Below are 70,796 nucleotides of genomic sequence, written 5' to 3' on the forward strand. Positions count from 1 at the left end.
CACGGAGGCATTAAACCGCTGGACGGGGGCTCCGTCCCCGCGCCCAGCCCAGCAACCTTTGCCCGCCGCAGTCCCCTGGCCCCCCGCGCTTTAAGCTATGGCTCCCCGCTGCCCAGGGACTGCGATATATGTTCAATGGAAGAGGCAGCACAGCGATGCCAGCTGCCAACACCGACAGTGTCAGGGCCTGGCTGGGCCCGCGGCTCCCGGCAGCACTGGGCCGCACACCGCTGCAGCGACCAGGGGCAGCCCCGGGAGGCCCCGGGCCGGGAGGAAGCCGCCACTTCCGCTTCTGCCACCTCAGCCCCGCGCCCTCACCGGCCTTGCCCCCGGAGAGGTGGCCATGCCCCCTGCCTGGCACAGGCTGCAGCCGTGGCTCCACCTCGCCGGTACAAAAAGGAACAACTGATACGGATCCAGCGTCCCCACCCTGGCCTGGCACCAGCACCCCTGGTACCGCCGTCTCTCCCCCATCCTGCTACTGGCAGCCCCACCACCGGCAGCCCCACCTCAGCCTGGTACCGGCCTCCCCACAACAGCATCCCCGCCCTGGGGCTGAGGACGCCCCGCACCAACCTGAGGGTGTACTTGCTCAACTCCATCCAGAGTTTCCACCCACTGGGGCAAAGACTGATGGTGGTGGGACCGGTGCGCCCACGGCCCAACCCGGAGCCCCAGGCCGGCCCCACTGTGCCCCCCAGGGTCCCCAGTGCCCTGCTGGTGGCCTCGAGACCCAGCGCGGGGTCGGCTGCCTCCAAGGCCCCGGCTGATGGCAAGAAGGAGACGGCACCGGCAGCGGCATCGAGCAGCAAGGCGCGCACCAGGGAGTGTGCCAAAGCCAAGCAGCCGAGCTGGCTGCGCCTGTCACCCACGGGGGGCCAAACCCCATGTGAGGGGCTGCCGCAGCAGCTGCACGTGCCGCCGTGGCTGCCGCGACCTTCTGAAGAGTCTGTGCTACCCCTCGGGCCTTGGGGTCCTCACGGCTGCACCCACCCCACTGGAGGAGCAGGAGGAGTCGGTGCCCATCACACCTGAGCAGCGGCCCTAGCGCAGCGCATGAAGAAGCTGGCCCAGGAGAAGTGGGAGCGGGCGGCCCTGCAGAAGTCACTGGGCCAGCGGCAGTTTTTTGTGCAGAGGGAGACCAACATGGAGACAGCCAGCGAGTACGGTACCCATAACCCGCCACTCTGGCACCGTCCCCCGTAGCACCCGCATGCAGAGGACATCTGGAGGCAGAGACCTGCACCCACATGCTCCAGCCCCAGCCCTCTCCCAGATCCCCCTTTTTGGCTTAATTCATTAAAAGAGTTGGCTCTTTGCTTTGTAGTGCCTCTCTCTGCTGGCGGTCATTTGCACAGCGGGAGGGGGGATGGGGGGGTTAATGCAGCCCCTGCCCACCCCGCGGGTGGCTGAGCTGGGCTGGGGATGGCCACCGAGAGGATGGGTAGATGGAGCATTGCTCCGGGTGGCGGGCACCCGTGGGAGACATCACGCTGATCAGCATCAATGCCAGGAGGACAGAGGCCTCCATCGCTGCCCCAGTACCAGCATCACCGCCCCGGTACTGGCATCACTATCACTGCCCCAGCACCAGCATCACTGCCAGCGAGCTGGATCTGACCCTGGGAAGGAGCTGCGGGAGCCCCGGGGGAGCAGGCAGGGACTGGCTGAGTGCAGAAGACTCAGCTGGCACCTAGCTGGCGAGGGGGCATCACTGCCCGGGGCTAACACGCCGAGATCCCGGAGCTGCCCAGCTCTCTCCAGCCCCTCTACGGCCTTGGCCGGCCCTGCTTGGACCTCGTCTGGCAAAATGCCCTGCCCACAGGTGAGCCCCGAGCCCCATTTGCTTGCAGTAAGCACACTGATCTTTCAGGAGGGCTTGATTTCCCCTAAGTGGGGCACTTACACCGCTTCTCATGGCCCCCCTCCCTCCAACAGTGTTGTTTCTTGATGGGTTCCGAGGGGGTACCTGGCCCCCCGTGGTACGTAAGGCAGCCACTGTAGCATTGGCAATTGTTTTGCTCATTACTCTTTCTTTCTGACTATCCCTATTCCGATACACTTGCCAGGCAGCCTCCAACAATTTCTCTAAATCTCTCATATCTGTCCCTTGCACTTTCTGTAACTTTCTCCTGATATCATCCACCGACTGTCCCAAAAGCAGGAATGTCAAATGACCCTTTCCCTCCCGAGAGGTAGGGTCTAAAGGGGTATATTTCTGCATTCCTTCTTTTAATCGGTTCAAAAAATCAGCAGGGGATTCTTTTCTATCTTGTTTAATTTCATACAATTTAGACCACTTCACTGATTTTGGGACAGCATTTCTCATTCCATAAGCAATCCATTCCCTGTACCGCGCTAACAAATTCCGGGCTCCCGTCTGATTAGGGGCCCAACCAGGATTAGTAATCGGAACATGGTTATCCACTGTTCCGGGCAGAGTTCCAGCCAAAACCAGAGCCTGTACCTGGGTTCTAGCCGCTCTCACAACCATCTGCTTCTCTGACTCACTAAACACCGCATCCAACATTGCATCCACATCTTCCCAATCAGGGCCCTGGGTTTTAACAATCAATTCAAAGCCTTTAGCAACCTTTTCGGGGTCATCCCGGTAATCACCTGCAGTAGCTCGCCATCCCTCTAAATCTGCTAAAGCGAAAGGTACTTTAATTCTGACAGGTCCTCCCATTGCCTGTCTTAGTGGAGCCTGTATGATAGGTCCCACTTTACTTTGCATTCTGGTAATGATGGGAGAAAACTTAACATTAATCTCTTCCCTTTCCCTTGCCTCTGATTCTTCACCCCCAACAGTGCCAGCATCTCCTTCTCTATCACCTTCTCCTTCTGGTGGAGGCAAGCAATCCTCTAATCTCTCATTCTGTGAACCAATCTTTAAACATCTTTGCCCAATGCTGCAAGCCGAGCAGCATCTTTTTAGCTTCCTATTTTGCTTCTTGTTCTCTTTTTCTATCGCCAGGACCATAGGGTCCTGGGGTGCTAAATTGATTCCGCATTCTTTTTGCCATTCAGGGTGATTTCGCAAAGTGAAAAACGTATCTGCATAAACCCCTTCATCCCATTTTCCTTCTCGGCGCAGAAATAACATAAGCTGCAACCAAGTGTTGTACCTTAAAGTTCCGTTAAAAGGCCATTTTTCTCCATCATCTAGCTTGTCTAAAGGCCACCACTGGTTACAATATTTAATGAAGGTCTCACGATTTACAGTCCCTCCAGGTGGTCCCCCGATATCTTTCTAAAGTGGTCTAAAATGCAGCCCAAAGGGCTCTTTTTCAACACTCCGCCTTGTTGGTTCCCCATTCTGAATTTATAGGACACAAGGACAGGGGTCGGGGCACGAACACTACACACAACTAACAATTACTATCACAGGTAAAATAACAACCATTAACTCCAACCATTAATTACCAGAGGTCCTTGTCTGCCCCCGCGAGGATCCGCCGGACCGGTGGGTCCCTCCAGAGAATTCTCCGGGGCCGGCCTAGGGAGTCGCCGACTCAGAGGTTCCTGCAGCCGGACAGAGATTGTCCCATCGGGGTCGCCGAAACTGAAACAACAAAGTAACTCAGTAACAACTAGTTGGTTATTAAGCAGGCATCCTTTAATACAGCGCTGGGCAGCACTGGGGATTTGTCCACCACGAGTGCTCCAACGGGTTAGCAAAGCACCTCAGTTCAGATACAGAAACATCATACATATTCATCAGGATTCTAAAAAGGGCGGTCTCATGTGGATGAGTTCCTGGAATTCATTTGCATAGTCCAAGCATGCGCAGTAAAATTAGGATTAGGGTCTTTTCACCCTCCGGTGGTCGTTCATAGCCTTCCTCACACCGTCTGCTAGTTGAACTTCGGGCTTCCTTTGTCCATACATGGTCATGGAATTGGCCCATCCATCCTTTGGCCTCGGAATGTTACAAAAGGGTCACTTTGAACTAGTTCTTTGGCACTTATCTTGACACAAACGTCCCGAGTCCCTGTCATCAAGGATATACTCAGGAGGCATAATGAGCTACCTCAAGGCCCATTTGATCTTGTCAGGAAGGGAGTCAGACGTCTTGAGACATCCTATTATCAACTCTACTCAGCAAATAACTAAAACTATGCAAGTAAAGCTTTTATGTATGACAGTAGGGTCTCAGCCAGGGACCGTCAGTGATTTAACCCTTCATTCACACTCACTTTGTCAAATGTTTTTCAGCTGCAGTGAGACTCAGTTACTGTGATTTGTATGCTCCTTATCTAACATATTGACAAAAATGCCATATGGCAAGGGGATATTTTCATGAGTTTCGTAGGTTTTATTGAGAATTAAAGATGGTATAGTGTGGTATTACTGGATCTCTGTATTCTGCTCCCCCCATCCAGAGCTGGAGTATCACAATGAAAACAGGGAATATATTTAGGTGTTATCGAAGTGTTTCTCAGCATTTCAAATGGCTACTGCAGTAAATTATTTCTATAGCTTTTCTCCCATCCCCGTAGTAAAATGTGTGCACAGAAATGGATTTCATACTTAATTTTTATTCTTATTTTTCTTTTGATAGGCAATCCTCAGGTAACACACAATTCTAAAGTCTTGGGATGCTCTAAAACAAATATTGCAAGCATGCCTGCCATCTTTTTTTTCTGTTTTAAAATCTTTCTTTGGACCAGGGATTTTCTTGCTGAGAGAACACACTTTTGCGTGGGTGTTCTCCTGAGGCTTGGAGGGAATATAATTAAAACTGAGTCTGAGGTTTTATTCTAAAATGTTCTAGTCTTTCATATTGCAGTAAGTAGACTTGTTGAAAAACAGAGGGGGATGTACTGTTTACATTTTGTCTGTTCTTCAAGAATTCAAAGAGATACTTTGCATAATCAAGGAAAACTTGATTATTGGACTTGGAGATTTTTTCCACTTGAAATCTCAATGCAATAAACAATACTACAGAGCAGAGCACAGCAGTCATGGAAATGTAATTATAATGTATTTTGCTTGAAAGAATCAGGTTTATGACATTATTGAGGAGAAATTGCATTTATGGAAACAATGGTTTAAAATATTTAAATCCTTTGAAATACACAAATTTTCTGTTTAAGAATAAAAATACCAGTCTTGATGACATTTTTCTAGGGAAGGAATGGTTCATAATTGCGATTAGAGCAGTTTATCTGGGTAATCTTTCAGGAATCATTCAATACAAACAGGGATTTTTTGTGTGGGAGGGTAGTTTTTGTCCTTGTAAATACAGTACAGTACAGTATTTATTTTAAAAGGTCTGTCTTTCATTGTAGCACCCTCTATGAATGACACTTCTGCTGGGCTGTGCTCTGTCCTGACTAACTTTCCTTTCTTTAGTAACCAAAAGAGGAACCTGACAGCAAACTTCAAAGAATGCTATGTTCTTAGGTGATTAACCTAATCACAGGATGCCCTGGAATGAACGGGCACATCAGCATGGGACACAGCTGATCTGCTTTGGTTTTTTGGGGCATTTGAGAGTGCTGGAGATACTTGATAATACTTACCTGAGGAGAAAGCCGTCCCTATTTTGTTTTAGTAAAACCCTGCTTGCTTTTTAACAAGTGGCAGTGCTGAATGGTATGGAGTATGGTGGTATGTAGTCATCTTTTCAGAGCAGTGTCATGAGCGTGTCTTTGCTTGTGGTGTGGGTGCCTGTTGCTCTCCCATCTCTGCTGCTCACGGTGGGAGGAGGGGAGTCGCTTTCAGAGAAGCCTCCCTGCCCTCCTGCTTGTGAAAGTCTTGTAGGGTCTAGTTTAAAGTGCATTGGCTTGCACATTGCTTTCCCTGCTAAGTACCCGCTTGCAGAATTTGCTGCATTCTGGTGTTTGGCAGCCCAGAAATGAGTCGCTCTGCTTTATTTTTCTTCTGTATCGCAGTGTAGTAATGCTGTTCGTCTGTTGCAGCATCTTCTGACGAGCTTGAAGCTAAGGTGAGGAAACTAGAGCAGACTGGTCACCAAGTGGGCTTCTCTGTGATACAGAGTGGGGACCCGTTCTCAGATGTCTTTCAAGCTTGATGGTAAGAAACTCAAGTTGCAAAGCAAGAGTATTGTGGAGGTGAAAAGTTGAACAGAAGCAAAATGTGGTAGAAACCAATGCCGTGGTTAGCTGACACCTAGTCCAGATTTCACAAGCTAGTGTAGCGGTAGCTTGTGTTCACACTCGTGCTCAGTGGCGATGCGGGATGCTTTGACCTGACTGAAACCCATGTGTAGCCTGTTCTCCCTTCTCCTAGCTTTTGTGATGTGCGTATCCTGCCAGTACCAGTACCTGGCACCTCCTGTCTGTCTGTCTGACAGGTCTGCTTGCACGCAGCCACACAAAATGGGGACATCCAGCAGCAGCACCTCAGATTATTCTAGAATAACCTTTGCTTTGAAATGCATTACTTCTTGCTAGAAAGTGGGAAAAGGCCAAGGCCAAAATACCTTCCACTTGATGCATTTAATAAAAATTCATCTCTGTTCTTAGATCTGCCTATTCTATCCCAGGCTTATTGCATTCCTGAAGGGCAATCTCCTTGGTTCCTTCCTCTCTGCCTTCCCAAGGTGAATTCATTTGGTAGGGTGGAGGGATTCCCCTTTCTGCTTGGTAAAGTCAGTGTCGTATCTGGTGCTTATGGTAGCATCTTGCATTTGGGAAAAGCAAGCGAGGAACACTTGTTGCCTGTGGGGAGGCCAGTAGCAAGGTTTGTAGTTGTTGTGGACCCTTGCAGAGCAATATCGCCTCTGAGCCATCCTGAGATAGCTGTCCTGAGTCCACATGCTTTCCCTTTGCTGTATGTGGTTCTCTGTGCTTGAAGCATAGTCCTGCCGGCAGTTATATTTAAATGGGAATGCTTTTAGGAAAGATTATTTCTGTAAAAGTACTGATATTTTATAATTCTGTAAATAATGATATCTGTCTGTAGATTTCTATAAAATAGATATAAAGACTCTTCTATTTAGCCCGAAGGGGTATGTCTCTGTATTAGATACTGCCCAAGAGTCTGACCAGTTCACTGAGTTCCTGGGTGCCCTCCACAACAGGGTGAAAGCAAGGTTAGCTGAATGTGCTTCCTTCTTCCTGCCAGGGGAAAGAAAGGTGGGGGGAAGAACTTGAGCTGAACACGGCCAGCTTTCCACAGGAGGAGCTGTCCTGTGTCTTCTCATGTTCCTGCCAGCCCTGTGCTTTCCAGAACTGTTTTACTTGCCCCATCTGGCCTCAGATGGCTTCAGATGGGAAGACCTAGCCTTGAAACTCTGCCTTCCTTTCTGTTACCTGTTTGCAATGGCTTTAGTGTGGCCTAGGCTTGCCATGCTTTTGTTCTCTAGAAGTGATGGAAGGTAAGGGTGGTTGTCTCCAGCAACTCCCCTGATGTCCTAGGAGCAAGTGTAGTGCTCTGCAAACGCTTTTGTAGAGGTCTTAACATGAGCAGTTGCTGGTGATGAATTGGGAGAATACTGGAGTGACGTGAGAAATCTCTGGGGATTCATAGAATTTGGTAGCGGGGGGGGGGGGGGGGGGTGGGGTGTCCTCCTGATGCCATCTGGTCTGATTTCCTGCTCGGAGCAGGTCCAGTCAGATCATGTTGCTCAGGGCTGTGTCCAGTCCCTTTTGGGGTATCTCCAAGGAGGGAGATCAGCATCATCTCTGGCAACTTGTTCCAGTGCTTGGGCACCCTCGTGATGAGCAACTTTCTTTGTCTTGAGTCAGAATCTGCACCTTGTCCATTGCCCCTTGTCCATCCAGTGTGCCCCTCAAGAAGAGTCTGGCTTTGTTTCCTCCAGTGAGGGAGAGAAGTAGGAGAGAGAAGTGGGGCAAACACCCCCCCAAAACACACACCCAACCCCCTGCCCACACACCTCTGCCCTGTGTAGCATCTTCTCTAGCTTTTCCTTTGTCCTTTGCCAGTAAGTTCCCTTCCTGTTGAGCAGTGGCTTGCATTTCCCTTAGCTTCCAGTAGCCTTCCAGAAGTCCTTCCTGTTGTCCTTCATCTCTTCCTAGTTTGCCTCCAGCTAAGCTGCGGCTTTCCCCAGTCCATTCCTGTATGCTTGCGCGATGTCTCTCTGTTCCTCCTGGGTATCCCATCTCTGTCTGCGCCTCGTGTGTTCTTCCTTTTTGGCGTTTGAGGTGTCTCAGGAGTTTCCTGTCCGTCAGTGCTGGCCTTCTGCTACTTGTGACGGACCCTGTGTTTTGGCACGGACCCTTCTGGTGCCTGGGGAGGTGGGGGCTGTGGTCCTTGAAGTTCAACCAGTTGCCCTGGGCCCCTTTGCCCTCCAGGCCAGTCTCCTGTAGGCTCCTGCCTAGAAGCTCTTCAGGAAGCGGCAGTCTACTCTGCTGAAGTCCAGCATTGTGATCCTGCTGGTTTGCTCACTTCCCTCAGTTTTTTAAATTCTACAGCCGAATGGTGGCCGCAGCCCAGCGTGCCCTTAACCTTGGTCAGTTTTTCTGTGTCTGTGGACAGGGAGTCCAGCGGAGGGTGGAGACGGGTGCCCCGTCATTCTGCTTTCACACATGGGGTGTGAGACGATATTGCTCTGTGCTGCTGTCCCCTGGACGCCTCCTCGCTGCCCCCGGCACCGTGCCTGCAGGGTCGGAGAAGGCTGTGGTGGTGTATGTGGTTGCAGGCCTTCCTCACTGGGTTAGCCAGCCTGCTCACAGAGACTCTCTTGTGCGCTCAGTCGAGGAAGCCCTGTCCCTGGGCCGGCAGTCCTTATTCCTTGTGCTCCTTGAGGAAGGGTCCTGTGGTCATAGGAGCCGAAGCCCTGACTGTGCCACCAGCCCGGTGGTGCTAAGCAGCAGGATGTGTTTGCTCCTACTTGAGCCTTCCTGAGGACAATCCTGCCAGAGCCCCGGGCTCTTCCCCCTGGATGTCATTGAGATGAGGGCCTGATGAGCCTCCTCAGCCTCCCTGGAGCATCGTGGCCCTGAGCACCCAGTGAGCTGCAAGCCACTGGAAACTTCAGGCCAGGTTGGCAGGAGGGTGCCTCTACCTGGCTGCAAGAGGAGAGCTCTGATAGCTGCCAGCCCCCGGCAGCCTTGCCTTGCCTTGCCTCACCCTTCTGCCTGTGCTCTACAGAGAGGGCATTGCCTGTGTACGGGCAGGAGCGCCCCACCTTCCCCTGCCTCTCTGGGTCTGTTGTGCAGATGAGCAGTGTATGTTCTAAGTACAGAGATACCTCTCTGCTCTATAGACAGCCTGTATTCCACATACAGGCAGAAGAGCCTCATACTTACTACCTGCGTGCACCAAGTCTTTGCTCTGCCAAGAGAAAAGCCTCACCTCCCCTGTTTGTGTGCTTCTATAGGCAGAGTGTGCCTGATGTATGGAGACACTCCCCAGATGTCACACACAGGTGGGTGGGAAGGCCCTGCCTCACCTGGCCCGTCTCTGCTCCATCACCAGAATACGTTTTGCATCCCAACAGGAAAGTGGTGTGTAGTGCTCTCCATATGTATTCTCTGTACAGCCATTTTATAGTCTGTATGGTGACAGAAAGCTATTGCCCCACCTTCATATTCTGTTGGTTTCTGTTCTTTATACAGCCAGTTTTCATTGCATAAGCAGACCCAAAAGCCCTGCCTTGGCAGTATCTAGTCCATGAGTAGACATGCTTTGCCTGCATGCAGTCTATCTACAGAAGAAACAGAGTCTGTATCTGGAGAGAAAAGCCTCACCATCTCTTTTCTGATAGGCAAAGTATATCCTGGTATACGCTGCATACTGAGAAAGCAAGCCTGGCTTTGCCCGTCCATGCGTAGTCTTGAGGAAGACAGTATGTAGTCTGTATAGTGACAGAAAAGCCTCCCCTTGTTGCTGGCATGTCGTGTGCACACAGATGGTCGTTATTAGATGTAGAGGTAGGTGAGGCACTGCCTTTCTATGTACATGTGTTATATTGAGCCCATATATTCTCTATGCAGACAGAAAAGCCTCTCATCACCTTGCCTGCCTGTATTCCACATATGCATAGGCTGTATTCAAAGAAAAGACTGACAAGCCTTCCTCTCCTGTCGAATATATTCGATAGAGATAAACCAAATCCTCTCTTCAGCCCTGTGTGTATTTGGTAGTTAGGATCTCTTGTGCGTACAGACAGAAAAGCGTGACTGTATGGGTCTTCTATAGTCTTCTATGGAAAGAGGCTCTCTTCTGGAAGCAGAGAAGACCTGCCTCAGCTCTTTGTATCTACTCTACACAGAGTTAGGACATATTCTATATAAGGGCAATACGTGAGCTCTATGCAGACAGAAAAAACATACCTTGCCTTTCTCTCTGTGTATGTCTGCATGTAAAGTGTGCGTATTCATGTGCATGTGTTCCAAGTCAGGACAGCATATGCTCCACACACAGAGAAAAATGACCCTCCTCCCTTGGCCTTGAAAATGTCTGTGTTCCGTGCAGAGACAGTATTGATTCAACATGAAGACATCGACATTCGTATTCAACATAAAGACATGAAGCGTAGCTTCCCCTTACCTGACTGTTTTGTGTAGTATGTACACAATTAACACATTGTATGTCTATTCTGCATGTTCTATGTGTGTGTTCTGTGTAGAGAGTGCATCTACGGAGAGAAAAACATGGTTGTGCTTCCTGTGTCTGTATACTTTTTTTATGCGTAGATAATCTATCTTCTGAATCAAGAGAGGAAAAAAGCCTCAGCGAGGTGAGGTCAGCTGAGGCTTCTCTTCCTGCAGGCAGAGAATATAGTGTCTGTGGGTGTTCTGTATAGACCGTGCATGGGGGGGTGTGTATCTGAGTTTGCAAAAGACATATATTTATGTGTATCTCTATGCGTCTATGCGTATGATTCTGTTTATACTTGCTGCTTGTTTTCTGTGTATATTCTATGCCTATAAAGGTACCGAGATGGTGTCACACCTGTGTGTATTCTATATCCAGACAGAAGTTCCCTCGCTTGGGCAATGCAGGACTTGTTCTGTATGTAGACTATACGCAACCTACAGATAATGTAAATAAAATGAAGAAAGCTTCAGCTAAGCAAGGTGAGGTTTTTTTGCTTCAGTGCAAAATACATACTTTCTTGTTTATGCCTTGTTCACAGGTGCAAAAACCTCAGCCAGACTCTTCTGAGTGTAGGCAGTAAACATAGTGTCTAGTTCTATTCAAGCTGTAGATGGAAAGCAGGGACATAGTCGAAACCCTTTTGTCAGTCTGCCGAGTCTCTGCTGTCTGAACGTCTTCTACCTTCAGCCTGGGGAGCTCGGCTGAGCCTTCTGTATTGCCATAGATGTGGACTTTGTGCTGCTTGTGTATCTCTTGGGTAGCAGGTGAGGGCGAGGTGAGAGTGACCAGAGGAGCAGGGAGGTGGCTCCCAGGTGAAACAGGAGCTCTCCAGGTGGTCATTTAAAGGGGCTGAGGGGAATGTTTTGGGGGCCACCTTGTATCTCGGCCAGAAAGGGCCTTCTGTGAGTTGCAGGTTTCTTCAAAGGCGGAGAAGTGGATTGCGCCCCTGCGCCAGTGCCACCTGTGAAGGGTGAAAGCTCACTAGGAAGCATTAAGAGTGGTGGGCCACAGAGTTGACTAATCCCTGTGCAATAAACAGGAGGGGTCTGGGAAGAGGTGCGGCATTTGTGTCCTCATCAGGTGTAGTCCGACTCTGCGCAGGCAGCCTTTCCGTTGTGGGAATGTGCAGCGTGGCTTTTTGGCACAGCAAAACGAGGGAGAAATGAGGACTTTCCCAGGAACCCCTAGGAGATGAAGAATTGGGATGCATTCAAGGACTTTCACAGGACTTGCTAGGAATGACTGTCTCTAGGAGACTGCAGGAACATTGTACAGCTGTTGGCTAGGAATTTCCAAATGGGAATAAAAATACCTGTTCCACTGCTGTTTTCTAGGATTGCCCACAGTCTGGGATTGCCCACACTAGTTTTGAAGCGTGTGAGGAGCACATCACCATATGGCTCTGGAGGAGGGCTTCACCACCTGGTTGTTTTTCTTGCAGTCCTGCGCCGTTTGGTTTTTTGGGAGCTGTCCTGCCTGGGACTTTCTGGGAATGTAGTGGTTCAATGAATCCTCCAAACACCATGAGCAAACGTGGCAAGCAAAAAGAGAAGTCCCAGACTGCCACTTCCAAGAGACTCTTTTCCACCCCCTTGCTGGTCTTCTCTTTGTGCCCGTGCAGCTGTCTTCTGCAGATGTCTGCTCAGCAAACAGAACCCATGAAGCAACCAGCTCAAAACCAACCCACCAAACCGAGGCTTATTTTTGGAAGCCTCATTTTGTTACCCTGCCTAGTCAAGCTCTTCAAGTCCTCCTCCTCCTCCTCAAAACCAGATGGCCCAAGGACTATTTCATCCAGTCCTGGAAGCGACAGAGAGGATCTGAATCCTTTTTTCTGAAAGGTAGATTAGAACTTTTATACATGGATAAATACAGTATTTTTAGGCTATAGGAGTAGATTTGTTGCCCCCTTCCCTGCAGATCATGCCACTTTTCTGACTTGCACAATTATAGCTACTCTGTTTCTTGTAGTGAGATAGTAAACCTGTCATTTAGTCAGAGAAAAGACGCAGGTCAGTCAGGCATGCTCCATCTTAAGTGAATGCACGTAGGACTCCATCTACTTAGTTTGATGGTGTTGATTAATTCTTTCCTTTGCAAATTCTCCAGAGCCTTGCATACTACTGATGTCAAACCCATTAGGCTATAGCTGCGCAGCTGCCTGACTCCAGTTCTTTGGGGAAATGTTTTCTGTAGCTCACTAACAAATCTGCAAAGTCAGAGGTAGAAGATGTCGGAAGTTCTTGCTCTGAGATAGGACTTCAGTTGCATGGGCGAGTTCTTTCTGAATTCTGAAACAAGTTCCCTGACTGCTTTGATCCAGCCTGCTGAACTCAGTCCTTGCTTCCTTGTCCCACATGTACATTCCTGCTCAAGATCATTCTTTTTGTTTAAAAAGGAGACAAAGGATTTGTTTGAAGATCATCTACATACAACTCAAAACTGGGAATCTCCCTGCCTGCCTCCTGACCTCTTTCCTCCTGTCCTTTCTTTTCATCTTGGTGAGGCTGAAGACTGCTCTAGTTTGATTTCTCTTAGGACCTTCCCCCGGCTGTTTGTGGTTCTAACGCTTGTCATTCTATTCCTGCAGTTCTTCTCCCTGTGACACGGCTACCTCGTCCCCATTCCCAACTGCCTTCCTCTCTACCCTCTTGAGTTTCTTAAAGAAGACTTTGGTTCAGACATCTTCCCCCCAAAACCTGAACCAGGTGAGGGCAAAAATGCGTCTGCCAGACGGCCAGTTGCTGCTTCCAGAATTGCCCCCGGTATCTTTTGTTTTGTTCTCTGCTCCCTTTGCACGCGGGACTGTGGCCTCTCCCCGTTTGTCTTTCTGTTGCTGAATTTGACTAGAAATCATCTGGTAGCACTGAGCAGAGCTTTTCAGTGGCCAGTGTGTGCCGACCTTCCAGAGCACTTCAGCTCCAGTCATAAATACCAGACTGGCCAGCATGGGCCTGTATGTCAGGGGAAGGATCCATACAGGAGATGTCTCTGGATCTGGCAGCCTTACATACTGCTGGACTCTGCCTCTCTTGAAAACGGCGATTGCCTGAGCCGTTGGGCAGCTCCTTCAGGCTCTGTAGGGGAAGAGAGCGAGCAGCAAGGTCGTGTTCTCGAGGATCTCGGCTTGAGAATGCCGTTTATGGAAGAGCCTCCTCCTAGACCTTGTCTCTTACAAACGGCTTGCTTAAGCAACCCTCTGTGGTGCAGGCTGCCTGGAGACCTTGGGAAGGACCCATTGCTCGTGACCAGCTGTTTCTCCATCCCTGTGCTTGGCGTATGGAAGCTGCTCTCAGCGCTGATGCTGGGAGGTCTGAGGCCTTCCGTAAAAGCTCTGAGTTATCTGCTGGCTCTGGTTTTCCCAGACTGTGCATCAAGTACAGCTTTGTTGAGCCTCAAGTGGGGCTCTTGTTCTTGTCCAGACTTTTGCTCTGACACCATCAAGTGCGGAGGACTGGGATTTTTCAGAAGCACCATGTTTCTCTTTGGGCTTCCTGGGGAGGGGTTGCAGTTGTGCAAGGCATGTTGGGGAGCTCAATCTTCCTTTGGGATGCTCTCTGTGGGACTGGAGGACAACTTATTTGAGCTGCCTGTATTTCTGGAAGGCTTACCCACATTTGCCTTCCATCAGAAATACTGCTTAGTGGAACTTGGTTTTAATTAATAAAAAAGGGCGGGGAGGGAGGGGTGTGTGAATAGCAGAGTGTGAGTGTACAATGAATGATCTTCTCCTGTTTAGAGTAAATGGTTTTATCATTAAAAATATCCCTTCAGTGTTCCAAAATCAGTTCCCTTAAAGATTGAAGTGCTTGCTGATGGATTCCTAGCTGACAAAATCCCCTCCCAGCTTGCTTCAATATGAAATCCTCTTTAAAGTGGCATTGAGATTATCTGGCGTGATTTCCTTCAATTAATCATACTTGTCTAAAGCCTGTATTTTTGTTCCTAAATACTAGGATCAGAAGTTCATAGAAACATCTTCTGTGTCTGGTTTAAATGAGTTAAAGCTCTTGTCATGTCGGGTTGAGGGTTTCTAATGTTATTTTTTCCTCTTTCAGAGGGAGATGAACACGCACATCTCGCCCTCCAGGAGCGAGGACGCCGTGTCCGGGTTCAAGCCCGTGCTATCCTCAAAGCTTGCGTCCTGGAGTTGGGCATGGAGGGGCGTCACCCTGGGAAGGTGTGGTGTGCTGTAGCAGTTGGAGCTGTGAGGTCTGGAAGGCACCAGCGCTGTGAAGTCTGGTGGGTGGTGGGGTGGATGCGGCTGTTGGGGGGTCCGTCATTTGCATAGCCCCGCCCTCCCCCGCACGCTTCAGAACGTTCGGGTTCCGGTGGCAGTTTGTGAGTGGTCCCTCCCAGTTGGCTCAACGGACCCGGCACAGCCAGTAGATCCCGTTGGAGCTCCTCTCTCTGGCATAAACCCCTCCGTGTTGGAGATTTAGAAGAGGTGACATTTGAATCTCCAGGTCTCCTTAGATGACCTTCAGGAGCTGTGGGCCGTAGATGGGGACTGTGCCTCTTTCCACTTCCTAAGTGGAACAGCTTTAAGAGGTGAATCTGCCATTTCCCTTCTTCTGGGGGTTACGGGAGCTGTTTGGGAGGTGAGGGAGATGTAAATTCACGGTCTTGAGCCAAATTGGATAGAGCAGAGATGGACTGTCATTTGTCTGACCTCAGTTGTGTATCTGTAATGTAGCTGTAATCGTCTCCGCCTGCAGAAGTGGACTGAGGTCCTATTTTGTTTTAAAGGAGATATAACAAATAAAATCAGTGAGTCTAGTGTGCGGTCTTTCTGCCCAAATATGTAAGCATTTACTTTAGGATAAGGTAAGCAGTGCCTTGAACTCACTGGTTCTACTGAGTAACTCTCTGTTGTCTAAAAATGGGACCGAGGTTGGCTCAGACGCGGGTGTCTACGTTAGAGACATTCGTGTTTAGTCAGATGAATCCCACCCCAGTCTCCTGTGGTCCTCATCAGGTCTCTGACAGCTCTGCTGTTAGCCCTTATGGAAGCCAAGTACAGTCTCTGTCTCTTCTATTTCTCCTTTTTTTAGGGGGGTTTATTTGTTTTTTTTTTCCTTGAACAGAAAGTCAGTCTTGGATATTCAGCTGCAGAAGAAAGTTTGTGTTTCAAGATCATGCTTGGATCTTTCAAGTAGGTCTAATTAGATGCCTTTTCCTCTTCCGTTGATCCCTAATAAGCTTAGGCACTCTCTGGTTTTTTGTCCTGTTTCTGAGGACCGCTGCCCAAGGCGCCTAGCATTGCACAGGGAAATTTCTGTATCATCTCATTTCGCACCATGAGCTTTGTTAGTCAGCAGGAATGAATTATTTTTAGGACATAAGCTAACTAAATTGCACTGAAGTGAAAAAGGTGCTCTGTAGCTTCCAAGAGGTAATATTAGAATATAATCGGAATATAAATATTTTGAGCAAAAGATGCTTAAAAATTTGGTAAAAATTAGTAGCATAGTGCTATTTTTTTAGTTTGGATTTTTATACGTTTTAGATTTTAAAGTTTGAATTTAAACCAATTTAGTTGAATTGATGTGGAAAACATGTTCAAATAGCCAAGCATTTCTTTCAAAGGAGAATAAGTAAAGTAGCACCTACAAAGAGTGTTTCGGCTTTAAAGTGTTTTGTATTTTTGAACCCAAATCTACAAGTTCCTGTTGGATTAAAGTGGCCTAGAAAAATGATCTTTTAATTCTGTGTTGCGATATTTATGAGCCACCCCTGTCTCAAAATGGCTGCTGTTGCTTAGTGGAGACGTAGGCAATTCGTGGTTGGGCTGTGGCCTCTCAAGACATGTATCTCCTTTTGTTCAGAAGACTCTCAGGCTGCAGGAAGCACCCAGACGTCACAGCAAAAATGGAGAATGCAAAAAAGAAGTCAGCAAGTTACAAAGGAGGAATGGGCAAGTAAAAGGCAAAAGCCTGAATCCCATCTGTCCTAAATAATGAACTGCTCAGCCCTGGGCTGGCGGCACAGACCACCTGCAATTCAGGGTGTCGGGCACAAATCTTCCGCAGTTAGGTACTTATCTCCTTCCTCACAGAAAAAAAAAAAAAAGGAGATCCCTTTTACTTAGTTCAGTAAAGGGAAAAGAAACTTCTATTTAGATGTGTTTGCCTCTTGGAGGATGGACTTGAGGACAGAGGAGAAGGGTGCCCTAACAGCAGGCTGCTTGGCAGGCTGAGGGGATGTGGGGAGTCTGCTCCAGGGAAGCTGTTCCACTTCATATCATTCAGTAACGGTTTTATTGAGGGTTTGAAGCCGAGTTCCCAGCAGGCACACCATAACTCCTTTCTCTCTCTCTCTCTCTCTCTCTCTCTCTCTCTCTCTGGCCCATTGATTGTCTCGATACCGCTCCAGATGTACAGAAAGTGGGATGCCCACCGTTAAAGGGAGGTTCTCGCCTCAGGATGCCTGCCACCTCGAGCTTAGCCTTGCGCTTGGTCCATGAGAAAGCCACGGCTCCGACTGCAAAGCTGAGTGAGTAGGGGATGCAGAGATGGGACTTTTGCAGGGAGCGCCTGAGCCGCCGGGCTGCTGGACAGGGTGAGACCCATGCCAGCCAATTCATCTTTTAGCTCCACATGCCTTTTGGTAGAGATGCAGGTCTTGTGGGGATTGTGGGGACGTGCTCCTGCATCTGGAAAAGATGGCTGAGTTCTGGCATAAGAAGGGCCCTGGGGTTTTGAGGTCAGAGTAGAGGCAGGTATGGAAGATGGCAATAGCTGTGATCTTTAGTCAAAAAAATTCCTTTTTGTATATTCAAGCAGGTTTTTTTTTTCTCTCCTCTGCTAATCCAGTTTGGAAGATGAGTCAAAAAAGAGAAGCCGATGCTACGTACACTGCGCACTCTTAAGTATTTGTTTTAAAATAGGTGTGAGGTCAAGCTAGAACATGGTTTGCAATTTGGGTATTTACTGCAGCAAATTTTCTGCTCTTTCTGACTGTTTTCTGTGACTTTCAGCCAGTTGAACCTCCACAGAAAGAAATACTGTGCATATGAAAGAGGCCATTATGAATCTTCCCTTAGGAGATTTGTGTGTGTGTGTGTGTGTGTGTGTGTATGTGTGTGTGTGCTCTGCTTGTAAACTACAATCTTCATTATTTATGCCAATGTTTAAAACAGCTTTCTGATTCTCTGGTTCAAATATTCCAAACCTACTCCAGCTACATTTTACTATGCACAACTCCCACCGACCATCAGATTTTATTTCAAGTCATTTTTCATGAAAAAACACGCATCGCAGCCAGAATCCTGTGTTGCTGTTACCTGGTTTTCTTCACAGATTTCCAGCTGTATTCCTCCTCCTTGTGACAAACAGTGTGGCCAGTATTTCTTTTTATCTTAGAATACACAAATTCCGGTCATCTCCCTTCCTAAACAGTGCCCTGTAATCCTGTTATAATTGTTGTTGACATTTTTGGGATTCCTGCAGGTTATTAACGCCTTTTTAATGAGAATCCTGGGATTGGAACCGTTTTCTGAACAATGTTTACTCAGGAATTGGTAGATTATTTCTTTTTCTATTTTCCTTTACATCCCCTTTTTTTTTTTTTTTGTCTGACACCTTGTTATGTTCAAAGTGGAACTATGGGACTAACTGATTCGGGGCTTTGCTGCCAAATCAATACATTAAAGAAAACCTGTGTTTCAGACTGAGCAAAGATGATACTCAACCTAAAATATTTAGAATGACTGGGGAGATTTTTTAATGTTTTCACCCCTTTTTAAAAGAAGAAAGAAATTTGACAGTTTTCAAAATTAAACTGTCGTTTCAGACAGAAAGAAAATTCTGGTTTTCCATTTTCTGGCCATGTTTGACTTCAAATCATAAATAGTTTCAGTGTTCGCTGAACTTTGTTTTTTGGTGGCCAAATTACTTCCCTAAAAGTTTTTGTTTCCCTCAGAGCGATTCCTTTTAATACTTTTTGAGCAGTGTTGAGTAGATACGTCTGTATGTTCCTTCTGTTTATGTATCTGTATTTATATGTAGGCATAGAAAGCAAAGGGAATGTCTTTATCTTAGTCATGCACACCTCACTTGATTCCACTGTGGTATAAGGCCATGGGGTAAGTGGTGGTTACTGGGCTCAAAAGTGGAAGCTCGACCATAAAGACCTAAGCAGGTCTTTGCAGAGAGATAGTGGTGGCATTTTGAACATTTGGCCCCTTTAAACACTGGGATTTTACTTGCGTTTATGTACCTAGATACCTAAATCCTGGGGAGGTTGTGTTTTAGATGCCTTCACTCTATGTTTGGTTCTCATTTGACATCACAATTGTGTGTTCCGAATCACTGGGCTTCTGAAGGAGCCACGTGAGCAGCCTCATTCATGTGCTGATGGCTGTGAGAAAGCGAACAGGTTGTCACAACAAATGTTGCTAGCTACATCCTACAATGGCTTCTGTAGCGTGAGGGTTTTGTGTTCAAATGTTTTTTTCTGCTCTTGTTGAAGTGCCAGATCTGAAGACACGTTGAAAATCTGGAACAAGCCCAGCGCTTGTCCTCAGGGATGTTTGAAAATTCATGCCACTTCTAAAATTCACTCAGGACGGACAAAGGAAGGATGCTTGTGATTCATTGTTATTTTGAAAACAAACTTTGAGTTATCATCATGTTTTTACTCTTCCCTTTTCCTTGCCAGGGAGTGAAGCCGATTTCAGGTCTTCAGGCAGCATGGGCGGTATTTCAGCGCCTGAAGTCCATGTGTCTGCTGCTGGAAGCAAAAGATCTTCTTTTTCTCTCAAGTAAGCAAAGCAATCTTTCGTGAATAGTGCAAGCGTCACTAGTGCAGATGTAGACTACTCTGTAAGGTCTTGCAGCTAATACAGACAATATCAGTATTGTGAGTTTTAAAACAATTTGGGTAACGGGCAGTACTTATGTTGATGAGAACTGTGATACGAGAAAGAAGAAGAAAAAAATACAAATGCTGTGTTTGGAGACCAAAACCAAAGAGTTCAAACAGACAGGACTGCTTTCCTGCCCTTTGTGGAAGAGCTGGCAGGCAGGCTGGGACCGGCAGTGGGATAGCCCTGTGCTTAAGGCACACACGTCTCCAAGGTCGCAGCGTGCCCCAGTGTACAGAGGTCGGCAGAATGATGCTTAATGAGCAGTTTCCTATCTGCTTCGTGAGACTGTTGGAAAAATAAATGTTACTGAAGTGCTCTCTAGGTTAAATCTAACAAGTAAAGGTACTGGCTGGGGGAAAAAGCAATACCAAGTATAATATGAAGCCCTAAAATCACCTTACTTGCAGTAAGATGATGTATCGTTTCATAGATTATTGTGCGTTTAAATGTAACTTTACATTAGAGCATGCTGACCTACTTAATTGGACAGAAGCCCTCTGTGAGAATCCTCCTTCCAATGCATGGCTGTGTTATGCACAGTCTGGGCAAATTCTGCCTCACACAAGAGTTGATGCTGTACTGTACCGAGTGGAAAGAGATGTCTCCTCTCCTTTGCAATATGTTCTCTTTTAACTGTTTGGCTTAAGTCGCTGTGAAACGTTTCCATGTTGTCACAAGCCACAGTCCTGCACTTCATTGTGAAATGGTTATAAAATGAGTGAAGTGGTTATAAAATGACCCAAACGGCAGCAGTGCGATGAAGGTCTGCAGCAGCCACTCAGCCACCTGTTCCTTATAAACGGTTCCATTTTCGGAGAAGGGAGGAAACCAAGTCAGACGATTTTGAGAAGAGAACTTGCTTCATAATTCTGTGGTATTTAATTTTTTATGTTTAAGCTTTCTCTTTTGCTGGCTAGATTTGTCTTTTTCCGTATTTTTTTGAAACCAGCCCTTCCGTTACAGTTTAGAAGAACAACTGGCATGAGAGGATGAAGTTAGCGGCGTAGTAGTGCAGAAGGCAAAGCAAGTGAGCAAGTGAGGAATGCCCCTCGAGAAGCTGTCCTCAGAGCACCCCAGCCCTTTGGCAGCTGTCGGGCAGTGCAGATACCAATTGCTTTCAAGCACGTGGTTGACAGTCTGATTCTTTAGTAAAGACTGGGAAAAGAAAGGTAGATATGTATGAGGGAAACTGGAAGGAAGAAAGAAAAGGCTGTGCTTTTCTAATACTCTTTCAGACTGCTCACAGTGGGTTTTGAACTATATCTAAGCAAGTGAATAGCTGACAATGGCAGCTGAAGAAGCCGGTATGCCAAAGGCAGGAAAGAACAGTGGCTCAACCAAAATCTGTTTTCACTGCACGCTGTGATCCTTCAGGCTGCTTGCTGAGGAGCTTGAAAGCAGTCTTACAGCAGACCTCCGTGGACAGGCATCTCTATGCAGACTTGGCTGGGAAAGGCTGCAGCGTGGTTCTTCTGGCACTAGTCCAGGCTGCAGTTCTCTCATTACTTAATGGAGTCAGAGGTTCAGGGAACGTGGATGATCTGATGGAATCACTGGGAATTGTGCTGTCCACTGAGAAATGTGAAAATGGCTGAGGTTTTCCTAGATCACGTAATTCAGACTGAGTGCCCCACAGTCAGTGAAAGAACGTGCAGTGGCTGATGACTTTGGGACTGACTTTCTTCACAGCCACTCACAGTTTCCTGTCTGTTTTAGTGTTTAGACAACTTTGTGTGTAAAATAAGACACATAATGGGTTGCGTGATGAGGATAATCCAATATGCCTTAACCGTGTTGCTTCCCCTGCAGCCGTGGCCCTTATGGTCGGAATGATGGATCCTTATCCTACAAGTCCAGAGCCAGCCCACCTGCTTCCTGTGAAAAGGACCCTTTGTCAAGACTGGGCAAAAGCCAGCTGTGTCCTGCTAACGTCCGCCAGAATCACAGAGCTTCTTCAGCCAGCAGGAGCAAGCCAGGCTCACGCAAAGGAAGCGACAGCAGCTCAGTGATGAGGCAAGTCTTTATTTCAGCATGCCAGTGTTCAGCGCACTGACTTACCGTCTCTGCACGGTAATGTGGCATTGGCTGTCTGGGTTGCCGTGCAGGTCAACTTGCTCCTCAGCATAGGTGTGACTCCTCATATTGGTGGCTCGCCAGTCAACAGGGTGCTCCATCCCCTGTAAAACCTTTATTGTTTCAGCACTGTAAAATTCAAGGTTACTTTTAGTCAAAGCCCTTTGTAGTTGGTTGTCACTCCAAGGCAAGCTCCTTCCTGGGGTTTCATGGCATCAATTCCCATGTGGATTTACTGGTTCTTTTGTATAAGGGTCCTTTCACTTTGGAGAGTCTTGGCTGGGGTAGTATAGAAAATATGATACACTCAGGTGAAAATTCACCCTGCCCAGCCTTAGGCACCTCTCTGTGCAGTTTCCTGTACAGGAAAGAAAACAGATACCTGTCAGAGCATGCAACCCGTATTGCAGAGAAGAAATTGCCACCACACTGCTGCTGTTTCCCTCTCTCTCTCTTAACAGCCAAGCATTATCAGATGCGCACCTAAAGCTAGACAGGATGAATCTAGGTTTCAGGGTGCTCAGCTTCCTACCTGACATGTGGAGCTGAACGCAGTCCCTACACTACCTCACCTGACCGTGTCTGCAGCTGGGTGCCTTTGCCGGTGGCCCGGCTGCCTGCCCTTGGGCACACCACCTGTTTAGGGTGAGGGGTTGGCTGGGTGTTTCAAAGTGAAATGTCTCCCTGCACCGCAGACAAGTATAACAAATAGCAAATTTTGTACTATAGCCACAAATCAGCCATTTCCTCAAGTACTTTGATTTGCCAGAGGGAGTCACTAGTGCGGACACTGAGGAGCCCCAAATGAGTCAAGCTTTGTATCAGTCTATGGGATGTTTTTCTTTTTGCCAGGACTGAAGAACTGTAGGAGTGATGTTATGTGATGTTTGTTTTTTTTTCTTGTCACCATTTCTTGTGGTGACAATCACAGCATGAAGCCAGAAAATCCAGAGCAGTATTTAAATTCTCTGCAGCAGAAAGAAGTTACAGTACGGCATTTGAAAACAAAGCTGAAGGAATCTGAGAGCAGACTTAAAGAAAGGTATATTTCACTTCAGAAATCAGAGTCAGAAAGATTTATGCAGGAGCATTTAGGGGTGGGAGTCCTGAATGTTTTTACTCATTTCTTGGCCACATAAAGTTTTCATTAAGAAATTTGAAATGTGATCAATCTGATTTGGTTGGTTTCAGGTATTTCAGGTTTCATAGTGTGCTCCGTGAATACGTACCATGCAGTTTAGTTATGAATATGGCTGTCTCTTTTTCCCTTTTTTGAACTTCCCTAGCAGAATATTTTTAAAGGGTCATTTTTTACCAGTCTGATTTAGCATTGAGACCTTTTCTACATAAACCAGTTTCTACCTGCAGGTCTCCTGTTCTGCCTTACTCAGTGAAATATGACTACAGCTGTCCCCCTTCTCCCCTAATGAAAGAAAAGCTCTTACACCAACCAGTGTGCCCGCTTGTGGTTTTGTTGCTTAGATATTGAATTTTTCGCAAGAGCCCTTTGTATGGATGCTGAGCAAAGAAGTGACAATGTGCATTCCACAGCAACAGACGTCATCTCTGTCATCTCCTTTACTAAAGCTGCACTCTGAGAGCTGGCTCTCCAGCACACACAGCCCAGGCGGACACAAAGGGGTGTTTGAGTGGAGCCCCAAGGCAGAGTCCCAGGGACCCCTTGGACCAGCTCGGGATAGCCCGACCTCTGCATCTGGGAGGGCTGGATCTCAGTAAGGGCCCCCTCTCCCCACTTGCTTGCAAGTCAAGGCAGCAGCCTCTGGCTCCACGCTGGGCTGGGTGGGTGCAAAGCAAGCCAGGTGCCTGCAGCCCCGAGCCCTCCTGCTGTCTGAGGCCAGTGTTGGCTCTGGCTGTACGAGACAAGCTGCTGCCAGGTACGGGGGATGTATCGAGGCAGCTGTTTCTTATTTACTCCAGGGTGAGGCAATAGGTGAGATGTTAAGTGCTGTACTGGTTGGATCTAACCTAGAGGCCACCACTTGCACCTCAGAATGTCCAGGATCACGGCACAGCCCACAAGGCTGCTGGCTGTGTGGTGAGGTCAGTGACTCCAGTTAACAATCAGCCAGCGTGTCTTGGCAGCTGGTTTGCATCTCTGCCAGCTCTCTTGGAGGCAGCAGCACATGGTGCATGGAGGAATTTGCTTTCTTCTTGGAGCATCCCTGCAGCATAGCCATCCCAGTGCAGTGGAGCCTCATGTTGACTCTTTAACTGACCGGTCAGCAGAAGCGTTACAACTTTTTTATTTTCCTACAGGGAAGTGGAAATAGAAGAACTCAAAGCTCAGCTGGGACGGATGAAGGAAGACTGGGTTGAGGAAGAGTGTCATCGTGTGGAGGCAGAGCTGGCCGCCTTGGAAGCAAGAAGGGAAGTTAAAGAACTCAAGCAGGTTATTGAAAGCGTGAAAAACAGCTTGGCTGAGAAAGACAAAAAAATGCAGCAATACTTCATAGCCATTAGCATTGAAAACAAGAAACTGGAGTCTTTGCTGCAGAGCATGGAGATGGCTCAGAGCAGCTCTGTGAGAGATGAGCAGTGCCTGGAGCACAGGTGTGACTCAGAGGGGAAGCCGTTGGTGTTGTGTGCCACAATGCCAGACAGCCTCACCACAGAGGACCAAGCTCTGGAGGAGGTGGCAGATAGTGGGCTGCTTCTTAATGAGGGCACAGCTAATGGGACTGATTCCTGTGAAGACAGTTTGACCACCATAACCTCTGAGTTGAGTGATCCAGCTCCCTCCAGTTCTGCTGTGACTCAAGAGATGCTTGAAAGTGTTCTGCATGAGAAAGTAACTTCTTTCCAGGAGGAGGAGAAAGTCAGCAATGTGATGGTGGAACAGGCCATCCAGACTGACGTGGTGCCATCTAGCCTAGATGTGGAGAAGCTCATTCAAAACATCTTCAGAGCTGAAGATGCCTGTCATCTAAGCCCACCGTCTTCACTGAAGGAACTGGGTGAATTTTCTCCTGGGAGGTTCAGTGACTCTGGTATCGTAGTGGACTTAACTCCAAGTCATCTAAACACTGCCATCCTTTTGTCTCCTGTGGAGTCTCCCTGCAGGAAGGTGGAGCACGGAGTGAATGAAAACCATTTTGTGAAAGAACGTGATTTTACAGAACCTCATGATGATGAAGCCTTTGGGTATGTCAAGACAGGAAAAAAGAAGAGATACTGTAGCAGCCCCTGTTGTACCAACTATCCTGTGGGCTTTCCGTACTCGGAGAGGAGGAACAGATCCCGTTTACAGTATTGGAGCATTGTTTTGTGTTTGCGGCCTGGTGGCCCTGCACTCTTTACACCATACACCCTTCAAGATGAGAACCTGAAGTCCACTCCATCCCTGGGCACCGGCTGGCTGAGGCAGAGAGAAAGAGGGATGAGAGAGATCGTAAAAAGTTATTGTCTATTCTGGTAGTCCACCATTTTGCTCCTGACTATTTGATTGGCACTATAAATTGTTTCGAAAACATGGTTCTTGTTTCAAAATGAAAAAGCTGAACCCTGTAGTTCCACAAGATGGTTTTAACTGGTGTTTTTAACAGTACTGCTGCCTACAGAAATAGTCTTCCTGCTCCCAGGCACTGTGTCCCTCCCCTGTGCTGATGTCTTTCTGGTGCCAGCACATCTGCACAGTGAACATGACCAGGGAAATCAAGGAGAATTACAGCTAGCACTCTGCCATGTTTGTTTGCTGAATTAGCTTGAAGGTCAATCAGTTTCCCTGGCTGGTTCACTGAGCAAACGTACAAGTGCTTTGCACTGGCTCAAGGGTAGCAGGAGATGCGCATGGGAACAGATGGCCGGAGAAAGGTGGGGTATGTCTTTAGGCAGCACTAACCTGAAACATTTGTGAAACTACAGTGTTAAGTGAGGGACGTGGAGACTGGTTCCCACTAAGGGTATCACTCATGTACTCCAGAAAGGCTGCTAGTGTTTACAATTTGTTGTCCAAAGAGTCAATTCAATTTATAGGTAAAACCCGTATTTCCCAGGAAGCTTCAAGCACATCATTCATGCCTGTCTCGTGTAGTGCTCTTAATCGTTGTTGGGAGTCTTCAAAAGTGTTACAATGCTAAGTATAGGTGTGGATACACTTTGAAGATTGATGTTGTTTTAAAGTCTTAATGAGTTGGAACCTGATAGTCATTTGAGCCCTTTGAAATACTTTGTATAAATGTATGGTGTTTTAACTTACTGTTTGTTTAATTGCTTTATTGTAAATTGCCTTTATAATCACAAGTTCAGTAAAGCATGTTAAAAATGTTAAACGTGTGAGTGTTTTCTTGTAGCAAAGCTATATAAAATAGACCGTCTCAGCTGAGCTATCAGGCACAGGCAGAGCTGGAGGGGGCACTGTGTCAGGGCATAAGGAACCATCAGGACCCGGAGAACACCTCATTTCAGCTCCAAGCGTAAGCACTCAGCCAGAGAAAAAGGCTCCAGCCGGTCTGTGGACACACAGGCCACCTGCTCTGCCGCATCCACGCTGCATTAAAGATGCAAGTGACCTCATCTTTAACCCAATGCAATCTTCCAGAAGCTTGCAACTTCTCCTTTCTGCACTGCCAGGAGAGTATCGGTCTTCCTGGCATTTAATAGAAGTCCAGAAGGCCTCGTTTAACCCGGCCGAGAGGCATGCAGTCTCCATGTGCCCAATGAGATGCCACTGTGACCATCAAACCACGAATTCTCCGTGTCCCAAACTTGAGATCTGTGCCTAGGTCAGATGAGGGCAATGCTATCCAACAGATGAAATAGTGGAGTTTGTCTGGCTCCACCCAACCTTTCATCAACACCTTACAAAGAAGGTAATTCTTACTGTCTTGCTTGCTCAATTACTTCTCTTTTAAACAAAACTTGTGTCAGAACCTACTTATGACTTAGTTAAAATTTCTGGTTTTCTAGGCAGAGATGATCTAGGCAGATAGCTCCCCCCACCCCTTCCCATTCTTTTACAACTTCACTGTTCCCTGTGTTACAAATCTGTAATATAAAAACTCACCTACACAATATACGTAGGTGATCAGACACTTCTTTATTGCAGCGCTGGACGCACAGGGGATCGCTCCACCTCGTGTGCGTGCTTAGTTTCTCTGCTACAAAAGTTATACACAATCAAAGTATACATATTCATCACATTTCCAAGAAACAATTAACATACTCATACCATTTCTGAGAACTCATTAATATATGTAAATGCTCGTGACGCATGTGCCTCCAGGGACACAGGTGGTCATCTAAGGTCCTCTGGTGGTCGTCCATAGTCTTCCTCATGGTGTCCTTTAGTTGAACCCAATCTTTGCGCATGCTCAGGTTGGTTGTAAAATTCCATTCTTGGAATCTTCTTAAGTTTTCCTCGGTTTACTGACCAGGCCTACAACTTATCATTGTCTTGACAAGCAAATTCTACCTATTCACGATGCTACATTGTTCAGCAGTTAGTTTATGATTAAATCACAGATAAATCATACCTAGTTACCTTCATACAGAATATATATAATTTAATTTTTATTAATCGCTCTCTGGATTATACCGTTCTACCAATATCCATCCTTAAAACAATCAATGGTTATTTCTATTAATATTGATTGATTGGCATTCTTGATATTCGAATCAAGGTGGGAAAGGTAAGGAACTTTCCAAGCAGCATCACTGGTGCATATCAGGTCACATTGTCACAGGACTCAGATGAAACTTTTCTATTCAATTCTTCATCGTTCCATCTCGTTACTGTTAGTTCCTTAGTATGGAACAGCGACTCCCTGGTGAGGTTCCTATGGTTATTGTTTCTAACTTAACAATCCTAACTTATGCCTTTGTATTTTATTATTTTATTTGTTAATCAAATTTAACCTTTCTATATGATCATATTTTGATTATTTTAGAAAATCAGAGTATTTACAATACCTGTATGCACAGGGACTAAGGCTCAGGCACAGAATTTGCTGCCTTCACTCATCTGTCACAAGATAGGAAATCCATACAACCCGTGAATTCAGGGATAATAGCATCCACACAGCAGAAGATGGAGAAGGTATTCACCGAAGCTCTGAGCGGCACCTAAGAACCACAGGGACTCCCCTCTTCCTACACACTTTTCCTTCCCCCAGACATTAACTTTTCCTCTTCATTAAAGCACTGTTGCCTTCTACTGCATATTTACCTTGCACACTTTTCCAAGAGGAATTCCACCGTAAATACACATAGTAAGTGTACAAAAATTGCATTTGAGAAATGCTGTTAACTGAACTGAGTTTTCACAGTAGCTTTATGAACAGGAGGATGCAAATTTTTTTCAGTTATGCTACCTATGTAACGAGTATAAGGTGGGAGGATTTTTTTCCCTAACTGTAGGAAATAAAAGAATTTCTGCTAGAAATACGAATTTACCAATAGAAGTAAGTGGTTAAATCGCTCCCCTACGTTCACAACATCAACCTTCCTCAGAAAGGAGCGGTGTGCACCACTGTTCTGTGGTGATGCCCCTGCTGGTAACCACTGCAGTGTTGTAAATGGCCATGGTAGCGCAGGAAGCTGCAAGTGACAAAGTGACAAGAAATCCACTTCAGTGTTCGGCTCTAACTTGTGCTCTACCATAGTGGCCTCTACCAGGAGTACATTCAGAGTTGCAGGTCAGCCATAACAAGTCATTTTCTTCTGCACACGTCACTATGATCTCCCATGGAAAATGGTGAAGTATTTAGAAACACTTTGATAAAAAAGCAAAAGCAGACATTCTTCATCAGGCAGGAAGCAAAGGGTTCTTTAAAACTCTTTAATGACATGTTTCAGGTAAGCACAGCTTCTCAGATTAATCTAGTCTTAGGCAGTAATATTTGTTCAAATACTGTACAACCTAAAGCCACTCAATTCTCAAAGATTCAGAGTAAGTGAATCAGTGAGAGCACAGGACAGTTACAAGGCCTCAAGCCTATTAGAAAAATCTGTCGAATGCTTTGAGTAACACGATTATCCGTATTGTCACATTCAGACCAAAACAATTTGACTTGTCTAGAACATCGAGTTGTGTTCCCCCCGCTTTCCCTCAGCAGAGGCATCAGCAGCTCTCCTCTTTGTAACGCAAGTACTACAAACATTTTCCTCATGGTCAGATGAGATGATAACTTCTAATATTCCCTTTCACGTGTTCAGGATCTGTGTTGTAGTCTATTGTTCAGTACAAATATATACAAGGTATTTCTACTTCTCGTTTAGAATCACGGTTACATTTGATCCTCAAAGCTGAAGGCCATCTGTGATCTCCCAAATACAATCCCCGCAGCACGCAGACATCAATCCGTCTTACCTAAAATTCTTATTCCGGCACTGGCAGAGGATGTGACCTGAGTAGCTGAGGTTTACAAGAAGTCTGTGCGCTCAACAGTGAAGTGACACAGGATATACGTCTGGATCCGCGTCGCCTCAAAGAAAATGACTCCCCGCTAAAAGGCACAGAAGGGGTCCAGAACGGGACTTCAGTTTCAGGGGGGAGTGGGTTTTTTTTTTGGGGGTGGTGGTGTTACACAAAGACGTACGTGTCCAGTGCCAGTGCCAGCAGAACACAAGCTGGCGACATCTCTGTTTCAAACGTTTTTAAAGCCGTTTTCAGCACTAAACGAGCATCGCAAACACACGTCATTGAAGGATCCACAGCCGTCAGTAACTAAACGAAGTAAATCAGACACGAATTTCATACCTGGGACGTGAACTGGGGCTCCTCGCCCCGCGCACCCCCCCCGCGAGCAAACCCGAGGGGCGGCCCGAGGGAAGGAGGCAGGGCCCCCCTTCTCTCCAGCACCTCCAGCCGGGGGTTGTGCCGCAGCCGCCCCCCAGCCCCGCGTCTGCTCCGCCCGCCCCCCCCGCTCCGTGCGGAGAAGACCTTTCCCAGACGCCGTCCACCCGGGAAGAAGTGGAGCCGAACCCCCGCGGGAAGGCGCCGCCCCCCCCCCACCTCCGCCGAGCCGCGCCCGCCCCTCCCGCGCCGGGGAGGGCTCCGGCAGCGCCCCGCCGCCCTCAGCGCGGGCCGGGGGGCCCGGCGGGACCGGCCCTCCGCGGCGGGGCCCCTGCTCGGGGGCGGCTCTCCCCCCTCGTCGGGGGCGGCGGGAGTCGCTCGGCAGCGCCCGCGCCGTGCGGGAGGGCAGTCTGCGGACCCCCCCGCGAGGGGTTCCGCGGCCCGGGGGGAAGCGCCGGGAGGGCAGCCGGCAGCCGGCAGCTCCCCCCCGCCGCCCCCCCGGGTCTGCAGCGCCGGGGGCCGAGCGCGGAGCGCAGACGGGGCGAGCGGGCGCCCGCGCTGCCGCCTCCCGCGGGGCCCTGCCGGGGTTTCCCCGGGGACCACCGGCGGCTCGAGAGGCGAAGGAGCAGCCGCCCGTACAGCGGGAGGGAAAGCACCGTCCCTGGGGCCAGACCCAGCCCTGCCGCGGCGGCAGAGCTTGGCGAGGGGCGAATCCGGTCCCTTGGCCGGGAGGGGAGTGGGGCGTGAAGGTGCGTGCTGGGTCACCCCTCCTCCCCTGTCTTTAATGCACAGCTTTAGCTCCCTTCCCCGTACCCAGCTCCGCCGGAGCTTTACCAGAGGTTGATCCCAGCGACTAGATCCCTTCTTGTCCAGGCACTCCTGTGCAGGAACTTTTATTCTCTTCTTTAGGAACTCTTCTTTAATCTGGTGGGGTTTTCCCACCCTCCATTCCACCCTGAGCTGAGAGACTGTGGTCAGGCACTGGTCACAGCATTTTATTTTAAAAAGAAACGGAAATCATCCATAGAACACCGAGGAGTTCAGAGCTTGTGAAGTGTGGAGCACGGTGGCGAGCTGAGCTTTTACCGTTTTCTTCTTTGCAGGAAGAACCCGCAGCACAAGGTAGAACACAAGCGCCGTGCACCTCCAGGTAAGCCAAGTTGTTTCATACAGCTCAAAGGTGGGGGGAAACCAACCCCAACCCAGCAACGGATGGAAAAAATGGGAATGAAATGCTTTCAGCTACTCTAAGTGAAGAAGACTGCATTTGCAGCTTGCTGCGTATTACGCTGCGCTCTCGCTTGTCTGAAGGTTGAGGTCTCGCCCTTGTCTGCGATGAGGTTACTTGGCCGCTGCGAACTTGCGCTCGCTTTGTCAAATGTTTTTCAGCTGCAGTGAGACACAACTGATGTGGTTTGTCCGCTCCTGTGTCTTACGTATTGACAAAAAAGCTGTGTGGCAAGTGGATATTTTCATGAGTTTCGTAGGTTTTGTTGAGAATTAAAGATGGTATAGTGTGGTATTACCGGATCTCTGTATTCTGCTTCCCCCCGTTCAGAGCTGGAGTCTCACAGTGAAAACAGAGAATATATTCAGGTGTTACTGAACTGTTTCTCAGCATTTCCAATGGACACTTTGCCTTTTTTGGTGCTTTTTCTTGATGATTGGACTTGGAGGTTTTTTCCGCTTGAAATCCCGATGCAATAAACACTTGAGAGCGGAGCAGAGCCGTCATGGCAATTTAATGATAATGTGCTTTACTGCAAAGAATCGGGATTATGACATTATTAAGGAGAAATTGCACCCCGGCCGCGCCCGCTCCCCGCCCCGGCTCCGTCCCCGTCCCCGTCCCCGCCCGCAGCCCCGTTATTACAAACTGCTGCGAAACGAGGAAAAGCAAATGCACACGCGGGTGCGCGCGCGCGGTGCCCACCCGGGACGTGGGGGGTCGCCGGCGGGACGCTCCCCACCCCGCTCCCGGCAGCGGGGCCCGGCGGCGGCGGAACCGTCTCCCGGGGGAGATGCTCCGCGTCCCGGGGCTGGAGCCAGCCGGGCGTCCCCGGCCAGGGCCCCCTCGGCCCGGGAGCTCCTGCGGGGGGGCGCGTTTGGGGTCGGCAGCCGGGGGCCTCTTCCACCCGCTTCGGTGCCGCCGCACGGGTGGGCGTGGGGCAGCAGCCCCGGGACAGCCGCTGCGGACCCCTCTGTCCCGGGCCGGGACCGCCGCGCCTCTGCCCTGCGCCCGCCGGGGTCTCTCGGTCCCGCCGGCTGCCGCCCAGCGAGGGGGGTTCGGCGGAGCTCGGCAGGGGTGTCCCGGGACCCGCCCGAGGAGAGCTCCTGCGTGGGCAGCGCCCGGGCCGGTTCGCCTGGGCGGGGGCTGCGGCACCGGCACCGGGCCCGGCCCAGACCCGCCCCGCCGAGTCCCGCCGAGCCGAGCCCAGCCGAGCCCCCCCGGCCGGTCGGGGCGCAGCGGCAGGGGCGGGCGGGGCGGGCAGCGTTGCCCGCGGGCGCGATGCCGTTCCTCCCGCCGCAGGCGATGGCGGGCAGGAACCGGCCCCTCGGCACCGCGCACCGGGCGCTGCAGCTCCGCGTCCTGCCCCGCTCCGGCGGGGGTGGGGGGGCAGGACGCTGCCGGGGGCCGGGGAGCGCCCCGGGGGTCCCCGTGTCCCGGGCGGCGACAAGGACGCCGAGGGGCCGAGCCGGCTGCCGCCGTCCCGGGGCTCCCCGGAGGCGCACGGTGCCGGCCGGGACGAAGCCCGCGCCGGCCCTCGGCCGCACCCGCGGCAGACTGCGCCCGGTGCTCGGCGCTGCCGGCCGGCCCGGCCCCGCCGCCGCGCTCGGTAGCCAGCCGGGCTCGGTAGCCAGCCGCGCCCGGGCTCGCCCCGCTCCCGGGGGCGCGCCCCGCTCGGGAAGCCCGGCCCGGGCCGGCCCCGGGAGGGGACCGGCTCGGGAGCGTTTTCCTGCTGCCGCCGCTCCCGCCCGTCCCCCGCGCAGGTCTCCGCCGGGCTCTGCCCGACGGGACGGGACCCCTCGGGCTCCGTGTGCGCAGCCCTGCCCCGCACGCTGGGGACGGGCAGCAGCGCCATCCCGCTGCAGCTGCCGCGGGGACAGAGCCGCGGGGGAGAAGGGGCGGGCGGGGGCGCGGGTGGGGGCCGCGGGAGGCGGCGGGGCCGGGCGGGCTGCGGGTGCGGTCCCTGTCCCTACACCGGGGCTCTTCGCCCGCTGTGCACAACGCCCGTCAGCACCGGGGGCCGAGACCTCGGTCCGTATCGCCGCTCTGCAGAGCGGGGTGCCGGGCACTGCCCATCAGCCAGCGCACCCCTGGGACACACGCGGGGTCCTTCGTACGGAACAGCGACAAGGACAGAATCACGTCGCAGTCACGGACTGGTCGCTCACACCAAAGTCCGTCTGCGCCTGTCTTCATTTTAATGTCACTCGTGACACTGAGGTGGACCTGTACTTGCACGTAAAATCTCCTCCGAGGGGGGCATTTTTACTATTAAAATCACTAACTGAGGTTAGTTTAGGATACGGGTCTTGATGAAATCCCAGACTCCTTCTCCACAACAACTCCCACGTCCCCACACGCCATCGCACACACTCAGTCGGTTGTTGCTGTTACAGGACATGTTGAAAAACAAGGGTTAAAAGTAAGAGAGAAGAATGTAAAGAAGATAGTTCATAACATCTGCGCCTGGCACTTAGAACTATTAGAGATAAAGACTGTCTTCACTAACTCTCTGCTAACTAGCAATAACGATTAGCACAAGGACGAATCGTAGAAAAATAGAATGGACTGCCAAAATAGTGCCCTAGAGTTAACTCGTCTCATTATAATCTCATTCTAATGCTAAGGCACACAGCTCCTGGCTAGAAAAGCCCCAACCCAATTAAGCCCCCCACTCTCTGAGCATGCGTGGTGAATTAAAAGAGAACTGTAACTTTAAGATGAAGTAAGAAAAGTATTAACCAAGAGTTAATTAAGGGGTAGCACCAGGAGGCGTAACTAACTTTGTTAACTGTTTTAAATACCTGTCATGATTTTAACCCGGTGTGCATGTCAGGAGGAGAAATCCCCTTGCACCCGGGACCGCAATAAACCAATGTCGGCTTTATACCTCTGTGTGAGTTGTGAAGTTTGTTTCCGCGTGTCAATTTTGGCACCCCAGACGGGACCCTCTCTGCCCGGCTGCGGGACCGGCTGAGAGGGGGACATCCTCGGCGCGCCCCGAGGTTTCTCGGAGGACCTCCCTCGCTCGCCCGATCACTGCAGGGACAGACACGGACCATCAGCGGACCCGGTGTGTTAAGGGAGGGGAACCTGTAAGTCGTGAGGAGACGTCCTACGGGAGGTAAAGAGCGTTGTGCTCACCCCGAGTGGGATTCGAATCCAGCAGTGAGGGCGCGGGAACCCCTGGATAGGGAAGTACGCGGGCGCGGGAATCCCTGGATAGGGAATTACGCAGGGGGATGCTCTTCGCTGAAATTGCAGGAGTACGGGATAGCTACAAGAACGCGGGAATCCCTGAATAAGGGAAGTACGCGGGGGTGCTGTCGTTTGTACCAACTATTATAACCCATGGGAACTGAAATTTGTATTATTGTGGCTATAATTGGCATTTTGTGATAGTCATTACAATCTATATACTCAGGAAGTTTTGTGCCCGGTACTGTGTATTCTGTGAAAAGTGCTTCATTATACAATTAATGTTGTTGTAAGTTGGGTGAGTGTTTGAGTGAGTGAGGCGCAGTCGGACTGCGGGGCGAGTGCGGAGTCCTGATCCGCGGTTCTGCGTTCTCCGCGAGGAGAGCGGCCGGAGACGGACGAAGCGTACGACGGACTGTGTTAATCGAACCGATTGTTAACCCTTATTGTCCTATACACAGATATCAGGATTTTTCATGCAACCCAATATATGTTTTTGAATGTTTTGGTTGTAAACAGAACGTTTGAGGACGGTTTGGGGACAAGATGATTTTTGGCGTAGTGAGTGTCAAGGAAATGAAATAAGATTGAGCGCTCAGGCCAGCTTAGGCAGGTGCTTTGTGGAAATATAAAAGGTATAAGGAGTCAGTAAGAATGTCGCTGGTATGGGGCGGGGGGGAGAATGTAGAACGGAATAGTGACGGGTTTATTTGGCGTGGAGCACTGTCTGATTTGCCATTGGTGTTGCCTGTTTCTTCGTGCTAAGTGTTTGGAGGGTCGTAAGTACATTATTTCCTTTTCGACAATTGTCTTGAATTTCGGTGCATTCGCTGTGGGGCAAGTACGCCCTCGCATCTTTTGCCTTGGATAGGGTAGTATTGTTGTCAGTTCAATCAGGTTGTGTTCTTAGGCTGAGGAATAAGCCCCTGCGGGCAGGGTGTTCATTATGGGAGGTAAACAAAGGGGCGGAATCTTGAAAAGGAGCCCTCTAGGCTGTATTTTAGCTCACTGGGAGGAGATAGGAGAGCTGCCAGGAGGAAGCGTGAGCAGAAAGACTTTAATAAAATACTGTCATCAATGGTGGCCTTTGTATAAATTGGATAATGAGGAGAAATGGCCCTTCAATGGAACCTTGAATTAGAATACCTTGGTGCAATTGATGTTGGTTTTGAGGGGGAGCCGGTACCGCGTTTCCCGGATGGGGGGAAGCAGGGAAACGTCCCCGTGGCCTCCCCCGGCTGGGGAGGGAGCTGGAGCCCAAAAAAACCGCTGTGACGAGGCCCGAGCGCGGTGCTGTGTGGTGTGTGCCCCAACCATCGCCCAAGGGGGCCCCTCCCGCCTCAGCGGTGCTTCTCGGAGGCAGCAGCCCCGCTGCTCAGAATGACAGAGAAAGGGCAGACCCCGTCCTTGATTTTATTTTCTCATGATGAAACCTATCAACCAAGCTTTAACACCTACGGATGGTGATTTTGTAACGGTAAAAGGAGCTAGTGGCCAAAGTGAAAAGGGGTATTTTTTATAAACCTCCTTAATTTAGATTGACAAAACAATTGGGAATACACAAATTCTTATCTGTGCCTAACTCACCAAAACCTCTGTTGGGGTGAGACTTATTGGAACAACTAAAAGCAGAAATAAAATTTGAGAAAGGAATTAATTAAGGCACTAATTATAAATGCATTAGATGCGGCTCTGACTAATGTTTCTACAGCACTTAGTTGTATCCAAGCTCAATTATGGATACAGACAATAGCAGCTGCAATCATTAGGGAAGGTGAAGATGGAATCCTACCAAAAGAAATCCGAAAGGTGCTTTGGAATAACGCAACGGAATTTGAAAGGAGATTCCAATCGTGGTGGCATTTGGTTAATTTTACCTTTGACCCTAGTAACAACACATCTACAGCTTTTGTACTAACAATATATAAAGCTTTAGTATATAACATACACCCGATTGTTGCGCTAGGATTAAATTACCATGGGACTGTACTTTATCCCCCAGAACACAGGGTATGGGCTATGAAAAACAGGAATAAGTGGCAAACCATTGATGTCGAAGCCTGTGTCGTACGAGACCAGCAAGGATTTATTTGTGAAGGAAACACCATCAAAGGGCAAGATATTTGTCTTGACACTGAACAAAATGTTTGTCACTTTGAGGTGCATCCCAACGAGACCCTAAGAACCATCATAATTTACAGGGGTATGGGATGTGTTTATCTGAGAAGTCAGTGTGATTTTGTACAAGTAGATGATCAAATGGTGGACACGAGCAACCATTCAAATATTTGCATTTGCAACTTTGTTAGTCTTACAGGATGTGATTTTAACTACACGGCTCCTGTTACTACTTATCAATTGCTACAATTTAATTATACATTGATTCAGGATATACAGCCCACCCCTATTGGAATGAATCTCCCTCTAATAAGAAAACTATTGCATCATGAAAATTTAAAAAGGTTGTTAAAACAAGTTGAAGAAAGTGGAAGAAAGACTTTAATTCGTGTCCATCATGATGCAGAGGAAATACACCAAGCAGTGGAACGAGTGAGGTCAGAGGGAGAGCACAATTGGTGGGATGTGTTTACGGGGTATTCCCCATCTGCTACCAAAATCTTAAACATAATGACCCACCCGATATTGGTGTTACTAATAGCTACGACAACATTAACAATAGTAAATCTTAGCCTTTGGTGTAAACTCAAGGAACTTATTGGACAAATGTGGACACTAAAAATAATAATGAAACATAACGAACCGGCCACGGCCCGCGCCTCTCCGCCACAGCCGGGCAGCGGCCCCAGGCCCCTCCGGGGGAGCTTCCCGCGGTGCTGGAAGCAGCTCTCTCCTGCGGGACCCGCCCGCCACTCTGCCGGGCGGAGGCACCGCACCCCCTCGGCCGCCCCTCCTGCCGTGTCTCGGACCGCGCCATAGCGAGGGGGTTCGGGTGTCCCCGGGGACGGGGACGGGGACTCACCCCGGTCGCTGGGACACGCGTCCTGGCGAAGAGGACGGTGCTGTGCGAGGGCCTTCGAGGGGGCGGAGACACGCGGAAACAAACTTCACAGCTCACACAGAGGTGTAAAGCCGACATTGGTCTATTGCGGTCCCGGGTGCAAGGGGATTTCTCCTCCTGACATGCACACCGGGTTAAAATCATGACAGGTATTTAAAACAGTTAACAAAGTTAGTTACACCTACTGGTGCTACCCCTTAATTAACTCTTGGTTAATACTGTTCTTACTTCATCTTAAAGTTACAGTTCTCTTTTAATTCACCACGCATGCTCAGAGAGGAGGGGGCTAAATTGGGTTGGGGCTTTTCTAGCTAGGAGGTGTGTGCCTTAGCATTAGAATGAGATTATAATGAGACGAGTTAACTCTAGGGCACTATTTTGGCAGTCCATTCTATTCGTCCTTGTGCTAATCGTTATTGCTAGTTAGCAGAGAGTTAGTGAAGACAGTCTTTATCTCTAATAGTTCTAAGTGCCAGGCGCAGATGTTATGAACTATCTTCTTTACATTCTTCTCTCTTACTTTTAACCCTTGTTTTTCAACATGTCCTGTAACAGCAACAACCGACTGAGTGTGTGCGATGGCGTGTGGGGACGTGGGAGTTGTTGTGGAGAAGGAGTCTGGGATTTCATCAAGACCCGTATCCTAAACTAACCTCAGTTAGTGATTTTAATAGTAAAAATGCCCCCCTCGGAGGAGATTTTACGTGCAAGTACAGGTCCACCTCAGTGTCACGAGTGACATTAAAATGAAGACAGGCGCAGACGGACTTTGGTGTGAGCGACCAGTCCGTGACTGCGACGTGATTCTGTCCTTGTCGCTGTTCCGTACGAAGGACCCCGCGTGTGTCCCAGGGGTGCGCTGGCTGATGGGCAGTGCCCGGCACCCCGCTCTGCAGAGCGGCGATACGGACCGAGGTCTCGGCCCCCGGTGCTGACGGGCGTTGTGCACAGCGGGCGAAGAGCCCCGGTGTAGGGACAGGGACCGCACCCGCAGCCCGCCCGGCCCCGCCGCCTCCCGCGGCCCCCACCCGCGCCCCCGCCCGCCCCTTCTCCCCCGCGGCTCTGTCCCCGCGGCAGCTGCAGCGGGATGGCGCTGCTGCCCGTCCCCAGCGTGCGGGGCAGGGCTGCGCACACGGAGCCCGAGGGGTCCCGTCCCGTCGGGCAGAGCCCGGCGGAGACCTGCGCGGGAGACGGGCGGGAGCGGCGGCAGCAGGAACACGCTCCCGAGCCGGTCCCGTCCCGGGGCCGGCCCGGGCCGGGCTTCCCGAGCGGGGCGCGCCCCCGGGAGCGGGGCGAGCCCGGGCGCGGCTGGCTACCGAGCCCGGCTGGCTACCGAGCCCGGCGGCGGGGCCGGGCCGGCCGGCAGCGCCGAGCACCGGGCGCAGTCTGCCGCGGGTGCGGCCGAGGGCCGGCGCGGGCTTCGTCCCGGCCGGCACCGTGCGCCTCCGGGGAGCCCCGGGACGGCGGCAGCCGGCTCGGCCCCTCGGCGTCCTTGTCGCCGCCCGGGACACGGGGACCCCCGGGGCGCTCCCCGGCCCCCGGCAGCGTCCTGCCCCCCCACCCCCGCCGGAGCGGGGCAGGACGCGGAGCTGCAGCGCCCGGTGCGCTGTGCCGAGGGGCCGGTTCCTGCCCGCCATCGCCTGCGGCCGGGGGGGCTCGCGGGGGGGTCCGCAGACTGCCCTCCCGCACGGCCGGGCGCTCCCGAGCGCCTCCCGCCGGCCCCGACGAGGGGGGAGAGCCGCCCCCGAGGAGGGGCCCCGCCGCGGAGGGCCGGTCCCGCCGGGCCCCCCGGCCCGCGCTGAGGGCGGCGGGGCGCTGCCGGAGCCCTCCCCGGCGCGGGAGGGGCGGGCGCGGCTCGGCGGAGGTGGGGGGGGGCCGGCGCCTTCCCGCGGGGGTTCGGCGCCGCTTCTTCCCGGGGGGGAACGGCGTCCGGGAAAGGTCTTCTCCGCACGGAGCGGGGGCGGGGGGGGCGGAGCAGACGCGGGGCTGGGGGGCGGCTGCGGCACAACCCCCGGCTGGAGGTGCTGGAGAGAAGGGGGGCCCTGCCTCCTTCCCTCGGGCCACCCCTCGGGTTTGCTCGCGGGGTGGGTGCGCGGGGGGAGGAGCCCCAGTTCAAGTCCCAGGTGTGGAATTCGTGTCTGATTTACTTCGCTTAGTTACTGACGGCTGTGGATCCTTCACCGACCTGTGTTTGCGATGCTTGTTTAGTGCTGAAAATGGCTTCAAACACGTTTGAAACAGAGATCTCGCCAGCTTGTGTTCTGCTGGCACTGGACAGGTATGTCTTTGTGTAACACCACCCCCCCCAAAAAAAACCCCGCTCCCCCCCGAAACTGAAGTCCAGTTCTGGACCCCTTCTGTGCCTTTTAGCGGGGAGTCATTTTCTTTGAGGCGACGCGGATCCAGACGTATATCCTGTGTCACTTCACTGTTGAGCGCACAGACTTCTTGTAAACCTCAGCTACTCAGGTCACATCCTCTGCCGGTGCCGGAATAAGAATTTCAGGTAAGACGGATTGATGTCTGCGTGCTGCTGGTGTTGTATTTGGGAGATCACAGATGGCCTTCAGCTTTGAGGATCAAATGTAACCATGAGTCTAAACAAGAAGTAGAAATACCTTGTCCCAGCTCTCCCCAATTCACCAGCTTTAAGGTTTTTAAGTGAATTGGCCTATGTATTCCTCGTCCCTCTCATGCTGTCGCTGGGTCAAGAGGACTCCCCACGGGTGTAAGTTCAGGCGTGTGTCAGAGACTTTGCAGGATTGAGGGCAGGTTGATGAACAGCAAGGAGATGTTTCCTTTGTAAACTTGTGGCTTTTATTCTGAGCTGAGTTAAAGTGGTTCATGTTCATGTCTGTCTTTCAACCGTGGCAGGTGTCCCACACCTCCAATCCTGGACCAAGTGCTTTCTGGGGAGGATGGCATGGTGGGCTGGTCCTCCGTCCCTGGGAATGACTGGTCTGGTTTTCTAGAGCTGCTGAATTCTTGTGCAGAATTCAGCCCCTGCACGATTCAATCTTGGTTCTGCAGAGCTGGTAATGAGAGGGGTGCCTGGGTCTCTGCTGGTGGGGTGGGTGGGTGGGTGCTGAGAGCTCGGCTGTGCCTGTGATGTCTGCTGCTGCTGTGGTTCCTGGATTCACACGTGGATGAAATCTGAACACAGTCTCTGTTACAGCTGTTCTCCGTCCGTAGGAGAATCAAATGCTGAGACTGAGCTACCTAACCTGAACCTGATTTTTCTTCCAGGGAAAGTGCTGCACGAGAGTAAAAGCCTTGTCACTGAGGAGCCAAAGCATCGGCTGGATGTTCTCTCTATCTGGAGAAACCTTCCTGGGCGTGAGGGGGAAAAAAGGTGATGTTTCTCAAGAAAACCCATTGCCTCTGAAGAGACAAGAGATCTTTTGTCTCTTTTGTCTCTTCCTCTCTGACGAGACAAATATTGCAAGTGAAAGACAGAAAGCAGACCAAGCGAGAGAGGCTGTGTCTGAGGAATGTCAAGGGGAAGCTGAAGAGAGGTGTGTGGTACCAGAGAGAAAGAGCGATCGGGACTGCCGGACCGAAAGCAAGGCTTCCTTCAAAGTCCCTTCCAAAAGCAGCGGGGAGAAGCCTGTTGCGAGTGAGCAGCTTAGCTTCAGTTTGAGAGTTTCTTGTGGTTGTAGTGGAGCGGTTGCCAAAATACTTCCTTGGCAGGTATGCTAAAGTTTCTGTGTTTTAAAAGAATTTAGCAAAGGTGAAGGGAGATGTGTAGTTTGTCATTTCAATGGAGTGTTGTATGTTCTAGACTAACTAACTGTTGCGAGCTTTTTCTGTATTTTCTCAAAAAAAACCCCCTTAACCTGCATTTACCTTGAACAAGTGGAAATACAAGGGCTGTTGTTAATTTTTGGGCACTGTTCCCCTGAGTATTTTCCAAATCAATGCCTTTTACTGAGGAGAAGTAAAGGTAAGAGGTTGAGGTGTCTGGGCTTGTGGAGTCCCAGGAGTGACCTGAGAGTAGTTTACAGCTACTTAAGGGCCGTTGCAAGGACAGTGGAGCTGGACTCCTCTGGGTTGTGGCAGCCTGTGTAAAAGAAGGGGCAAAACCAGACTTGCAGCTTGGGTGGGCTCTGGCTGGGCCTTGGGGAGAACTTGTTCCCCAGGAGGGTGGTGCAGCCCTGAAATGCGTCCTGGGGGGAGGACCTTGGCCCTTGGGAGAGAGGGTCCCTTTCCACCCAGCACTCTTCCCATCTATAATACCTTTCTCCTGTGAGGAAAATAAAAAAGGTGAACAAAGAAACCCCGTGTAGCTGCAATTGATGTCGATTTCTCTTACTTGAAGAGGACAGCAGTTTAACTAGATGATCTTTTTTCCCTACTAAAGCTGTTACCGAAAATTGTAACGAAGAAAACTCTCCAAACCAAATGATAGTTTAGAAAGCCGACACTGGTTTATTGCAGCGCCGGTTGCATGGGGGATTTCTCCTCTTGGCATGCACACCTGGTTACAATCATGACAGGTATTTAAAACAGTTAACAAAGTTAGTTACGCCTACTGGTGCTACCCCTTAATTAACTCTTGGTTAATACTTTTCTTACTTCATCTTAAAGTTACAGTTCTCTTTCAATTCACCAGGCATGCCCAGAGAGTAGGGGGCTTAACTGGGTTGGGGCTTTTCTAGCTAGGAGGTGTGTTCCTTAGCATTAGAATGAGATTATAATGAGACGAGTTAACTCTAGGGCACTATTTTGGCAGTTCATTTTATTTTTCTACGATTCCTCCTTGTGCTAATCGTTATTGCTAGTTAGCAGAGAGTTAGTGAAGACAGTCTTTATCTCTAATATGTCTAAGTGCCAGGTGCAGTTGTTATGAAGCATCTTCTTTACATTCTTCTAATTCTTCTGAGTTGCTTTTAACACTTATTTTTCAAGATGTCCTGTAACATTCTCCCCTTTTCTGTCCCCTAAGTAAATTCTTTGGCTTTTAAAAGTGGTTCGTTATGTTTCATTATTATTTTTAGTGTCCACACTTGCCCAATAAGTTCCTTGAGTTTACATCAAAGGATAAGATTTACTATTGTTAATGTTGTCGTAGCTATTAGTAACACCAATACCGGGTGGGTCATTATGTTTAAGATTTTGGTAGCTGACGGGGAATACCCCCTAAACACATCCCACCAATTGTGCTCTCCCTCTGACCTCACTCGTTCCACTGCTTGGTGTATTTCCTCTGCATCATGATGGACAGTAATTAAAGTCTTTCTTCCACTTTCTTCAACTTGTTTTAACAACCTTTTTAAATTTTCGTGATGCAGGAGTTTTCTTATTAGAGGGAGATTCATTCCAGTAGGGGTGGGCTGTATGTCCTGAATCGATGTATAATTAAACTGTAGCAATTGATAAGTAGTAACAGGAGCCGTGTAGTTAAAATCACATCCTGTAAGACTAACAAAGTTGCAAATGCAAATATTTGAATGGTTGCTCGTGTCCACCATTTGATCATCTACTTGTACAAAATCACATTGAGATCTCAGACAAACACATCCCATACCCCTGTAAATTGTGATGGTTCTTAGGGTCTCGTTGGGATGCACCTCAAAGTGACAAACATTTTGGTCAGTGTCAAGACAAATATCTTGCCCTTTGATGGTGTTTCCAAAGAAATCCTTGCTGGTCTTGTACGACACAGGCCTCGACATCAATGGTTTGCCACTTATTCCTGTTTTTCATAGCCCATACCCTATGTTCTGGGGGATAAAGTACAGTTCCATGGTAATTTAATCCTAGCGCAACAATCGGGTGTATGTTATACACTAAAGCTTTATGTATTGCTAGTACAAAAGCTGTAGCTGTGTTGTTAGTAGGGTCAAAGGTAAAATTAACCAAATGCCACCACGATTGGAATATCCTTTCAAATTCCGTTGTGTTATTCCAAATCACCTTTCGGATTTCTTTTGGTAGGATTCCGTCTTCACCTTCCCTAATGATTGCAGCTCCTATTGTCTGTATCCATAACTGAGCTTGGATACAACTAAGTGCTGTAGAAACATTAGTCTGAGCCGCATCTAATGCATTTATAATTAATTCCTTTCTCAAATTTGATTTCCGCTTTTAGTTGTTCCAATAAGTCTCACCCCAACAGAGGTTTTGGTGAGTTAGGCACAGATAAGAATTTGTGTATTCCCAATTCTTTTCCCAATCTAAATTAAAGAGGTTTTTAAAAAATACCCCTTTTCACTTTGGCCAGTAGCTCCCTTTGCCGTTACAAAATCATCATCCGTAGGTGTTAAAGCTTGGTTGATAGGTTTCATCTTGAGAAAATAAAATCAAGGACGGGGTCTGCCCTTTCTCTGTCATTCTGAGCAGCGGGGCTGCTGCCTCCGAGAAGCACCGTTGAGGCGGGAGGGGCCTCCTTGGGCGCTGGTTGGGGCACACACCACGCAGCACCGCGCTCGGGCCTCGTCACAGCGGTTTTTTGGGCTCCAGCTCCCTCCCCAGCCGGGGGAGGCCGCGGGGACATTTCCCTGTTTCCCCCCATCCGGGAAACGCGGTACCGGCTCCCCCTCAAAAACAACATCAATTGCAAGAAGGTATTCTAATTCAATGTTCCATTGAAGGGCCATTTCTCCTCATCATCCAATTTATACAAAGGCCACCATTGATGACCATATTTTATTAAAGTCTTTCTGCTCACGCTTCCTCCTGGCAGCTCTCCTACGTCCTCCCAGTGAGCTAAAATACAGCCTAGAGGGCTCCTTTTCAATATTCCGCCCCTTTGTTTACCTCCCATAATGAACCCCCTGCCCGCAGGGGCTTATTCCTCAGCCTAAGAATACAACGTGATTGAACTGACAACAATACTACCCTGTCCAAGGCAAAAGATGCGAGGGCGTACTCGCCCCACAGCGAATGCACCGAAATTCAAGACAATTGTCGAAAAGGAAATAATGTACTTATGACACTCCAAACACTTAGCACGAACAAACAGGCAACACCAATGGCAAATCAGACAGGCACTCGTCCTTGCTCCACGCCAAATAAACTCATCACTACATCTACATTCCCCCCCCCCCCCCCCATACCAGCGACATTCTTACTGACTCCTTATACCTTTTATATTTCCACAAAGCACCTGCCTAAGCTGGCCTGAGCACTCAATCTTATTTCATTTCCTTGACACTCACTACGCCAAAAATCATCTTGTCCCCAAACCGTACTCAAACGTTCTGTTTACAACCAAAACATTCAAAAACATATATTGGGTTGCATGAAAAATCCTGATATCTGTGTATGGGACAATAAGGGATAACAATCGGTTCCATTAACACAGTCCGTCGTACGCTTTGTCCGTCTCCGGCCGCTCTCCTCGCAGAGAACGCGGAACCGCGGATCAGGACTCCGCACTCGCCCCGCAGTCCGACTGCGCCTCACTCACTCAAACACTCACCCAACTTACAACAACATTAATTGTATAATGAAGCACTTTTCACAGAATACACGGTACCGGGCACAAAACTTCCTAAGTATATAGGTTGTAATGACTATCATAAAATGCCAATTAGAGCCACAATAATACGAATTTCAGTTCCCATGGGTTATAATAGTTGGTACAAACGACAGCACCCCCGCGTACTTCCCTTATTCAGGGATTCCCGCGTTCCTGTAGCTATCCCGCACTCCCGCAATTTCAGCGAAGAGCACCCCCCTGCGTACTTCCCTATCCAGGGGTTCCCGCGCCCTCACTGCTGGATTCGAATCCCACCCGGGGGAGCACAACGCTCTTTACCTCCCGTAGGACGTCTCCTCACGACTTACAGGTTCCCCTCCTTAACACACCGGGTCCGCTGATGGTCCTTGTCTGTCCCTGCAGTGATCGGCCGAGCGAGGGAGGTCCTCCGAGAAGTCTCGGGGCGCGCCGAGGATGTCCCCCCCTCAGCCGGTCCCGCAGCCGGGCAGAGAGGGTCCCACCTGGGGTGCCAAAATTGACACGCGGAAACAAACTTCACAGCTCACACAGAGGTATAAAGCCGACATTGGTTTATTGCGGTCCCGGGTGCAAGGGGATTTCTCCTCCTGACATGCACACCGGGTTAAAATCATGACAGGTATTTAAAACAGTTAACAAAGTTAGTTACGCCTCCTGGTGCTACCCCTTAATTAACTCTTGGTTAATACCTTTCTTACTTCATCTTAAAGTTAGAGTTCTCTTTTAATTCACCACGCATGCTCAGAGAGTGGGGGGCTTAATTGGGTTGGGGCTTTTCTAGCTAGGAGGTGTGTGCCTTAGTATTATAATGAGGCTATAATTAGACAAGTTAACTGTAGGGCACTATTTTGGCAGTCCATTCTATTTTTCTACGATTCGTCCTTGTGCTAATCGTTATTGCTAGTTAGCAGAGAGTCAGTGAAGACAGTCTTTATCTCTAATATGTCTAAGTGCCAGGCGCAATTGTTATGAAGTATCTTCTTTACATTCTTCTCTCTTACTTTTAACCCTTGTTTTTCAACATGTCCTGTAACAGCAACAACCTACTGAGTGTGTGCGATGGCGTGTGGGGACGTGGGAGTTGTTGTGGAGAAGGAGTCTGGGATTTCATCAAGACCCGTATCCTAAACTAACCTCAGTTAGTGATTTTAATAGTAAAAATGCCCCCCTCGGAGGAGATTTTAGGTGCAAGTACAGGTCCACCTCAGTGTATCGAGTGACATTAAAACGAAGACAGGCGCAGACGGACTTTGGTGTGAGCGACCAGTCCGTGACTGCGACGTGATTCTGTCTCTGTCGCTGTTCCGTACGAAGGACCCCGCGTGTGTCCCAGGGGTGCGCTGGCTGATGGGCAGTGCCCGGCACCCCGCTCTGCAGAGCGGCGATACGGACCGAGGTCTCGGCCCCCGGTGCTGACGGGCGTTGTGCACAGCGGGCGAAGAGCCCCGGTGTAGGGACAGGGACCGCGCCCGCAGCCCGCCCGGCCCCGCCGCCTCCCGCGGCCCCCACCCGCGCCCCCGCCCGCCCCTTCTCCCCCGCGGCTCTGTCCCCGCGGCAGCTGCAGCGGGATGGCGCTGCTGCCCGTCCCCAGCGTGCGGGGCAGGGCTGCGCACACGGAGCCCGAGGGGTCCCGTCCCGGCACACAGAGCCCGGCGGAGACCTGCGCGGGGGACGGGCGGGAGCGGCGGCAGCCCCGCCCGCCCCCCCACCGCCTCCGGAGCGGGGCAGGACGCGGAGCTGCAGCGCCCGGTGCGCGGTGCCGAGGGGCCGGTTCCTGCCCGCCATCGCCTGCGGCGGGAGGAGCCGCACCGCGCCCGCGGGCAGCGCTGCCCTCCGCGCCCGCCCCTGCCGCTGCGCCCCGACCGGCCGGGGGGGCTCGGCTGGGCTCGTCGGGACCCGGCTGGACCCGGCGGGACTCGGCGGGGCGGGTCTGGGCCGGGCCCGGTGCCGGTGCCGCAGCCCCCGCCCAGGCGAACCGGCCCGGGCGCTGCCCACGCAGGAGCTCTCCTCGGGCGGGTCCCGGGACACCCCTGCCGAGCTCCGCCGAACCCCCCTCGCTGGGCGGCAGCCGGCGGGACCGAGAGACCCCGGCGGGCGCAGGGCAGAGGCGCGGCGGTCCCGGCCCGCCCCTCCCCTCCCCGCCCCTCCCGGGACAGAGGGGTCCGCAGCGGCTGTCCCGGGGCTGCTGCCCCACGCCCACCCGTGCGGCGGCACCGAAGCGGGTGGAAGAGGCCCCCGGCTGCCGACCCCAAACGCGCCCCCCCGCAGGAGCTCCCGGGCCGAGGGGGCCCTGGCCGGGGACGCCCGGCTGGCTCCAGCCCCGGGACGCGGAGCATCTCCCCCGGGAGACGGTTCCGCCGCCGCCGAGCCCCGCTGCGGGGAGCGGGGTGGGGAGCGTCCCGCCGGCGACCCGCCACGTCCCGGGTGGGCAGCGCGCACGCGCACCCGCGTGTGCATTTGCTTTTCCCCGCGGCCGTTTCGCTGCAGTTTGTAATAACGGGGCCGCGGGCGGGGGACGGAGTGGGGACGGAGCCGGGGCGGGGGGCGGGCGCGGCCGCGCATCCCTGCCGGGGCTCCCACCGCCGCAGCCGGGCCGTGCGCGGGTTCTCTGCCGGGGAAGGGGCGGAGGGGGCTGGTCCGCTCCCGGGGCCTGAGCGCTGCCCGGGAGCAGATGCGGGACGCGGGGCCCCCCCGCCCCGGCCGGCGGGGAGGAGGAAGGGGGCGGCCGGGGTGCGGGACCAGGCGGGCGGTGGGCGAGCGGAGCGCAGGGCTCGTGTCGGCCACGTCCCGCGGCGAGAACCGGGCTCCCACGGGGCGGCGGGGGGGTCACGGCAGGAGCGGGGAGCTGCCGGGGGGACTCGCTCCGGGGGAGCGGGGGACTGCGGAGGCAGCGGCGGGGCCCGAGGGGCAGAGACGCCGCGCCAACGGGGCCGCCGGCGGGTCCCCCGGGAGCGGGCAGAGGCGCGGCCCTCGGGCACCCCCGGGCCGGGCCGGCGGGGGCCCCCGGGACTGGGTGCGGGGGGCCGGGCTCGAGCGCTCCCCCGAAAGCAGCTCCTCCCGCTGCCGCCGGCACCGAGCAACCCTCCGCGCTGGGCGGCGGCACGGCCCTGGCAGACCCCGCCGCTCCCGGAGGGAAGGGCTGGATGCTGGCCAGGCCGGGGGGGCAGCGGTGCTCCCCTCCCTCCCTCCTCCCTCCCTCCCCGCAGCCCCTCCGGAGCCCCCGGGCACGGCCCGGCCCCTGCCCGCTGCTGCTGGGGGTCTGGCAGGGCGGCCGGCACCGGGATGCCCGCGGGGAAGTGGGGATCCGGAGCGGGGCCGGGCTCCGGCAACGGGCTCCTGTCCCGTCCCTGCCCGCGGGGACGGGCCCAGGGAAGCCCCGGCTGCCGGCGGGGCAGAGGCTGCCGGGCTCCCCCGGAGGGGGCTGCGGGAGACGGGCGGGTGCGGAGCAGCCGGCACCCACGGCGGCCCTTGGCCTGGGACAACAGCCCGACCCGCTGCCCGGGGGACAGCAGCCGAACACGCCGCGGGCCGACGCTGCCGGGGGAAACCCCCCGGACTGGCGGGGAACCGCAGCTGCGGGCTCTCCACGGGGGACGGCCCCACGGGCAGGAGGGTACAGGCAGCTCCGGGCAGCGCGACCAGGACAGACGAGACACACACGGCGGCTCCGGCAGAGGAGACGGACGCTCCGCTTTTATTGCGCGCACGGCCGCGCAGCGAGCGGCGGCTCCTTCCCGACGGAGCAGCGCGCCTGCAGCCTTTCCGAGTGGGCCACGTCCGGCACAGGGCAGAAGAGCCCCAGGGGACCTCATGCGGGGAAGTCCTTGAGGCTCCCCTGCCCGTCTGGCACAGGGAAGAGAGGCGGCGGGATGGAGGGCACAGCCGGACTCCTGCTCCTGCAACAGCGGGGAACCGCTGGCCAGAAACGGCCCTGAGGAGCGCGGGCAAGGGGCCCCGCTCAGTGCTGGGGGGGAAGGCGGAAAACCCCCGGGGACCTGTGCCAATCTGCCTGGGGGAAAAAACTTCCTGAGCCCAGAACTGGCGATTGCTCCCTGAGCACGGGAGCCAGACCTGCCGCCCAGGGCCCAGGGCTGCCCCGGCTGCAGGGGACACCAGCGCTGCCTGAGCCCTTCCCTCCCTCCACTGGAGGCACCTCAGGGGCTTCCCAGCACGGACAGCCGAGGTGGTTTTCGTCCTCTGGCAGGTGTCTGTAAGCCCAGGCAGCAACCAAGGGCTCCTCCCAGGCAGCTGCCTGAGGTGTTGGGCCTCTTTTGGAGGAAGCTCCCTCCTCCGGGATCCACCTGAGACGCCTCCCAGGCACGTCCCGGAGTATTTCTCCTCTCCTTTAGGGACCTGAGATCTCGGGTAGAAGCCCCAGACTCCTCCAAGAAAGCTTCCCAAGACGGCTTTTGTTCTTTAGAGGAAGCCCTCTCCTCGGGGATGCACCCGAGACTCCTCCCAGGCATCTCCTGGAATGTTTTGACCTGTCGTGCTGGTTTTGGCTGGGATAGAGTTAGTTTTCTTCATGGTAGCGAGTATGGGGCCATGTTTTGGATTTGTGTTGAAAACAGCGTTGACAACGCAGAGGTGTTTTCGTTACTGCTGAGCAGTGCTTGCACAGCGTCATGGCCTTTTCTGCTCCTCACACCACCCCACCAGCCAGGAGGCTGGGGGAGCGCAAGAAGCTGGGAGGGGACACAGCCGGGACAGCTGATCCCAACTGACCGAGGGGATATTCCATACCATATGACATCATGCTCAGTATATGAACTAGTGGGAAAGCTGGCCAGAGGACCGCTGCTTGGGCACAGGCTGGGCATTGGTCTGAGGGTGGTGAGCAACTGTTTTCCTTTGCATCGCTTGTCTTTCTTGGCTTTTATTTGTTGTTGTTGTTATTTTCAGTATTATTATCATTATTATTTTATTTTGTTCAATTCCATTTATGAAACTGCTCTTATCTCAACCCACGAGCTTTCTCACTTTTACTTTTCCGATTCTCTCCCCCACCCCGCTGGGCCAGGGGGGGAGTGAGCGAGCGGCTGTGTGGTGATTAGTTGCCAGCTGGGCTTAAACCACGACACCACCGCCGTCTCTTCATCCGCTGGCGGGGTGACCTTATCCTAGAAGGGTATCTAATGAGTGAAACAGGACTTTCCCTTTGTGAACCCATGTTGACTGTGACTGGTGATTGCATTGTTCTTTTAAAGCCTTTCAAGAGGACCCAGTACCATCGTCTCCAGAAGTTTTCCAGGAACTGAGGTTAGACTCACAGGTCTGTAGGTTCCTGGGTCCCAAGACCTTTGGCAGATGATGGAGAGGGGTCCTGCCATAACATCTGCCATCTCCTTCAGTACTCTGCGGTGAATCCCATCAGGCCCCATGGACTTGTGAGCATTCAGCTGATACAGCGGGCCCCTGACAGCTTCACTATTCCACAAATGGAAAGTCACTGTTCCCACACTCGTGCTCCACCGAGTCAGGGAACCGGGCAGCCCAAGGTCTATCAGTATTATTAAAGGCTGAGGCAAAAAAATGCATTGAATGCCTCTGCTTTTTCTCCGTCCCTATCAGTCAGGCCACCATCTTCAACAAGTGGTCTTCTGCCCCGCTCGCTTGATTTCCGACACAGGGGAATTGCCTGCTTCTGACCTTATCAAAGGTGCTTCTTAAAGACTGACCAGCACTCACCGACTCCTGAGCCCTCAACAGCCCTCACCCAGGGGACTCTGCTAAGTACCTCCCTGAATAACGGAAGGTTTGCTCTCTCAAAATCCAGCGTAGCAACTCTGCTGTCCTTCTTTCTCATGACACTGACAATTTTAAACTCAACCGTTTCATGATCACTGTGGCCAAGAGCATCCCATCTCCCACGAGTCCTCCTCCATTCCCAACCAGCAAGTCTAGCAGGGCATCTTTCCTAGTTGGCTCCCTGAGTACTTGTGACAAGACGTTCTGTCCCACAAACTTCAGGAACTTCCCAGACCTGCTCGTCACAGCAGTATGGTATTCCCCGCTGGGGCCTGGGGACTTGAAATCCCCCATACGGACACGGGCTGCCCATCCAGAGATTCCTCCTAATTGCCTGTAGAATAACTCCCCAGCGCTGGCATCCCGGCTGGGCGATGGCTAGCAGACACCCACTACAACATCTGCTTTGCTTTCCATCCCCCTCATCCTCACCCAGAGGCTCTCGATCACGTCATCGCCGCCTGTAAGGGCTCCACCATCAAACCTCTCCCTCACATACAGCGTGACACCTCCACCTCGCCTGCCCTGCCCACCCCTCCTGAACAGCCTGGACCCTCCATCCCAGCGGGACCCCTTCCACCAAGTCCCACTAATCCCAAGGATATCCCAGCTCTGGGAAGGCACCAAGGCTTCCAGCCAAAGGCACTTACACCCACAGCCCCTGACAGCCGCCTGCCAGGGCTGGGGTGGCCCAGCCCCCCTTAACCCTTTCCCTCCCCAGGAGGAGCTGGGGAGGCTGTTGGGGTGGGGCGGAACACGGGGAGCCCCCGCATTCCCTCCTGGGAGACGCCAGAGAGTCCTTAGCAGCCAACAGCCACAACGGACCATGGCGCTGCCACCGCTGTGGCTCCCAGCGCGTGGGCCCCAGGCCCCCCCGGCACCCTGGCTCCTTCAGCCTTTTGTGCTCCCCAAAACCTTCTACCCCCGAGGTAGGGACCCACCCCGACCCCTGCAGCCCGGGACGCTCTTGGGGGCAAGAGCAGAGGTGACCGATGGCCATCGCTCCTGTCTCTCTTGCAGGCTCACCCAACCTGTGCCAACTGCCCGGGCAGGAGCAGCTCTTCCCTGCAGCCTGGGCACCCCCAGTGGGGATGGCCCCCCAGGCCCCCCAGGCACCACCAGCAGGTATGGCACCCCTCTCTGCTCGGGCACCCCGCCACCTTCGGCACCTTCAGCACCCCCGACCCCTGGGCATGCCCAGGATCCCCCCACCACCCCCAAGCACTCCCAGCATCCCCACCACCCCCTGCCCCCCCCCGGCAGATATGGCACAGGGCTTCAGCAAGCCCGGGCGACCATCCCCTGCCCTTGCCTGGGTGACAGGTGCCCACTAAATCCCATTTCCACAGAACTTCCCAAATCCTTGGGGCCACCTCTCCCATTTCAGCCCCCTGGAAGTGAGTCTCCTTCCCCGATTTGCAATCCCGTCCCGCTGGCACGGCAGCTCACCCCGCGGCGAGCACCCCAGCCACAAGCTCCCCACGTGCCTGGCGCAGAGCCGGGGGACCTCGGCCATCGGGGCCGGCTCGGCGGGTGCCCTTGGAGGGTCCCCCCAGCCCAGCACGGCTCCCTCTCCCCTACACAGGTCTGCAGAGGGCTCCATGCGGCTGCTGCTTCCACCCCCGGCTCTTCCACATCCCATGGACGAGCACCCACCTGCCTCCACTGGCCACGGCCACGCTTGGCCGCGCTGCTGCTTCTCTGCCGGGTGCTGCCCTGTGGGGTCCCGGGGGCTGCGGGACCCCCCCGGCCTGGGCAGCCCCTCGGAGCCCCCAGGGACAGCCGCAACACCTCCCACCCTACACCCAGCAGGGGAGAGCGGTGACCCCAGCCCCCCCGCTGCTGCCGACGTCCATCCCCGGCTACCAGCAGATCCAGGGGCAGCCCGCAGAGACCAAGACCTCCGGCAGTGCCACCCCCAGGGCAGCACCCCCGGGAAGCAACATCCCCCCGGGCAGCGACGTCCCCCCCAGCCCCTCTGCTGCCCCCCACGAGCAAGCCCTGGGGGACCCCACAGGCGACCTCGCCGTGGCCGAGGAGGTCCTTCTCGAAGAGGCCCTGAGGCTCTTTGGTTGCTCCCCAGACGCGGTGGGGGTCAGCCAGGACGCTCCCAGCAGCGGCCCCAGGCCTGGGGACCCTGGTGGCACCAGCGCAGCCATCCCCCACTGCGACTTCGCCTCTCTCTCCCTGCCCGAAGAGCTGCTCAGCCCCGACTACAGCGTCCCCGAGACTGCCGACGCCATCCTCAGCCTGGACGAGTTCGTCATGGGGCTGGAGCCCCAGGAGCCGTGGGGGGATGAGGGCAGGGACCCGCCACCGTCCCAGCCTGCCACGGCAGAGAAGCGGGGGAAGAAGCGGGCCAAGAGCACCTCGCCAAAGCCAGCCAGCAAACGCAGGGCTCTCGCCGCAGCACGGGGGTGGCGGGGGGGGATTAGACCCACAGCAGGGGTGAGAGGGAGATGGGGGGAGTGGGGGTGGGGGAGGAGGGCTGGGTATTTGGGGAGGGGGGGGGGGGTGTTATAGTAGATTTGATGAGGCCGCTTCTCTTGTTTTCTTCATTAAAAGCCATTTCTCCTGAACTACTCCGTGCCTGTGTGGGAGCGGGAGGAAGCGCAGGGGGCACCGGGAAAGGGCACCCAAGAGGTGCAAAAGCCCCGCAGAGCCCCACAGCAGAGCCGGCGAGCCCCGAAGGGCACCGAGCCGTCCCCAGGGCTGAGTCACCAGCAGTGGGGCAGACAATGGTGGCAGCCGGGGGACTGCCCTGTCCCCTTCCCCAGGGGAAGCAGCCCTTCGGCAGGGGAGCCAGGACAGACGGGTCCCTGCACGACACACGGACACGGCCCCACGCAGAAAGCAGCATGGAGTCCCCGGGACAAGGACAGACCTTGGGGGCCAGGCTGGGGACAGACACACATGACAACGGGGGCTGCAACGCCTTCGTCCCGAACACAACCAGTGTCCCCTCCAGCAGGGACAGGGCTCGGTGCAAAGCCCTTCAAAGCCTCAAGATAATCACACCCTTCCTTGGGTCCCACCGTGCTCCACTCTGGAGCCAGCTCTGCCTCACTGCCCAGCAAAATAACCCCAAATCACCCCAAGAATGGCGAGGGAGGGAGCTGCAGGCCAGGCAGGGACCCTCCTCCCCTTGTCTGGCTGCACCTTGGGCAGACGCAAGACCAGGAAGGTGGCAAAAAAAAAAAAAAGGAAGAAAAAAAATCACTGCACCAGCCAGAAAGTGCCTGGAAACTTCATCTCTCTTTGTCCCCCTTTTCCCATCCCAGCTCCACAACCTGGGGCCAATGCAGCCAACGGCACCTTCGGGAAGTGGCCTCACCTTTCCGGCTCTGGCTTGCAGAAAGTGCAGGGTGAGGTCCCTGTCGGGGCAGTCCCCCAGTGCCAGGGGTCAGGGGGATAAGCCCCTTCCTTAGGGCAGTCCCAGGGATCCTGCTGGGGTGGTGGGAGCCGCTCGGGACCGCGGGCAGGCACAGTCCCGTTGGCGTCAGCATGGCACGGCGCAGCTCCCGCTGCCGCTGCTGCTCAGCGTCTCGCCTCGCACGCTGACCCGCCCCAAGCATCCTCCTTGCCCCAAAACTCCTGTCCCCTGGAGCAGCTGCACCGCCACCGCCCACAGCTCTCGGGGGCCACAGAGACTTCTTCTGCTCCAGGGAAGGAGGAAAACAGCAGAAAAGAAAAAGCCCACAACCCAAACTTCAGGGCGGACCAAAAGTTAAAGCATCTTCTTAAGGGCATTGTCCAAATTGACTCCTATCCTGAGCCTGCTGCCCACCAGCACCCCCAGACCCCTTTCTGCAGGGCTGCTCTCCAGCCACTCCTCTCCCAGTTTAGACTTGTGCCCGGCGTAATACTCTCCCAGCTGCAGAAGCCAGCACTTGGACTTGTTCAGTATCATGCCGCTGACAATTGCCCAATGCTCCCATCTCTCTAGATCCCTCTGCAAGGCCTCTTGTCCCTCAAGAGAGTCAACAGCACCGCCCAGTTTGGGAGCGTCAGCAAGCTTGCCAATGGGGCGTTCACCTCCCGCATCCAGACCATGGATCAAAACAGTGAACAGCACCGGCCCTAGGACCGAGCCCTGAGGAACGCCGCTGGCGACCGGTATTCCCCGCTGGTGCCCAGGAAGTTGAAATCCCCCATACGGACACGGGCTTCCCATCCAGAGATTTCTCCTAATTGCCTGTAGAAGAACTCCTCAGTGCCGGCATCCCGGCTGGGCGCCAACACATTTTTCTCGATCCCTCTGGCAGCAGAGTGCAGGCCACGATTTGCTTTCACATGGAGGGGTGTCCAGTACACCTGGAATCGACTGCCCCAAGGCTGCCATTTGTCATGGATGGATACAGACTGCACTGGAGCAAGGTGAAGCTCCCGAACACCTGCAGTGCATTGATGACATCATTGTGTGGGGCAACACAGCAGAGGAAGTGTTTGAGAAGGGGAGAAGAATAATAATTTAATAATACTGATAGACCTTGCGTGTGTGTGTGTCTGTGTGCACGCGCGCACTTCTGGAGACTTTCTTGCGATGACAACTGCTCTGCTGGGAGTTCTTATTATTGTTGCATTCATTTGAGTTTGCTTACACAGTGAAAAATCGCTCAAGCAAAATCACTACCGATCACTGTGCAAGCGGGAATCGTTCAGGTGACAGTTACATGTGCTGTATCTGGCACTAGATCATAGCAACGGAATTCAGGTATCCTTGAGGACGGAGATGGAAACTCACCCTGGTCACTAGGATCCGCATCCTGGTGAAGACAATGGTACTGTACAAGAACCTTCAAGTAGACAGTAACCTGTTTAGGTTAGTGTTAGCAGACGTGTTTTGAGGGTGGCCAGAAGCTTGCCCTTGCTACGTCAAGAAACTCAGCTTAAGCGGGTGGATGTTTGACCAATGGCTTTAAGGAGAATTACAATTACCCCTCGAGCAAGGGAAGGAGTAAGCCCTTTTGAAATATTAAGGGAAAACCCCATACGGTCAGAAGCACAGGTAACCGAAGTGACCAAATGCATGTTATAGGGGAAGGAATGTTGAGAAATGATTCGCTGTCCCTTTCGCGTGTTTTATCATCCTTACAGAGGTACTTCAGTCAGGGAGCTCCTTTGCCCCTGGATTCACCAGTACACAATTTCCAACCTGGAGACTTGGTTTATATTCGCACCTGGAAGGATGAGCCACTGAGAGAGAAGTGGAAAGGACCCTCTACAACCCTACTGACCACCTAGAGCGCTGTGAAGGTAGAAGGAATCAACTCCTGGATCCACTACACGGGAGTCGAACCAGCTCCTCCGCCAGAACCCGAAGACAAGTGGAGAGCCGTTCCGGCGGGACCCTTGAAAACTGTACTATTGCGTAATCGGGTTGCAAAATGAAAAGCTATCTGGTTTTGTTTCTTTTCCAGGTTGGAGGTACGAATGTGTTTTTCCCAAAATGGGACCGATCTGGAAATGTCTGGGAAAGCTTGGCAAGAAAAGTAATAAATACCACCACCTTCTGTCTAGCCGGTGGAACCTCGGTAGAGGAAGGTTTCACCTCCTGCCTGTTAGGAGTACCTACTCCTCCGACGCTTTTGAAAAATTGTAACATTTTAAGATTTTTTAGTATCAATATGACATACGGCAGCATGTATAGTTGGGGAAAACCAACTAAAATCAGGGAAAAAGGTAAGCTAAGAGTGAGAGTTAAGGGCATGTTTCCAGCTGAAAGTTGCGTTCAGTTTGTGAACTGCACTCCATGGTCTAAATGTGAAAATCTTTCAAGATTCGAGTCCCCACTGAAACGTAATAAAACTGAGATAGTGAGTTATGCTTGGGCCCATGCTAAATTGCCAGTAGGATGGTTTCTTCTCTGTGGAAAGAGATCATATGCCTATATCCCTGCAAACGTCACTGGAGGACCATGCGCAATGGGAAGGTTAACAGCAATGTTACCAAAAAAAGGAAGGCTCACATGAAAAGAAAACTGTTAGCCAGAAGAGACAAGTTTCTACTCTGTCTCCAGATTGTAACTCTCAACTGACATTATGGAGCCCTAGTGAAATCATGGCAGCTGCCATCCTTGCACCTGGAGTTGGGGTAGCTATGAATTATCACAGTATAAAGAGACTAGCTTGTGAATTAGCCAAAACTACTAACTTTCCTTCCCAGGTGCTCGCTGCCTTGGGAGAAGAGATGACACAAATTAGAGAAGCCACATCAGAAAACCGAGCAGCTATGGACTCTCTGCTTTTAAGACATACCCATGGATGTGAGGAATTTAAAGGAATGTGTTGTTTTAATTTGACAGACGATTCTCAGATCACAGAAGAAAAGATCCAACAGTTGAAAGAATTAGCGGAAAACACCAAAGAGAGAGAAGGCTTGGATTTTTCTTGGCTGACATCCTGGTTGCCCAGTTTTGGATGGTTAAAGCAGCTGTTTATAGCTGGCCTCCTCCTGGTATTTAGGATTCTGATCAGCTGTTGCATGATACAATGCTCACCTTTAGGTTCTAATTGGCTGAAATCATCTCTTCAGAAAAAGCCTTCAAATAATATTTTAATGGTGCAAAAAGAAATTAACCCCTTTGTTGACAAGATCGAACAGAAGGCAATGGAAATTAAGGAGGTTGAGACTTGTGGGAATTGTAAAACATATCCATAAGCCTCAAAAGGGGGGAAATTGCTGTATCTGGAACCAGATTAGAGCAACGGAATTCAGGTATCCCTGAGGTAGGGGACAGAGACTCACCCTGGTCGCTGGGATACGTGTCCTGGCAAAGACAACGGTGCTGTGCGAGGGCCTTCGAGTGGGCAACAACCCGCTGAGTGTGTGCGATGGCATGTGGGGACGTGGGAGTTGTTGTGGAGAAGGAGTCTGGGATTTCATCAAGACCCGTATCCTAAACTAACCTCAGTTAGTGATTTTAATAGTAAAAATGCCCCCCTCGGAGGAGATTTTAGGTGCAAGTACAGGTCCACCTCAGTGTCACGAGTGACGTTAAAACGAAGACAGGCGCAGACGGACTTTGGTGTGAGCGACCAGTCCGTGACTGCGACGTGATTCTGTCTCTGTCGCTGTTCCGTACGAAGGACCCCGCGTGTGTCCCAGGGGTGCGCTGGCTGATGGGCAGTGCCCGGCACCCCGCTCTGCAGAGCGGCGATACGGACCGAGGTCTCGGCCCCCGGTGCTGACGGGCGTTGTGCACAGCGGGCGAAGAGCCCCGGTGTAGGGACCGGGACCGCACCCGCAGCCCGCCCGGCCCCGCCGCCTCCCGCGGCCCCCACCCGCGCCCCCGCCCGCCCCTTCTCCCCCGCGGCTCTGTCCCCGCGGCAGCTGCAGCGGGATGGCGCTGCTGCCCGTCCCCAGCGTGCGGGGCAGGGCTGCGCACACGGAGCCCGAGGGGTCCCGTCCCGTCGGGCAGAGCCCGGCGGAGACCTGCGCGGGGGACGGGCGGGAGCGGCGGCAGCAGGAACACGCTCCCGAGCCGGTCCCCTCCCGGGGCCGGCCCGGGCCGGGCTTCCCGAGCGGGGCGCGCCCCCGGGAGCGGGGCGAGCCCGGGCGCGGCTGGGTACCGAGCCCGGCTGGCTACCGAGCCCGGCTGGCTACCGAGCGCGGCGGCGGGGCCGGGCCGGCCGGCAGCGCCGAGCACCGGGCGCAGTCTGCCGCGGGTGCGGCCGAGGGCCGGCGCGGGCTTCGTCCCGGCCGGCACCGTGCGCCTCCGGGGAGCGCCGGGACGGCCCCTTGGCCTCGGTGTCCTCGTCGCCGCCCGGGACACGGGGACCCCCGGGGCGCTCCCCGGCCCCCGCCAGCGTCCCGCCCCGCCCGCTCCTGCCGCTGCGCCCCGACCGGCCGGGGGGGCTCGGCTCGGCCCAGCTCGGGTCGTTTCGTCTCCGCTCCGATCCGACTCTGCTGAGTTGGGCTCGGCCCGGCCCGGCCCGGCTCGGCGGGACTCGGCTGGACCCCGCGGGACTCGGCGGGGCGGGTCTGGGCCGGGCCCGGTGCCGGTGCCGCAGCCCCCGCCCAGGCGAACCGGCCCGGGCGCTGCCCACGCAGGAGCTCTCCTCGGGCGGGTCCCGGGACACCCCTGCCGAGCTCCGCCGAACCCCCCTCGCTGGGCGGCAGCCGGCGGGACCGAGAGACCCCGGCGGGCGCAGGGCAGAGGCGCGGCGGTCCCGGCCCGGGACAGAGGGGTCCGCAGCGGCTGTCCCGGGGCTGCTGCCCCACGCCCACCCGTGCGGCGGCACCGAAGCGGGTGGAAGAGGCCCCCGGCTGCCGACCCCAAACGCGCCCCCCCGCAGGAGCTCCCGGGCCGAGGGGGCCCTGGCCGGGGACGCCCGGCTGGCTCCATCCTCGGGACGCGGAGCATCTCCCGCGGGAGACGGTGCGCCGCCGCCGAGCCCCGCTGCGGGGAGCGGGGTGGGGAGCGTCCCGCCGGCGACCCCCCACGTCCCGGGTGGGCAGCGCGCGCCGCACCCGCGTGTGCATTTGCTTTTCCTCCTTTCGCAGCAGTTTGTAATAACGGGGCTGCGGGCGGGGACGGGGACGGAGCCGGGGCGGGGGGGTCGGGCGCGGCCGCGCATCCCTGCCGGGGCTCCCACCGCCGCAGCCGGGCTGTGCGCGGGGCCCGGCCGGGGTGCAATTTCTCCTTAATAATGTCATAATCCCGACTCTTTGCAGTAAAGCACATTATCATTAAATTGCCATGACGGCTCTGCTCCTCTCTGAAGTGTTTATTGCATCGGGATTTCAAGCGGAAAAAACCTCCAAGTCCAATCATCAAGAAAAAGCACCAAAAAAGGCAAAGTGTCCATTGGAAATGCTGAGAAACAGTTCAGTAACACCTGAATATATTCTCTGTTTTCACTGTGAGACTCCAGCTCTGAACGGGGGGAAGCAGAATACAGAGATCCGGTAATACCACACTATACCATGTTTAATTCTCAACAAAACCTACGAAACTCATGAAAATATCCACTTGCCACACAGCTTTTTTGTCAATACGTAAGACACAGGAGCGTACAAACCGCATCAGTTGTGTCTCACTGCAGCTGAAAAACATTTGACAAAGCGAGCGCAAGTTCGCAGCGGCCAAGCAACCTCATCGCAGACAAGGGCGAGACCTCAACCTTCAGACAAGCGAGAGCGCGGCGTAATACGCAGCAAGCTGCAAATGCAGTGTTCTCCACTTACAGCAGCTGAAAGCATTTCATTCCCATTTTTTCCATCCGTTGCTGGGTTGGGGTTGGTTTCCCCCCCCACCTTTGAGCTGTGTTAAACAACTTGGCTTACCTGGAGGTGCACGGCGCTTGTGTTCCAGCTTGTGCTGCGGGTTCTTCCTGCAAAGAAGAAAACGGTAAAATTTCAGTTCGCCACCGTGCTCCACACTTCACAAGCTCTGAACTCCTCGGTGTTCTATGGATGATTTCCATTTCTTTTTAAAATAAAATTCTGTGACCACAGTCTCTCAGCTCAGGGTGGAATGGAGGGTGGGAAAAACCCCAACAGATTAAAGAAGAGTTCCTAAAGAAGAGAATAAGAGTTCCTGCACACGAGTGCCTGGATAACAAGAGATCTAATCGCTGGGATCAACCCCTGGCAAAGCTCAGGCGGAGCTGGGTACGGGGAAGGGAGTTAAAGCTGTGCATTAAAGGCAGGGGAGGAGGGGTGACCCAGCACGCACCTTCACGCCCCACTCCCCCCTTGGCCAAGGGACCGGATCCGGCTGCCGGCTGCCGTCCCGGCGCTTCCCCCCGGGCCGCGGAACCCCTCGCGGGGGGGTCCGCAGACTGCCCTCCCGCACGGCGCGGGCGCTCCCGAGCGCCTCCCGCCGGCCCCGACGAGGGGGGAGAGCCGCCCCCGAGGAGGGGCCCCGCCGCGGAGGGCCGGTCCCGCCGGGCCCCCCGGCCCGCGCTGAGGGCGGCGGGGCGCTGCCGGAGCCCTCCCCGGCGCGGGAGGGGCGGGCGCGGCTCGGCGGAGGTGGGGGGGGGGCGGCGCCTTCCCGCGGGGGTTCAGCTCCGCTTCTTCCCGGGGGGGAACGGCGTCCGGGAAAGGTCTTCTCCGCACGGAGCGGGGCGGGCGGGCGGAGCAGACGCGGGGCTGGGGGGCGGCTGCGGCACAACCCCCGGCTGGAGGTGCTGGAGAGAAGGGGGGCCCTGCCTCCTTCCCTCGGGTTGGCTCGCGGGGGGGGGTGCGCGGGGCGAGGAGCCCCAGTTCAAGTCCCACGTGTGGAATTCGTGTCTGATTTACTTCGCTTAGTTACTGACGGCTGTGGATCCTTCACCGACGTGTGTTTGCGATGCTTGTTTAGTGCTGAAAATGGCTTCAAACACGTTTGAAACAGAGATCTCGCCAGCTTGTGTTCTGCTGGCACTGGACAGGTATGTCTTTGTGTAACACCACCCCCCCAAAAAAAAAACCCCGCTCCCCCCTGAAACTGAAGTCCAGTTCTGGACCCCTTCTGTGCCTTTTAGCGGGGAGTCATTTTCTTTGAGGCGACGCGGATCCAGACGTATATCCTGTGTCACTTCACTGTTGAGCGCACAGACTTCTTGTAAACCTCAGCTACTCAGGTCACATCCTCTGCCGGTGTCGGAATAAGAATTTCAGGTAAGACAGATTGATGTCTGCGTGCTGCTGGTGTTGTATTTGGGAGATCACAGATGGCCTTCAGCTTTGAGGATCAAATGTAACCATGAGACTAAACAAGAAGTAGAAATATCTTGTCCCAGCTCTCCCCAATTCACCAGCTTTAAGGTTTTTAAGTGAATTGGCCTATGTATTCCTCGTCCCTCTCATGCTGTCGCTGGGTCAAGAGGACTCCCCACGGGTGTAAGTTCAGGCGTGTGTCAGAGACTTTGCAGGATTGAGGGCAGGTTGATGACCAGCAAGGAGATGTTTCCTTTGTAAACTTGTGGCTTTTATTCTGAGCTGAATTAAAGTGGTTCATGTTCATGTCTGTCTTTCAACCGTGGCAGGTGTCCCACACCTCCAATCCTGGACCAAGTGCTTTCTGGGGAGGATGGCATGGTGGGCTGGTCCTCCGTCCCTGGGAATGACTGGTCTGGTTTTCTAGAGCTGCTGAATTCTTGTGCAGAATTCAGCCCCTGCACGATTCAATCTTGGTTCTGCAGAGCTGGTAATGAGAGGGGTGCCTGGGTCTCTGCTGGTGGGGTGGGTGGGTGGGTGCTGAGAGCTCGGCTGTGCCTGTGATGTCTGCTGCTGCTGTGGTTCCTGGATTCACACGTGGATGAGATCTGAACACAGTCTCTGTTACAGCTGTTCTCCGTCCGTAGGAGAATCAAATGCTGAGACTGAGCTACCTAACCTGAACCTGATTTTTCTTCCAGGGAAAGTGCTGCACGAGAGTAAAAGCCTTGTCACTGAGGAGCCAAAGCATCTGCTGGATGTTCTCTCTATCTGGAGAAACCTTCCTGGGCGTGAGGGGGGGAAAAAAGGTGATGTTTCTCAAGAAAACCCATTGCCTCTGAAGAGACAAGAGATCTTTTGTCTCTTTTGTCTCTTCCTCTCTGACGAGACAAATATTGCAAGTGAAAGACAGAAAGCAGACCAAGTGAGAGAGGCTGTGTCTGAGGAATGTCAAGGGGAAGCTGAAGAGAGGTGTGTGGTACCAGAGAGAAAGAGCGATCGGGACTGCCGGACCGAAAGCAAGGCTTCCTTCAAAGTCCCTTCCAAAAGCAGCGGGGAGAAGCCTGTTGCGAGTGAGCAGCTTAGCTTCAGTTTGAGAGTTTCTTGTGGTTGTAGTGGAGCGGTTGCCAAAATACTTCCTTCGCAGGTATGCTGAAGTTTCTGTGTTTTAAAAGAATTTAGCAAAGGTGAAGGGAGATGTGTAGTTTGTCATTTCAATGGAGTGTTGTATGTTCTAGACTAACTAACTGTTGCGAGCTTTTTCTGTATTTTCTCAAAAAAACCCCCTTAACCTGCATTTACCTTGAACAAGTGGAAATACAAGGGCTGTTGTTAATTTCTGGGCACTGTTCCCCTGAGTATTTTCCAAATCAATGCCTTTTACTGAGGAGAAGTAAAGGTAAGAGGTTGAGGTGTCTGGGCTTGTGGAGTCCCAGGAGTGACCTGAGAGTAGTTTACAGCTACTTAAGGGCCGTTGCAAGGCCAGTGGAGCCGGACTCCTCTGGGTTGTGGCAGCCTGTGTAAAAGAAGGGGCAAAACCAGACTTGCAGCTTGGGTGGGCTCTGGCTGGGCCTTGGGGAGAACTTGTTCCCCAGGAGGGTGGTGCAGCCCTGAAATGCGTCCTGGGGGGAGGACCTTGGCCCTTGGGAGAGAGGGGCCCTTTCCACCCAGCACTCTTCCCATCTATAATACCTTTCTCCTGTGAGGAAAATAAAAAAGGTGAACAAAGAAACCCCGTGTAGCTGCAATTGATGTCGATTTCTCTTACTTGAAGAGGACAGCAGTTTAACTAGATGATCTTTTTTCCCTACTAAAGCTGTTACTGAAAATTGTAACGAAGAAAACTCTCCAAACCAAATGATAGTGTAGAAAGCCGACACTGGTTTATTGCAGCGCCGGTTGCATGGGGGATTTCTCCTCTTGGCATGCACACCTGGTTACAATCATGACAGGTATTTAAAACAGTTAACAAAGTTAGTTACGCCTACTGGTGCTACCCCTTAATTAACTATTGGTTAATACTTTTCTTACTTCATCTTAAAGTTACAGTTCTCTTTCAATTCACCAGGCATGCCCAGAGAGTAGGGGGCTTAATTGGGTTGGGGCTTTTCTAGCTAGGAGGTGTGTTCCTTAGCATTAGAATGAGATTATAGTGAGACAGGTTAACTCTAGGGCACTATTTTGGCAGTTCATTTTATTTTTCTACGATTCCTCCTTGTGCTAATCGTTATTGCTAGTTAGCAGAGAGTCAGTGAAGACAGTCTTTATCTCTAATATGTCTAAGTGCCAGGTGCAGTTGTTATGAAGCATCTTCTTTACATTCTTCTAATTCTTCTGAGTTGCTTTTAACACTTATTTTTCAAGACGTCCTGTATCAATTTCCCCCTTTTCTTTCCCCTAAGCAAATTCTTTGGCGTTTAAAAGTGGTTCGTTATGTTTCATTATTATTTTTAGTGTCCACACTTGCCCAATAAGTTCCTTGCGTTTACACCAAAGGATAAGATTTACTGTTGTTAATGTTGTCGTAGCTATTAGTAAGACCAACACCGGGTGGGTCATTATGTTTAAGATTTTGGTAGCTGACGGGGAATACCCCCTAAACACATCCCACCAATTGTGCTCTCCCTCTGACCTCACTCGTTCCACTGCTTGGTGTATTTCCTCTGCATCATGATGGACAGTAATTAAAGTCTTTCTTCCACTTTCTTCAACTTGTTTTAACAACCCTTTTCTTAGGGTCTCGTTGGGATGCACCTCAAAGTGACAAACATTTTGTTCAGTGTCAAGACAAATATCTTGCCCTTTGATGGTGTTTCCAAAGAAATCCTTGCTGGTCTTGTACGACACAGGCCTCGACATCAACGGTTTGCCACTTATTCCTGTTTTTCATAACCCATACCCTATGTTCTGGGGGATAAAGTACAGTTCCATGGTAATTTAATCCTAGCGCAACAATCGGGTGTATGTTATATACTAAAGCTTTATATATTGTTAGTACAAAAGCTGTAGCTGTGTTGTTAGTAGGGTGAAATGTAAAATTAACCAAATGCCACCACGACTGGAATCTCCTTTCAAATTCCGTTGTGTTATTCCAAATCACCTTTCGGCTTTCTTTTGGTAGGATTCCGTCTTCACCTTCCCTAATGATTGCAGCTCCTATTGTCTGTATCCATAACTGAGCTTGGATACAACTAAGTGCTGTAGAAACATTAGTTTGAGCCACGTCTCATGCATTTATAATTAATTCCTTTCTCAAATTTTATTTCCGCTTTTAGTTGTTCCAATAAGTCTCACCCCAACAGAGGTTTTGGTGAGTTAGGCACAGATAAGAATTTGTGTATTCCCAATTGTTTTCTCAATCTAAATTAAAGAGGTTTTTAAAAAATACCCCTTTTCACTTTGGCCAGTAGCTCCTTTTACCGTTACAAAATCATCATCCGTAGGTGTTAAAGCTTGGTTGATAGGTTTCACCTTGAGAAAATAAAATCAAGGACAGGGTCTGCCCTTTCTCTGTCATTCTGAGCAGCGGGGCTGCTGCCTCCGAGAAGCACCGCTGAGGCGGGAGGGGCCCCCTTGGGCGATGGTTGGGGCACACACCACGCAGCACCGCGCTCGGGCCTCGTCACAGCGGTTTTTTTTGGGCTCCAGCTCCCTCCCCAGCCGGGGGAGGCCGCGGGGGACGTTTCCCTGCTTCCCCCCCATCCGGGAAACGCGGTACCGGCTCCCCCTCAAAACCAACATCAATTGCAACAAGGTATTCTAATTCAATGTTCCATTGAAGGGCCATTTCTCCTCATTATCCAATTTATACAAAGGCCACCACTGATGACAATATTTTATTAAAGTCTTTCTGCTCACTCTTCCTCCTGGCAGCTCTCCTACGTCCTCCCAGTGAGCTAAAATACAGCCTAGAGGGCTCCTTTTCAATATTCCGCCCCTTTGTTTACCTCCCATAATGAACCCCCTGCCCGCAGGGGCTTATTCCTCAGCCTAAGAACACAACCTGATTGAATTGACAGCAATACTGCCCTATCCAAGGCAAAAGACACAAGGGCGTACTCGCCCCACCGCGAATGCACCGAAATTCAAGACAATTGTTGAAAAGGAAATAATGTACTTATGACACTCCAAACACTTAGCACGAACAAACAGGCAACACCAATGGCAAATCAGACAGGCACTTTTCCGTGCTCCACGCCAAATAAACTCATCACTACATCTACATTCCCCCCTCCCCCCCCATACCACCGGCATTCTTACTGATTCCTTATACCTTTTATATTTCCACAAAGCACCTGCCTAAGCTGGCCTGAGCACTCAATCTTATTTCATTTCCTTGACCCTCACTACTCCAGAAATGATCTTGTCCCCAAACCATACTCAAACGTCCTATTTACAACCAAAACATTCAAAAACATATATTGGGTTGCATGAAAAATCCTGATATCTGTGTATAGGACAATAAGGGTTAACAATCGGTTCGATTAACACAGTCCGTCATACGCTTCGTCCGTCTCCGGTCGCTCTCCTCGCGGAGAACGCGGAACCGCGGATCAGGACTCCGCACTCGCCCCGCAGTCCGACTGCGCCTCACTCACTCAAACACTCACCCAACTTACAACAACATTAATTGTATAATGAAGCACTTTTCACAGAATACACAGTACCGGGCACAAAACTTCCTGAGTATATAGATTGTAATGACTATCACAAAATGCCAATTATAGCCACAATAATACGAATTTCAGTTCCCATGGGTTATAATAGTTGGTACAAACGACAGCACCCCCTCGTACTTCCCTTATTCAGGGATTCCCGCGTTCCTGTAGCTATCCCGCACTCCCGCAATTTCAGCGAAGAGCACCCCCCTGCGTACTTCCCTATCCAGGGATTCCCGCGCCCTCACTGCTGGATTCGAATCCCACCCGGGGTGAGCACAACGCTCTTTACCTCCCGTAGGACGTCTCCTCACGACTTACAGGTTCCCCTCCTTAACACACCGGGTCCGCTGATGGTCCTTGTCTGTCCCTGCAGTGATCGGCCGAGCGAGGGAGGTCCTCCGAGAAGTCTCGGGGCGCGCCGAGGATGTCCCCCCCTCAGCCGGTCCCGCAGCCGGGCAGAGAGGGTCCCACCTGGGGTGCCAAAATTGACACGCGGAAACAAACTTCACAGCTCACACAGAGGTATAAAGCCGACATTGGTTTATTGCGGTCCCGGGTGCAAGGGGATTTCTCCTCCTGACATGCACACCGGGTTAAAATCATGACAGGTATTTAAAACAGTTAACGAAGTTAGTTACGCCTCCTGGTGCTACCCCTTAATTAACTCTTGGTTAATACCTTTCTTACTTCATCTTAAAGTTACAGTTCTCTTTTAATTCACCACACATGCTCAGAGAGTGGGGGGCTTAATTGGGTTGGGGCTTTTCTAGCTAGGAGGTGTGTTCCTTACCATTATAATGAGATTATAATGAGACGAGTTAACTGTAGGGCACTATTTTGGCAGTCCATTCTATTCGTCCTTGTGCTAATCGTTATTGCTAGTTAGCAGAGAATTAGTGAAGACAGTCTTTATCTCTTAGAGATATTAATGTCTAAGTGCCAGGCGCAGTTGTTATGAAGTATCTTCTTTACATTCTTCTCTCTTACTTTTAACCCTTGTTTTTCAACATGTCCTTTAACAGCAACAACCGACTGAGTGTGTGCGATGGCGTGTGGGGACGTGGGAGTTGTTGTGGAGAAGGAGTCTGGGATTTCATCAAGACCCGTATCCTAAACTAACCTCAGTTAGTGATTTTAATAGTAAAAGATGCCCCCCTCGGAGGAGATTTTAGGTGCAAGTACAGGTCCACCTCAGTGTATCGAGTGACATTAAAAGGAAGACAGGCGCAGACGGACTTTGGTGTGAGCGACCAGTCCGTGACTGCGATGTGATTCTGTCTCTGTCGCTGTTCCGTACGAAGGACCCCGCGTGTGTCCCAGGGGTGCGCTGGCTGATGGGCAGTGCCCGGCACCCCGCTCTGCAGAGCGGCGATACGGACCGAGGTGTCGGCCCCCGGTGCTGACGGGCGTTGTGCACAGCGGGCGAAGAGTCCCGGTGTAGGGACCGCACCCGCAGCCCGCCCGGCCCCGGCGGAGCGGGGCAGGACGCGGAGCTGCAGCGCCCGGTGCGCGGTGCCGAGGGGCCGGTTCCTGCCCGCCACCGCCTGCGGCGGGAGGAGCCGCACCGCGCCCGCGGGCAGCGCTGCCCGCCGCGCCCGCCCCTGCCGCTGCGCCCCGACCGGCCGGGGGGGCTCGGCTGTGCTCGGTTCGGCTCGGCTGGGCTCGTTCCGGCTCGGCTCAGCTCGGGTCGTTTCGGCTCGGCTCGGCTGCTCTGGGCTCGGCTCGACTCCGCTCGGCGAGACTCGGCACGGCTCGGGTGATTTCGGCTCGGCTGGGCGGGACCCGGCGTGGCGGGTCTGGGCCGGGCCCGGTGCCGGTGCCGCAGCCCCCGCCCAGGCGAACCGGCCCGGGCGCTGCCCACGCAGGAGCTCTCCTCGGGCGGGTCCCGGGACACCCGTGCCGAGCTCCGCCGAACCCCCCTCGCTGGGCGGCAGCCGGCGGGACCGAGAGACCCCGGCGGGCGCAGGGCAGAGGCGCGGCGGTCCCGGCCCGCCCCTCCCCTCCCCGCCCCTCCCGGGACAGAGGGGTCCGCAGCGGCTGTCCCGGGGCTGCTGCCCCACGCCCACCCGTGCGGCGGCACCGAAGCGGGTGGAAGAGGCCCCCGGCTGCCGACCCCAAACGCGCCCCCCCGCAGGAGCTCCCCGGAGCGAGGGGGCCCTGGCCGGGGACGCCCGGCTGGCTCCAGCCCCGGGACGCGGAGCATCTCCCGCGGGAGACGGTTCCGCCGCCGCCGAGCCCCGCTGCGGGGAGCGGGGTGGGGAGCGTCCCGCCGGCGACCCCCCACGTCCCGGGTGGGCAGCGCGCGCGCGCAGCCTCCTGTGCATTTGCTTTTCCTCCTTTCGCAGCAGTTTGTAATAACGGGGCCGCGGGCGGGGGACGGAGCGGGGACGGAGCCGGGGCGGGGGGCGGGCGCGGCCGCGCATCCCTGCCGGGGCTCCCACCGCCGCAGCCGGGCCGTGCGCGGGTTCTCTGCCGGGGAAGGGGCGGAGGGGGATGGTCCGCTCCCGGGGCCTGAGCGCTGCCCGGGAGCAGAGGCGGGACGCGGGACCCCCCCGCCCCGGCCGGCGGGGAGGAGGAAGGGGGCGGCCGGGGTGCGGGACCAGGCGGGCGGTGGGCGAGCGGAGCGCAGGGCTCGTGTCGGCCACGTCCCGCGGCGAGAACCGGGCTCCCGCGGGGCGGCGGGGGGGTCACGGCAGGAGCGCGGAGCTGCCGGGGGTCTCGCTCCGGGGGAGCGGGGGGCTGCGGAGGCAGCGGCAGGGCCCGAGGGGCAGAGACGCCGGGCCAACGGGGCCGCCGGCGGGTCCCCCGGGAGCGGGCAGAGGCGCGGCCCTCGGGCACCCCCGGGCCGGGCCGGCGGGTCCCCCGGGACCGGGTGCGAGGGGCCGGGCTCGAGCGCTCCCCCGAGAGCAGCTCCTCCCGCTGCCGCCGGCACCGAGCAACCCTCCGGGCTGGGCGGCGGCACGGCCCTGGCAGACCCCGCCGCTCCCGGAGGGAAGGGCTGGATGCTGGCCAGGCCGGGGGGGCAGCGGTGCTCCCCTCCCTCCCTCCCTCCCTGCCCGCAGCCCCTCCGGAGCCCCCGGGCACGGCACGGGCCCTGCCCGCTGCTGCTGGGGCTCTGGCAGGGCCGCGGCACCGGGATGCCCGCGGGGAAGTGGGGATCCGGAGCGGGGCCGGGCTCCGGCAACGGGCTCCTGTCCCGTCCCTGCCCGCGGGGACGGGCCCAGGGAAGCCCCGGCTGCCGGCGGGGCAGAGGCTGCCGGGCTCCCCCGGAGGGGGCTGCGGGAGACGGGCGGGTGCGGAGCAGCCGGCACCCACGGCGGCCCTTGGCCTGGGACAACAGCCCGACCCGCTGCCCGGGGGACAGCAGCCGAACACGCCGCGGGCCGACGCTGCCGGGGGAAACCCCCCGGACTGGCGGGGAACCGCAGCTGCGGGCTCTCCACGGGGGACGGCCCCACGGGCAGGAGGGTCCAGGCAGCTCCGGGCAGCGCGACCAGGACAGACGAGACACACACGGCAGCTCCGGCAGAGGAGACGGACGCTCCGCTTTTATTGCGCGCACGGCCGCGCAGCGAGCGGCGGCTCCTTCCCGACGGAGCAGCACGCCTGCAGCCTTTCTGAGCGGGCCACGTCCGGCACAGGGCAGAAGAGCCCCAGGGGACCTCATGCGGGGAAGTCCTTGAGGCTCCCCTGCCCGCCTGGCACAGGGAAGAGAGGCGGCGGGATGGAGGGCACATCCGGACTCCTGCTCCTGCAACAGCGGGGAACCGCTGGCCAGAAACGGCCCTGAGGAGCGCGGGCGAGGGGCCCTGCTCAGTGCTGGGGGGGAAGGCGGAAAACCCCCGGGGACCTGTGCCAATCTGCCCCGGGGGAAAAAACTCCTTCCTGAGCCCAGAACTGGCGATTGCTCCCTGAGCACGGGAGCCAGACCTGCCGCCCAGGGCCCAGGGCTGCCCCGGCTGCAGGGGACACCAGCGCTGCCTGAGCCCTTCCCTCCCTCCACTGGAGGCACCTCAGGGGCTTCCCAGCACGGACAGCCGAGGTGGTTTTCATCCTCTGGCAGGTGTCTGTAAGCCCAGGCAGCAACCAAGAGCTCCTCCCAGGCAGCTGCCTGAGGTGTTGGGCCTCTTTTGGAGGAAGCTCCCTCCTCCGGGATCCACCTGAGACGCCTCCCAGGCACGTCCCGGAGTATTTCTCCTCTCCTTTAGGGACCTGAGATCTCGGGTAGCAGCCCCAGACTCCTCCAAGAAAGCTTCCCAAGATGTTTTTTGTCCTTTAAAGGAAGCTCTCTCCTCTGGAATGCACCCAAGACTTCTCCCAGGCATCTCGTGGAGTGTTTTGACCTGTCGTGCTGGTTTTGGCTGGGATAGAGTTAGTTTTCTTCATGGTAGCGAGTATGGGGCCATGTTTTGGATTTGTGTTGAAAACAGCGTTGACAACGCAGAGGTGTTTTTGTTAGTGCTGAGCAGTGCTTGCACAGCATCAAGGCCTTTTCTGCTCCTCACACCGCCCCACCAGCCAGGAGGATGGGGGTGCGCAAGAAGCTGGGAGGGGACACAGCCGGGACAGCTGATCCCAACTGACCAAAGGGATATTCCATACCATATGACGTCATGCTCAGTATATAAACCAGGGGGAAAGCTGGCCGGGGGACCGCTGCTTGGGGACGGGCTGGTCAGTTGTTTTCCCTTGCATCACTTGTCTTTCTTGGGTTTTAATTGGTGGTGGTGGTGTTATTTCCCTTTTCATTACAATTTTTATTATTGACATTGGCATTATTGTTTTATTCCATTTCATTTCTTAAACTGTTCTTATCTCAACCCACTTTTGCTTTTCCGATTCTCTCCCCCATCCCGCTGGGGCAGGGGGCAGCGAGCGAGCGGCTGTGTGGTGCTTAGTTGCTGGCTGGGGTTAAACCACAACAGTCCTTTTTGGCACCGACGTGGGGCTCGAAGGTTCAACAGAGCTTATTAGAAGCGATTTACGTCTGTTAACAGTTGCAGGTCACGATATTGATTCAGCTGTTCTCGACATTAATTTGATCTGCACTGTGCTCTTCTTCTTTGCTCTGCCTGTTAAAGATTGGTGTTGGCTTTTCCAGTTTGCTCTGCTCTGTAGTGATTAGTGATGTTTTGCCTGGGAGATTCGTTATTAAAACACTGACCTTGAGTTTAATCTGGTACTTGGTCTCTGTACTGAAGCAATTCAGGAATATGACCCAGGCTCCGGGAGAGTATGGTCATGGGTGGCACGGTCTGGGGGAGAATATGGGCAGGTATCTAGAGAACTCACCTCCAAAGCTCTGGAACTTCACTCCCCAACAACTACAGGATCCTGAGGAAGTAACAGAATGTTTGGAAAAAAAAAAAAATACCGTGGCTACTCTGAAGAGGCAGAACTTACCGTACTGTGCTGGCCCAAAAAAGCACCAGGTTGGAGGGATGCAAAAAAGTCCCAGGGTGCAGGACTCCTCCAAAAAAGCCCGAGGGTGCAGGACTGCCTCCAAAAAACCACCAAATGGTGCAGCACTCCCCCAAAAAAACACCAAAGGTAATGCACTCCTCCAGGGAAGGGATGCAAAGCCCTCTAGAAATTCCGGGGTTTA

At 53.3% G+C, this 70,796-nt stretch overlaps 1 protein-coding gene across 1 annotated transcript; it reads left to right on the forward strand.

The window, feature by feature from the left end:
- The first annotated feature begins 1,056 nt into the window (after positions 1-1,056).
- On the forward strand, positions 1,057-24,865 carry LOC132317152 (syntabulin-like). The gene is given in 8 exon segments (XM_059818234.1): positions 1,057-1,168; positions 16,912-17,031; positions 19,198-19,300; positions 21,215-21,478; positions 22,386-22,520; positions 23,756-24,272; positions 24,303-24,670; positions 24,672-24,865. Coding segments are annotated over 8 exon segments (1,773 nt in total). The 3' UTR covers positions 24,826-24,865.
- The last annotated feature ends 45,931 nt before the right edge of the window (positions 24,866-70,796 follow it).

Source organism: Gavia stellata, chromosome 5, assembly GCF_030936135.1.
Source record: "Gavia stellata isolate bGavSte3 chromosome 5, bGavSte3.hap2, whole genome shotgun sequence".
Lineage (NCBI taxonomy): Eukaryota > Metazoa > Chordata > Aves > Gaviiformes > Gaviidae > Gavia > Gavia stellata.